Source organism: Mytilus trossulus, chromosome 3 (assembly GCF_036588685.1).
Source record: "Mytilus trossulus isolate FHL-02 chromosome 3, PNRI_Mtr1.1.1.hap1, whole genome shotgun sequence".
Taxonomy (NCBI): Eukaryota; Metazoa; Mollusca; class Bivalvia; order Mytilida; family Mytilidae; genus Mytilus; species Mytilus trossulus.
Window position 1 is genome coordinate 85,055,358 of NC_086375.1, and position 56,860 is coordinate 85,112,217.

Genomic DNA, 56,860 nt, shown 5'->3' on the forward strand with positions numbered 1-56,860 from the left:
GAATAAGGCTTCATTAAAGTAGATACCATCAAAGCAGGAGAAGAGGCATCCGATTCAAGGCAATTTCATAGTCTTTGAGTTTGAGTGGATAATCTGTGCCAAAAATGGATGTACATGTAATAAGAAGTTGACATAGATCCTATAGACCATGCAGACTATGGTTGGGAAATTTTTCGTGGAAAACTTCATCTAATTTTGATGGAACTTCCTCCTGCACCTGATAAAAGTTTTACCATTATAAGATGCAACTGTGCAAAACTGCAACACCAAATGATCTTCAAAAGTGGTCAGTAGGATGCAGTGAAAGTTGTGGTTTGAATCGTTCTAATTCTGTTCCCATTGGTGAATCCGACTTTACTGATGAACAGATATTTGTTGTATACAGAAAACTATGGAATAATCTAAATTTTTCCATGTATCTTGTCATTTACTTTTAAATCATGATCAGTTTTGGTCAATGAGACTTTTTACCTCTCATTATGCATGGTCAACACGCTGCTCAGTTTCAAAATAAATAGCTTTCAATAACACTAGTATATATTGATAGGCGATTAATTGAGGAATCAAAATAGCAAAAATTAAAAATAGGGGTCAATGTGGTTGTTTTTGAGATATTAGCCATTAGAATTTTGGCGGGAAAATGTTCTCTCTTGATTTTTCATAGCTTTATCATTGACCATCTGACAAAAATTCCAAAACATGTCAAGCAAACATCCTAAAAATAACTTGTTGGTTAACATAGTAACATTTATCAGGTTTTTTTTCCAGTTTTTGACAATTTTGGGCCAAATTTAGCTTTTTTCACCCAAAATCAGCTATTTTCAAATTTGTTTTACAATGAATTTTGTTTGATCTGATTATTATTCTATTAAGATTTGAATTTTCTATCTTTAGAGTGTTTGAAATACAGTTAAAATTCCAAATTGGTGTTTTTCCATTTTTTTACGATTTTTTGATGATTTTGCTATATTTTACCCAAAATCACCATTTACCAAATTAAGTATTGCTGTAAAGTTTTGGAATGGTTAGAATAAAGGTTTTTTGTTTTTTTTTAAACTATCAAATGAACCTCTATTACCAATTTTTATATTTTTGCTGTCCTGTTTGTAATCAATTCACACTTTGTAAATCTCAAATTCCAACAAAAATCGATGTTTTCACCTAAAATTTCATGCTTATACAAAAAAAAAACTATTTTTTTATAATTTCATTTTATAAACACTGTATAACCTGTTGTAAAACTTTTTATTTGAAATGATTATCCTCAATAATGAATGCTTAACAAGCTTTTCCCAGTTTTTCGCTATTTTTGTCAAATTTTGCTATTTTTCACCCAAAAAATCCATTTTCCCATTCAGATATTTTGGTAGACTTTTAGTATGTTACAGAGGAAGCCTTTAAGAGTTGAAAAATACCAAAAATAATTCTGTTGCAATTTTTTTGAGGTTGGCCACATTTTTCATCTATTTTGACTAGACTATATATGTTCTCAGCTTATTACCATGTACTGATTTATTATCACAAAATATATTTTCTTTCCAATAATTAAGATATCTATCATTAAGTTTGGTATGAATTGCATATAATAAACGCCTTTTTGAAATAGTATCATGGTTTTTCCAAACATGTGAAAAATTTAATGTAGCAAGTAGCTTTTCAATCTTTTTAGCAAATCCATTGGTTAATTGCAGGTTGGAACAATATACATCTTTTAGTAAACAATTGTTATCAGATTTTATGACATGAAACCAGAAACCAATTGACAGTTTTAAAGCTTCTATAAAAACTGGATACATACCAAGTTCAGCTAGTACTGCTAAATTGACAGCTGATTTATTTACTCCAATTAAAGTTTTTGCAAATTTAATTTGGACTTTGATGGTAGCCAATGACCAATATTTTGACTCTAGATTTGTAATATCTTTTATCATATACAGAGACCAAACTTCACTACAATAAAGAAGTAATAGTGTGCTGAAAATATATGTCACCATTCATGCTAACTAGATAACCGTTTACACGAAGTCGTATCATCATACATGCTGAAAATGAAACAGTCGACAGGAAGACATGTCTCAACACGTCTATTTACAAGATAACAGTCGGCAGAAGGACATGTTTCTGTTATTGCTAAAATATAGAAAAATCTGTTTCTTACCAATACTGCCGATCTTAATCAAGTTTATGATGACACTTCATGAAGCCTGTTTTTTGTTTTATTTTAATTTTTCGAGCGGTAGTAAACAAACATAAGCTGTGGATATTTAAACTACCTTCTTATAGTTACAAGATCGTTGTATCCTGCATCCACAAAAAATGCCGTTTTAATTTTCTTGTACAGATCAGCGTTGATCATGATGGTAGCTGCACTATGCATGCATGCTATTTATATTTTTTTATTTACTTTTAGGATATAAATAGTTATCAAAGGTACCAGGATTATAATTTAATACGCCAGACGCGCGTTTCGTCTACATAAGACTCATCAGTGACGCTCATATCAAAACAGTTAAAAAGCCAAACAAATACAAAGTTGAAGATTGAAGAATTGTGATCTAGATAGACAAAGAGCAAGGTTCATGTCATTTTTGTAGATTTACCGAGTATCTAGACCATGTTGAGAGAGGCTTTAGAAGTTTACTTCATAAAGATCTCCAAAGAGAGACAATTCAATATAAGCAACAATTTCTTGATAAAGAAGCTAAAAACAGAGGTCACTCGTGATCTACTTTTGTTTGATTCATGAATCATGATTTACCTCATTAATCGTAATTGATCTGCGTTATAGACTATATATGTATCGTTTCTTTACAATATTTCAGAGCTCGATCTTTATTAGGTTTTTATAATGTTTTTACAATGTATTTGTTTATGTACGAACTTTACGTTTTTTACTGAATGTATTAATGCACAGAATACAGGGTATTTTAATTTCATGTTTCCCTTTTATAACATTTTTTGCTGTTGTCATATGTCATATCTTATAGGGAAAACGGTAGTACGGTACTATTACATTTTCCCAGATTAGGTTGGCCTTTTGTGTACCCAAGACAGACGAAGGAAGTCAAATTTGGAGCGCTGTGATTGGATGTAAGGATACAATATATTTGTTTAATTTATCTGAAAATAACTGCAGAGTGTAAATTTACAATATAATTTTTAAAACTTATTGAAATATTTTCTAGAGAATTACTCGAAAAGACCTTTAAAATTTCATAAATTTTGTATAAAATGACGGTGGGCATGGATAACATGAACAGGTTCTGTTGGAAGTTGGTCATGATACTATTTGGCTTCAATTTTTAAAACAGAATAATAAAGTACTAACACCACACATAACTGTTTTATCCAAGATTTTATTGTATAAAAGAGGTATATTTAGAAAATGTTAGTATTGTCGCTTATGGCAGAATAAATAGTACCGATTTTCCTAAAGTGTACTGTCCAATTATGACTCCTAAACGGTGTTACGAACATGTGGTTTGGACAAAAACAAGAGTCCGATATTTGTCGTTTTTCCCTTGCAAGCGGGTATCGTTAAAGATGGAGAAATTTTGATAATCTATTATTAATAACAACACAGTTATTTATGTTTTATGGTTATATCACACATGCTGTTATATTTCACATGCTACCAGGTTTATCTATTCGTAATAAATCCGATGTCCTCTAGATTACGTTGGGCAGTCGGCTTTATATATTTGTTTTATTTTCAATATTATATTATTTTTTATACATGTAGTGAGATTTATGGTATACATTGCATTGAGATTACATCAGTAAAGTGTTTATTTAATTTTCAACCGTCTCGCGGTCGGGGTTTAGTTTAAAAACTTGAGTCGATTTTCAGAAAACCATTCAAGATATAAAACCTTAAAGTTTGTATGTAAATACAATGTTATCAATATAGTTTACTACATGTAGAGCAGACAGGTAGATATCTCATGACATAACTTATCTTACTAGCCGAATGAGGTAATTATAAATTATTAATTATTGCTTGTTTAAACATTCTGATTCTTCTTTACTAAGTATTTTAAGGAAATGCCAAACAAGATATCTCTGAGTGACCAATATACATTTTACCATGCGAGACTATAAAGAGTCTTTAAACAAAATACAGTGACAGAGGCTTCTCAAGTGTAAACACTATCATTCGAGATGTACTTTTACTGTATAAAGAGTAAGCCTATGATATGTTCGAGAGTCAAATCTATGTCCGGACCCTTAGGCCTTTCCTTTCCTCAGATCTGTGTATCGGAACGTCATGATAGCTACTATTTTTATTCAAATCTATGGTTTTTTTTTCCTTTTTATTTATAAAGAATGGATTTGTTTGACTTCTTTTATCAACAATTTAACTTTAGTAATGTATTTATATTTTTATCCATCTGATGAGTTAAGATTATTTCAACTGAATGTTATAGTTATTATTTTGTACTGTTACACCACTGTCCCAGATTAGGGATTCCGCTAACATGTTAAACCCCGCCACATTCTCTATGTATGTGCCTGTCCTAATCAAGGAGCCTGTAATTCAGTTGTTGTCGTTTGTTTATGTGTTAGATATTTGTTTTTCATTCATTTTTTGTACATAAATGAGGCCGTTAGTTTTCTCGTTTTAACTGTTTTACCTTGTCATTTCGGGGTATCTATTGCATCTCTCTTCTCTCGCACAAAGACTTCCAAGTGGTTAAACATGATCGTTGTGTGCAATTATCTCTTGCATAACCTTGAACAGTGGTGTAACAACACACCATAAAAACAAACTGAATAACCGATGAATGCAATTGGCTTGCTGCTTTTAATGAATTACGTTTTATTTCTTTGGTAGACAAATTTCATATTTCGAGTGAAAATGGTTCGAAAGCGAAATCGAAAACAACTTCAATGGCAAAAGCCTTCACACAATAAGTCATCCACTCAAGACAGAAACAATGTCCGAAATGACCAACAGGTGCATATAGGGAGCAAACAACAAGATTACTGAGACAGGATCTTTACAGGGAAAGTATATGTGAAGGAAAGGATCACAACAAAAGTTTGTTTCTAATGGCAAGAGTGAAGGTGTCTGCCGTCTTTCCCGGGTGCAATATCATTACATGCTTCTCTGATATTACAATTGAAATATTGCATTTGATACCACATTATCCACACTTATTACCAGAACTGGTGTTACTGAGAACAGTAAAAGATGGTTCGGTATTGCTTGGCCGAATACAAAGGGTTTCTGATTCGAATAAGAAGGTTTATGTTCGGGTAATTACATATATACATTATATATTGTGTTTTGTGTGGTAGAATGTGTCTGTGATATTACTGTTAGAATAATAACGACAGGGTTTCGTTGGTTAGTCCTCTAATTCAGCAATGTTCACGCATAGGTGTATTAAATAACTATCCTTAAAAACCGTCAAACTTTCAGCCTGGTACTGTTTTTCTGTTCAAGTTTTGAGAGAAGCCTGAATGCATTGTTGGAATTATGGACTGCCATTAGGAAATTATGGTAACTCATAGAGATACACACGTAGCTATCTTAAAACAATTTCATTTTGTAGTGAAGATTCAAGGGGTCATTATTTGGCTAAGCCAAACATTCTGATATAAACGTTATTTCAAAACTCTCATATGTTTCAACAGTCATTTATTTAAATCATAAACTATAAATGTATACAGGCAACCAGATGCTGTGGTTCATGATATGTAAAAGTAATAAAATTGAGAATGGAAATAGGGAATGTGTCAACAATGAAACAACAACCCTACCATAGAGCAGACACCAGATAAGAGCTACCAATGGGTCTAATATGTTTTAAGCTGTAATTTTGTTTTTTTACTTTAATAGTTTCTAAATTTTGAAAAATCCGTGATGCATTAAAGTTACGGAAATATTTAAAGTATATTTATTCATTTTCCTTGTGCTCCTTCAACACTGTGAACAGTCCAAAACATCTACATTTAACATCCCTTGTTTTCACAGACTAAATGGATGAATCGTAATAAAAGCAGACGCAAAGAGGACATATAGTATTCAACAGCAATTTGAGAAACTCTAGGTCGTCCCAATACTATAGAAGTTTTATGAGAAACATTCAAGAGATCTGCCTTTACCTGCACATGGAGAATTGTCTCACCTATTATTTTTTTTCGTTTATGATGTGTATATCATTAGTATTTCGTTTTACCATGTGACTGTTGTAAATTGATTTAGACAACCGTATCCGCACATTCTGAAATCAATATTATATTTTTTCACATTAACAGGACATTAACGACAAAGAACTCTGCTTGAAGCTACTCTGTTTGTCTGGAATAACAAGACCGGGACGCTTCGTCGCACTAAAAAACCCAACACTTACAATATTCCAGGATGGCGAGTTTGGATTTCGTACAAATGAAACAGGAAGTGTTCATTATATTGACGTGGATGATGACTACTTCATTAATGCATTTATAATTTTTATTTGTGTTTTGATTGTTTGTTTTTTTATTTTTTGGAAATTTTTGGGGTGAATAAAAAGTACGGAATGTTTAACATTTGTGTCTGATAAAACCTCCATTAAGTATAATGCTGAAGTACAAACTATCGGAAAATATGTACTGTACAATATTTGAGAAAAGTAACAGATAATGTATTTGGCAATTATACCACATCTTCCTATGAGTATATGAATGTGGACACAAACATACATCATCATATTTGCACACTTTCAGATACATTTCTCTTTTTCTGCAAGTGCTATCATATGAAACGTGTTAAAAAATACTACCAGATGTTAATTGTAACAAAATCGCCACCATAGTTAGCTTGATTTCACTTTTTTTTATAGACCTAAAAGGGTACTCGTCTAAGTTTCTCAACACTTATCAAAAAGATCATGTTTAAAGCTTAACGAGGTATTGTAACAAATGCTTTAAATGTACAGATGTTTCAAATATTTTAGAAAAGAGAACAGAACGGGTGTCAAAAAGAAACAAAAGCAAACAAAAGAGCAGAAAACGTCGTAACAATACAGAAACATATACGCAATAAGTTGTGCACAGTTAGAACCCATTGCAATTTGTTTATTTCTTTAAAAAAAATTAGACAAGATATATGTTTTTTTTATTGTTATGACTCATTGAATAACATTTTCAGGAATAACACGAAGGTTATCACTACTAGATATTACAGGAACGGAGGACCCTTTCAAAACATTTGAGTTCAACAATGGGAATTTTGGCAGTATTAATATTCGTGTTGCTTAAACACCGTTGTCCGTCCGTCCGTCATCAACATGTCGGATATTAACTGTCATAAACGTATTAACCAATTTTCATAAAACCTTTGTGAATTGTTTATATCTATTTAAAAGTAACTCCCTTTCGTCTTTTTTTTTAATTTTAGATTTTACGTTTTTGAGTTGGGGTTTTGTTCATTAAAAAGCGGGGGGTTTTCAGTTTTCGAACAATAACTCAAAAATGCTTTCACCAATTTCCAAAAGACTGGTCAATTATTTGACTTGGGCTCTCCCTTGATTTTTCTAATTTTAGATTTAACGTTTCGAGCTATTGGATTTTATTTTAGAAAACGTCTGGACACATTCCATTGAACATGCCTCCATGTAAATTCCAAGGCTTTTCAAACTGAATGAGTTAGTTTAAACTTATTATTGAAAATAAGATGAGATATTAATGCAAATGAGACGACAACTACCACCAATGTTGAAATTAATTGAATGTACATGTAAGCAAATATGTGCGTTTCAACTATGAAAAAAGTCAATACCGTATACTCGGCTAATAAAGGCTACGACATTAAAATTTAAAATAAACTGTCTTATTTCTGGCAAACAAATATACAAATAAAGTTATAACAGACAACGACAACCACTGAACAACAGGCTCCTGACTTAAGACAGGCACATATAGAATATGTCAGTTCATGCATGGTATCTAATATAAAAAAGAAGATGTGGTATGATTGCCAATAAGACAACTATCCACAAAAGACCAAAAATGACACAAACATTAACAACTATAGGTCACCGTACGGCCTTCAACAATGAGCAAAGCCCATACCGCATAGTCAGCTATAAAAGGCCCCGATAAGACAATGTAAAACAATTCAAACGGGAAAACTAACGGCCTTATTCATGTAAAAAAAATTAACGAAAAACAAATAATTTTGTAACACATAATCAAACGACAACCAAGTTGGAATTCGATTTTAAAATGGAGAATATAGATGAAAACGGGAGGAAAATCACAGTTACTTAGTGAATAATTTGACTTATTGACCCTCTCTGCATGTCTTCAATGTCAAGACTTATAAAACGCAAATTGTTAAGAATGCTTTTTGCTCTTTATCATTATACTGCATATCAAATATAAGTTCAATGTATGTTTCATTCTTTTCAAAGGATATTTATTTGTGAAATTTCAACTGTATGCCTAAGAAAAAATCAATATGCAAATATTAAAAAAAAAATATTATATCATGCAGTATCAATTTTACTTTCGCTTTTACACATTTTCCGAAAAATTCATGTACCTTTAACAATTTAGGTGTTATAGCTTGTCATACCGGTTGACAAACATTGACAGTTATAAGGTAAGTTATTTATAATAATAATTTTTAAAATACATACGAAAAGATTAAGACGGTTAACTAATGATTTAATAAGAAATACATGTTGTATAAAATATAAAATATTATTTTGATTCTGTTTTTTCTTTGTGTTCTTTTTCTGACGTATGCGCATATTGTTTTAAAAAGTTCATGTTGACACTTGCTTTTTTTCCCTCAACATTTACCATGAGAACAGACAAACCTGTGTATCTGGAAAAGTTTCATGATATAGCATTGCCAGGAATCTATCATCCCTCTAGATCTACTGTTCATTTCAATCCGTATAGTTTAGATAAATTCGATTATTACCTATGATAGAGTTTTAAAATCCGTCTCTCAACTCTTTTTTATGTTAGCACTTCTAAGTGATCTAAGTTCTGTAGAAAAAATGCATCAAAAACAGTTGTTTCATTTTCTAAGATGTAAAATGCATTTGAATTTTATATATCTTTGACATGTATGCCTTAAAACTTTACCAGATACTCAGGTTGGTCAGAACAAATTTTGAAGTTACATCGCAGCCATTGTAATCATAGGGTCCACATCAACCTTAACAGTTATATAACTAACTTTAAGACATATTTAACCTAGATCATTAACAAAAATAACTAAATGAACTTCTAAAATTGAGAATGGAAATGGGGAATGTGTCAAAGAGACAACAACCCGACCATAGATCAGACAACAGCTGAAGACCACCAATGCAGTTAGAAACTCCCGCACCCGGAGGTGTCCTTCAACTGGCCTCTTAATATATACTAGTTCAGTGATTATGGACGTCATACCAAAACTCCGAATTAAACACACAAGAAACTAAAATTAAAAAACGTACAAGACTAACAAAGGCCAGAGGCTCCTAAACTTGGACAGGAAAAAATGTGGCGGGCTTAAACATGATTTTTGAGATCACAACTCTCCCCCTATGCTTCTAGCCAATGTAGAAAAAACAAACACAGTCACAACAATACGAACAGTAAAACTCAGTTTAAGAGAAGTCTGAGTCCGATGTCGGAAAAGGTAACAAAAGAAACTAAACAAAATTACAATAATACACGAAAGGTTCACAAAGGACTACTTGCAGTTACTTACATGCCAGCTCCAGACCTCAATTAAACTGATTGAAAGATTATGTCTTCATCATATGAATTCTGTTCATTCACAAGAAACAACAAGATAAGTTCAATATCAAAAAGAGTTTTACTATTATCTTTGGAGGAAGACCGTCAATAAAAGCTCTGTATTATTGATTTTGATTAGTTGCATGCGCTTTCAAATGATGTTTTCACTCTTTGAACTTTTATTTGAGAACCAGGATCAATACATAAAACTTTTATTTCTCTCCATTGTTGAAGCATATGATACAAAGATCATGACATGTCATTTTTCATATCACATCCATTATCAGCCCTCGGTGAATATCAGCCCTCGAGCCATGCCGATCTTGGGCTGATATTGAACCTAGGGCTGATAATACATGCGATATGAAAAATTCCATGTAATAATCTGATAATATTGCATGTATTATCAGCCCTAGGTTCAATATCAGCCCAAGAGCGTCATGGCTCGAGGGCTGATATTGACCGAGGGCTGATAATGGATGTGATATGAAAAATGACATTTCATGATCTTTGTATCATATGCTTCAACAATGGAGTGTAATAAAAGTTTAATGTATTGATCCTAGTTCTCATTCATTCTAGTGCAATAAATCTTCAAAATTCATGACGTCATCAACGTCAAAATCTTAGTTTAAACCAATGTTTTACTTTCAAATATTATATTGCTATACAATAAAAGGGTTATTGCATGAATATTGAGGAATTTTGTACCTCGTAGAACACATATTGCACTCACAAGCTCGTGTAATATAAAATTCTACTCGGGACAACATTCCCCAATATTCATGCAATAACCCTATAATATTAATAACTTCTTATAATAACTAGGGTGATTGTATGTAGATAGCAATGGGTTACCTCCTCACAACTATACGAAATGAACAAAATAGCAAAAAAATATTCACAAATATATGCCGTTAATTTCATTCAGATGTCATTGTAACTGGCCTAAGTGAACATGTTCGGTTTTGAAAGAAAAAAATGTTTAAAAAAAACCAACTAATTATCCTAAATAGATTATATGTATATAAAGTCATTATAATTCTAACGACTTTTCTTTCAATTTTTTGTAAAGGTATCAAAAGATTAATAAAATACCGGCAATTTATCTTTTGTTAAGTTTTTTTTTTACTATAGTTTTTGGTTTCAAACGTCTTGAATAGATTATAATACATTAACTAATCTTTTGTTTAGAAGAAAGGGAACACAATGCTTTGTTTCCAATGACAATAAGGTGGAAAGTAAGTAAGTAAAGTAAGTAAATAGTTTATTAAAGTGTCACATATTGATTGACATAAATATAAGCAACATTATATAAATATATACACATAAAACAATCAATATCCAGCCATAATCACAGTGCTGGATAGCACCTCTGGAAAGTTTGCAACTGTAGCTGTGTATTATTCCAAAAAGGTTATAGACGTGTATTATTTCAAATGTGTATATTTCATCACAGCTTTGATGTTTAAAACTAAACCATTGTCTCGTCAGTAATTATCAAAAATCCCTTTTTTATGTTTAGCATAAAAAGTTTTGATATTTGCTCATGATTGCAACCTTAAGCTGTAGATCTAAAATAATGAAATATACATGCAGAAAGCTCTGTTAATTTCTTTAAGTACCATGTCAACTTCATATTTGTTTTTAGTAAATTCACATGTAATTTTTTGTTTGTTTGAATTGTTCCACATGTTTCATATCGGGGCCTTTTAAAGCTTTCTACATGTATATGGTACAAACATTTCTCATTTTTGACGACCTTTATTGTTGCCTATAGTTATTAATACATTTTCATTCTTTGAACTCTTTTGGAGAGCATTGGTTCTTTGCAAAAAATACTGCATCCCTACTTATAAATAAGACAATTACAGTAACTTAAATCAATACAACTGTAAAGAAAGTGAATTAATATTAAAGGCTTTTATCAAAAATAGGGAACATGTCCATGGGACTCAAATGATGCCCTCGCTAGCATTAACGTTATCAAACTCAAGAACTGTAAATGTGACACTACCAACATTTTTACTTGATCTGAGTTATGGGTTAATAAACATTGTGTATTCATTCTAATTATACAGTATTGCGCAATAGAATTGTAAGATCTTGACATTTGTTTTGTGTCAGAAACCTATATGTTAAGTCAACAATTTGATCTCAATCCAAATTCAGAGCTGTATCAAGCTTGAATGTTGTGTCCATACTTGTCCCAACAGTTCAGGGTTCGACTTCTACGGTCGTATAAAGCTGTGCCCTGTGGAGCATCTGGTTCCATTTGTAACAAGGCACAACCCTAGAGCAGTAAAAATAAATCCACCAAAATTCAAACTTGATCAGTGTTTGTGGTAATGAGAATTGTGTATAAGTTTCATAACATTTGGTGAAGACAAACTATACTTAGAGAACAGAAACTTTAATTTCCAGCAACTTTTCTTTTTGTATAGTAGCATTAAACGCTAGAATGGTAAAAGTTACGCAACTAAAATTCAAACTTGACTTGTGAATTGTGGTTATAAGCATTGCGTATTAGTTTCATACAATTTGGTTCAGGCAAACTTAAGTACTGTAAGAGAACAGAAACGAATTTTGGGATATATGGAGATACTTATAAGTAAGGGAAGAATGTACATTACTTACAGAAGAATAAGGATAAAACTCAATATGGTGGGAGCATAACAACAGCAGTATGACCACATGAATAAAAAGTTTATATATACGCTAGATTCATAGAATTTTTGTTGTTAGCCATTCGTTTGATATATTATGGTAATCATTGGCACTGTGTTTGGATGACAAAGCAATTGAATTTCTATTTAAATAGGGCATGGCTATGCACATGTTTGTCTGTAATCTATATAAATTTTGAGGTGAAAATGCAGTTATTTAAGCCAAAGGGTACACATCATTAAAATTTCATGAACTTTAATTATTTCTACAGCACTTGTCTTCGTACCCTGAGCTATGTTATTCTAAGAAGTATATGCTCACTCGGTTGCTTTTAATATGGATGCTATATATGATACGAATTTGCGATAATACACCAGAGGTGGTCAGAGGTGGTATGATGTAAATTATTGGAAGAAGACTGAAGAAGAATTGACGTTGGGTCAATGTTTTTCTGCTGTCAGTTTGATCCACTTGAGCATGCTGAACGAGTGAAGGCCCTTATATCCACATTGAAATGTATTTAAATAACGGAATTAAAGTTTTCAAATGATTTTTGGCATCAAAACCTTTCGATCGATGTTTGACAACAATGCATTTTAAAATTAGTTTTTTTTTTATGAAAGCCGGTACCGTATTTTCCTGTACTCGTCCATTAATGAGATATTAGACATATAATCATCGAGTATTTTATATTCTATCACCTGTGTTTTGTTACAACAAACTTGTCAATTATCCGACGGCTTGGCAGTCAAAATTTCAACTTGTTCTCGCATTTTAATCAGACTGAGTCATTCCCGATTTTTTCGATACTCTCGGGCTTTTACCACGTTTACGTACGTACATAGTAAACAGGTAAAGTAGAGCGGAAAAGGTTCATTCATGAAATTTTCATGAATGAAACTGACGCAATCTGGCGTAGATTTCTTGTGATTTTCTCTTCAGAGTATGGCAGATCCGCGAAGTAGTGTTTGAGATACTCAATTTCACAATGAACTTATATTCATCTGAATCGTCGGTGAACATTCAATTCTTTTTTATTAAAGCTGTAATCTTTTCAGTCAAATGAGTATTTACTCAAAATTTTAAAAGAACCTTCCAAGAATCAGAATTCAAACACTAGTACTAGTACTAAATTATCTCGGATCAGAATTCATAAATGGCGATAATCTGTCACCATAAGTTTCAGGCCGATGGCTATGGAAAGTAGCAATAGCAAGCTATAGCAAACTTTCCAAAAACGACTTATGAGACACTAAAAAGCGTAAAATTCTTTAAAAATTTCAAATATATTCCGTAAAAACATACAAGTCACAAGACAAAGTCACCATTAAAATTAAAAATCACTATATTCAATAAATATATATATATATAAAAATTGACGAAATTGTCATGAATCCATCTGCGTCCTTTGTTTAATATTCTCATAGACCAAGGTAAGCGATACAGGCTCTTTAGAGCCTCTAGTTTAATTTTTCTGAACATAACTGCAGTGTGTAAATTTACAATATAGTTTTTAAAACTTATTGAAATACTTTCTTCTGGAGAGAATTATTCGAAAAGACCTTTAAAATTTCATAAATTTTGTGTAAAATGACGATGGGCATGGATAACATGAACAGGTTCTGTTGGAAGTTGGTCATGATACTATTTGGCTTCAATTTTTAAAACAGAATAATAAAGTACTAACACCACACATAACTGTTTTTTAAGACAGACAGCTAGATACCATAAACATACTACGTATACACAAGCCAGAGACTGAGCTTGATTTGCTATATGATATAAAAACTAAACTGACGAAAAAAGGTCATTTATTCAAAATCATAAAATGCAAAAAATACATTTTGCAAATAAAACATTTGACATAAAAGTTCATATTTAATATGAAATAATAATACATAATTACTACGAAATTACATCAACTAATATTATGTCAATTGAATAAATGACAAAGAATAGCAAAGGTGGGGAGAAAAACCTGCCCCATAAATAAACATATGATACATATCTACTTCAAAAGATAATATAAAGGGCGGTATGTGGGTGGGAATTTTGAACAAATTGTTTGATAATAATCACAAGTTAACACATCAAATGCTGATGATAAAAGGAAGTGATCACAATGCACTTACACGTGAACTCGTGCTGACCCGCAATGCCATTGACCAATAAGAAAGATGATATCCGGTCATGCATTGGTCATAAAATAAATTTCTCTGCACGTGAAAACAAGTTATCTAATTTCAACAATTTATCGTTTAATTAATTAGGACACTCTGACCCTTTGACCAGACTAGAGACATTATACATTTACAGTAATAATAGCTCACTCTTTTATTTAAGTCGGTTAGTAATAACCAATTTAACAGAATTATCTTCTCTGCTGTCTTAAATTATTTTATTCCGCTTAATTTTCAATTAGCAAATAAAACTGGTTTTAAGACAGACAGCTAGATACCATAAACATACTACGTATACACAAGCCAGAGACTGAGCTTGATTTGCTATATGATATAAAAACTAAACTGACGAAAAAAGGTCATTTATTCAAAATCATAAAATGCAAAAAATACATTTTGCAAATAAAACATTTGACATAAAAGTTCATATTTAATATGAAATAATAATACATAATTACTACGAAATTACATCAACTAATATTATGTCAATTGAATAAATGACAAAGAATAGCAAAGGTGGGGAGAAAAACCTGCCACAAATCCACTCTTTGGCTGAAAGAGTGGATGTGAAATCCACTCTAAGGCTAAAAGAGTGGATCCCCCACCCGAGGACTCTGGCGACGTGAATACAATTATATATGACTTGAAAAAAAAAAATGCTTTCACATACATGTACACCAAACACATATCACTTTATTATGTAAAACGTTTCCACATTAAGCAGAAATATTAAAAGTTCCTATTTTCATATACCAAGATATTACTTTAAAATTATCTCTTACTGGTAAAAGATGTAAATCTTATTCCGACCTGTCACCAGGATCACAGCAATTAAATTACAATAGAATCGCAACAATGTAAGTATGATTCAGAATTTATATTTCTTCTTACATCCAGACATTTAAATATAGAATCCTTTTAAAATTATATATTTTAGTACAGACAATTAGTACGTTGATTAACCGAAACTATATTTTTAATTTTGAAAATTCAAACAAAACTAAAGTATATGTTTGCAAAGCCCTGGATCCTTCCTAAATACGAAGTTTTATATCTGACTATTTCTGTAAGGGATCATGAGCAAAGGATTCCCAAACTACACTTGACATTTTTCAATCGAAAATGCATAAATATAAAAAAGATGTGGTATGATGCCAATGAGACAGTTCACCACAAGAGACCAAAATAACACGGAAATTAACGACTATAGGTAATCGCACGGCCTTTAACAATGAGCGAAGCTGATATTGCATAGTCAGCTATTAAAGACACCAAAATGACCATGTAAAACAATTCAAACACGACAACTAACGGCCGTGTTTACATAAAAAAAAAAAAATAATCAAAAATTAAATGAACAAAAAACTTAAATGTAACACATGAGCAAACGACAACCACTGAACAGGCTCCTAACTTGGGAAAGGCACATACATTCCTAATATGGCGGGGTGAATTCCATAGGGTAAACATTTTCAAATTGAAATTAGTAAATAAATATTTACTGTAAACCTTTTTAACTCTCAGTTATTTTTGTTGTGATCCGGATTGATATGAGACTATAGAAATAATTTTCGTAACTCATGATACGGTAAAAGGAAAAGTTTTAGTAACAATTTTTAATATACAGCTTTTTAGAAATTTAGAGACTGGTGAACATCACCATTCAATATTAATAGTAATAATTTATATCTATAACACCACTATAAAAAAGGAGGAATACACCAAACTTACTTCAACCTAACATAAAATAAATTCATTCCTTCCTGGCATGCGACAGAACTTAGTTTAACAAACTGTTATTCCAATGCAATACATGTAAAAGGTTTATATTGTATAGTAGTAAATAAAGTTGTAAAATGAATGATATCATATTCCAGCTTTAAGTGATGTTTCATATAATTATTTGTACCTTAATTGCGATAAAAGTTAAAAGATGTAAGTTTTAACCGAGTAAATATTTATAGCTTTTGACACATACTATAAACATTTAACCAAAAGAAAAAAAAAACAATTTAGTTACATGTAATAACCAGTTAAGTTAAATATAAAAACTTTATAATGGATTTATCTCTAAAGACCATAGCATTTAGACAACATTGGAATAAACCATTAAGTCGTTTTATATATATAATCTGAATAATTAGTATGAATAAGCACGGCAACATTAAAAACCAAAACATGAATTGCGAATTATTCATGTATACATACAGGAAGTTAAACCGAGCCTACCGAATTATCCCATTGACATTCGAACAATGTGTAAAGAAAGCATGAGGAGGGCGGCAATAAAGACATACATTGTATGAAATAAAGATCATAAAAGTTTTAGCAGGCTATACTGACCCAAAACAAGATACATTGAAATTATGTGAAATAAAGATAAAAACCGTTTTGGCAGGCAATGCTGACCCAAAACAAGACAGTTGAAATTATATGAAATAAAAATAATAAAACGTTTTGGCAGGCAATGCTGGCCCAAAACAAGACAGTTGTAATTATAAGAAATAAAAATCATAAAATGTTTTGGCAAGCAATGCTGACCCAAAACAAGACATTTGTAATTATATGAAATAAAGATAATAAACGTTTTGGCAGGCAATGCTGGCCCAAAACAAGGCAGATGTAATTATAAGAAATAAAAATCATAAAATGTTTTGGCAAGCAATGCTGACCCAAAACCAGACAGTTGTAATTATATGAAATAAAGATAATAAACGTTTTGGCAGGCAATGCTGACCCAAAACAAGACAGTTGTGATGGTTGGAAATAAAGATAATAAACGTTTTGGCAGGCAATGCTGACCCAAAACAAGACAGTTGTGATGGTTTGAAATAAAGATCATAATGTTTTGTCAGGTACTAAGTAATACTGACCCGCAACAGCTGAAGTATAAAGTTCTGATACTAAATTTATTCTTTTTAGCTGTTAAATTCTATAAACGTATTTGACTTCAATCCTTGAATCACGGATACTATTAGGACTATTCCATCCATGAACTGCGGCAGAAGTCTTTGTTTGTTTTATTTTCCTTCCTCTAAAACTAAGTGCTGTATTCAAGTAACGAGAGTCATGGACAATTAACGACATAGTCAACTTTAAAGAGATGATGGAATAACATTAGGTGCTTTGAGCTTTCATCGTAACTAGGGTCCAGTTGTGTATCAAACTGCTGATCGAAGTCGTATTTGAAAATTTGTATTTATAAAACAGTCAATTAGACTTTGGTTAGTCAATGTTGATACGACTCGCACTTCTGGATCAAAATTCTAATTACGAAATTAGGTATGTTTCCTTAATGTCAGTGAAACAGCAACCCATCAATATTCGTATGTTCGTATTATCGGACTTATGGCATACCGCTGTCAAAAGATGTTGATATCACGCTTTATTGCACACGTCCTTAAATGGGGAAAGTTCTTTCGTAGATGAATGCCATTCTTAGCGCTCTTCGTCCATAGTCAAGGCATGAAAATAAACAAACAAAAAAAGAATATAAAATAATGGATAAAAATTAAATTCTCATAAATAACAAACTTGGTCTTACTCAAGGACCACAAACATAACGCATATTAAGGAATAATATGCGATAATTAAATTATCAAAGTTTCTCTTCTTTAATAATCAACCATTAAACAGAAAAGATGTTTTTATCATGTATTAAATGAAGAGTATGAACTTTAAAATATCATCAGTTTATATCTATATATGTCTTGTCCAATGTTATTTTTTATTAACAAATCTAGTATATAGAAAAAAGCAAACGACCTTACAGTGCATAAGTATCGGCATAAAAATTATCAATTACGTTCATCGCAACCCAAACTATATCATTTACATGAATTATACTAGTAAAGATAAATAAAATAATACAATAAAAACATGTATTACAACCTGACAAACATTAAATTTGACTACATGTATCAAAATAATGGCAATTTTGTATGAAGTTAAAGAATTTATTACAAAATTAATTTATTCCAAACCAATCACCATGACGAAAAAATAATTAAATGTAGTTTAGCATGAGTTTCATGACGAAGCATAAAACAATACAGAGATCATAGACCAAGCTACTACGACCTCTGCAAAAATATAACATGCGTTTCATGACGAAGCATAAAACAAAACCCACTACATATTAACTTTACAAAAGCAAATATACAGAGGTCATAGACCAAGCTACTACGACCTCTGAAAAAGTAGCATGAGTTTCATGACGAAGCATAAAACAATACAGAGATCATAGACCAAGCTACTACGACCTCTGTAAAACCGAAGCAGCATGAGTTTCATGACGAAGCATAAAACAATACCCACTACATACTACAATATTTGCAAAAGTAAATACACAGAGGTCATAGACCAAGCTACCACAACCTCTGAGAAAAATAATACACAGAGGACATAAGTACAAGCAACCACGCCCTCTGCGAAAATTTAAATATCGTCCACATTACCCAAAAACAGGCAAAGACAGGTAAATTGGTTCGTAATAAATAAGCATTGGGTTGCGATAAACATTTAGGTAAGAGACATATCCTTTTTATACCGATCACATAAAGCAAACAAGGTACACTTGCATAAATTAAAATACTAACAATTATAGCGATAGGCTAACTTGCAAAATTATGATAAGCTCAAACCAAACTGCCGTGACGAGATTTACGAAAGTAGCATGAGTTTCGGGACATAGCATAAACAATGAACTCTGCATAGAACGTAATGAAAAAGCACATACACAGAGGTCATAAGTACAAGCAGTCAAGCTCACTGCACCAATTGAAATAACTCCAACCTTACCCAAACAAGTAAGTCAAAAGGGTTTGTAACACAATAGCTTAGCATTAATACTTAAACTGTCTTGCTCTTTCATATAAGTGTACTTAAAATGTATGAAACCGTTAAAAACATCATATAAATTATAAGTGTATAACTTTGCATTCTATCATGTATGGTATTATTATCGTTATGCAATAATCCAATTTTTAATTGTAGTAAAATTTAAACAAATCATGTATCTACAAATATATAAGGCGGATATACGTTCTGCAAACATTGTGATGCTGTAAAGGATGCAGTAACTTGTAAAATTACAATCAGGTTAATCATCAGATAAATGATAAATAATTACATTTTGATCGCAAACGCATAGTGTCGCCACCCACATGAAAATCAAATTGACCTAATATCTCTTTGACAAAGAAATGAATTTGACCAACTGCTCATGTTTGGCATACATCTAAATAGTGAGTTTTATCCGAATGAAAGGACGGTTAAAAAAAAAATAACTGTACGTTTGTTCAAAATGTAAGCATAGAATAGCTTAAAGTCATAAGAAACCTCAAATCAAAAAAAATAATGCATATGTTTTTTATAACTCAATGGATAGTTTTCATTGTTAAACTTATGTACATATACTTTTTTCTGAAGAAAATTCTTTAATTTATTTATATTTAGAAGAAGTTTACTTTATTTGAATTGCTTCCTTCCAGCAAGCAATTCCCCCGATATATTTTCCGTATGCAAGGTGACCTCAGTGTGACCCATCTCGTAAAAATCCGGTGACCACAATACGCATGGATGTCCTTAAAATAAACTATTATCTGAATTTACATGTTAAACACGTGCTCAAATTCCATGCTTTTTTGTTTATTTGTCGTCAATTGTTGACAAACAGGTGACAATCGTTAAACTTCGGCTTCAAAACACGAACTTTAATTACCTGCCATATTTTCACAACAACACTGACCGATCGAAAAAATATTTGAAGATTATACGAAATTTACACGAAAAAAATGATAAATTCGAGCACAGAAGACTAAGTTTATGATGTTTGTATGCATTGGTTTAAGAATTCGAAGAAAATTATTTTTCACCGGTCACTCGTTTCTTATGACTTTAAAAATAAAAGTATAAAATAAAAGTACAGTTCGTTTTTACCTGAAATAGCTAAAATGAAATCACTCCAGTCCAAAATTATCCATAAAATAAAAAACAAAATCACATATAATTTTGAACAAATTGTTTGATAATAATCACAAGTTAACACATCAAATGCTGATGATAAAAGGAAGTGATCACAATGCACTTACACGTGAACTCGTGCTGACCCGCAATGCCATTGACCAATAAGAAAGATGATATCCGGTCATGCATTGGTCATAAAAGAAATTTCTCTGCACGTGAAAACAAGTTATCTAATTTCAACAATTTATCGTTTAATTAATTAGGACACTCTGACCCTTTGACCAGACTAGAGACATTATACATTTACAGTAATAATAGCTCACTCTTTTATTTAAGTCGGTTAGTAATAACCAATTTAACAGAATTATCTTCTCTGCTGTCTTAAATTATTTTATTCCGCTTAATTTTCAATTAGCAAATAAAACTGGTTATCCAAGTTTTTATTGTAAAAAGAGGTATATTTAGAAAATGTTAGTATTGTCGCCTATGGCAGAATGAATAGTACCGATTTCCCTAAAGTGTACTGTCCAAAACGGTCTTAAGAGCACACAAACAAGATTCCGACATTTGTCGTTTCTTCCTGGCCGGCTGGTATCGTTCAAAAATGGAGAAATTTTGATTATTTATTATTAATAAAAACACAGTAATTTATGTTTTATGGTAATATATCATACATGTTGTTATAATTCAAATGCTTTCAGGTTTATTTATTCGTAATGAATCCAGTTTCCTCTAGATTACGTTGGGCAGTCGGCAAATATATATTTGTTTTACTTTCAATATTATTCATTATACATGTAGCGAGATTAATGGTATAAATTGCAGTGAGATTACATGATCAGTAAAGTGTACATCTAATGTCAACCGTCTCACGATCGATTTTTAGAAAACCATTCAAGATATAAAACCTTTGTATGTAAACACAAGGTTATCAATATAGTTTACTACATGTAGAGCAGACATATAGATATCTTATGACATAACTAATCTTACAAGCCAAGTGAGGTAATTATAAACAATTAATTATCGCTTGTTTAAACATTCTGATTCTTCTTTACTAAGTATTTTAAGGAAATGCCAAAAAAGATATCTCTGAGTGACCAAAATACATTTTACCATGCGAGACTATAAAAAAAATACAGTGACAGAGGCTTCTCAAGTGTAAACACTATCATTCGAGACGTACTTTTACTGTATAAAGAGTAAGCCTATGATATGTTCGAGAGTCAAATCTATGTCCGGACCGAAATTAGGCCTCTCCTTTCCTCAGTTCTGTGTCTCGCGACGTCATGATAGCTATTCAACTTCTATTTATATTCAAATCTATGTTTTTTGTCCTTTTTATTTATAAAGAATGGATTTGTTTGACTTCTTTTATCAACAATTTTTATCCATCTGATGAGTTAAGCTTTTTCAACTGATTTTTATAGTTCTTATTTTGTACTGTTACACCACTGTCCCAGATTAGGGATCCCGCTAACATGTTTAACCCCGCCACATTCTCTATGTATGTGCCTGTCCTAAGCAATGAGTCTGTAATTCAGTTGTTGTCGTTTGTTTATGTGTTACATATTTGTTTTTCGTTCATATTTTTTGTACACAAATTAGGCCGTTAGTTTTCCCGTTTTAATTGTTTTACCTTTTCATTTCGGGGTATCTATTGCATGTCTCTTCTCTCGCACAAAGAATTCCAAGTGGTTAAACATGATCGTTGTGTGCAATTTTCTCTTGCATAACCTTGAACTTTTAGATCCATGGAGAACCTGTCATCCAGATGACAAAAAGTTTACTTGGCGTCAAACCTCCCCTATCAAGCAGAGTCGATTAGATTATTTTTTAGTGAGCGAAGACTTATTTTCACTTATGAAAAATGCAAAAATTATACCTGGATACAAAACCGATCACTCAGCCATTGTTTCACATTTTCTGCCAGTCTTGATAAAAGGGGAAAGGGATATTGGAAGTTTAATTCACAGTTGTTGAGAGATACTGTATATGTTGAAAAGGTAAAGATGTGTATTAAGGATACTGTTTCTGGGTTCTATCTTTCAGACAGTAGAGATGACCTATTTCATGTACAATTTTCTTGTAATGATCAATTTTTTCTTGAAGTACTGAAGATGAAAATCCGATCCTTGTCCATTACACACAGTATATCTAAATCAAAAGAAGAAAAAAGAGCTACTCTGAAACTTGAAGAAGATATACAAAATTTAGATATTATTATGAATACAGCCCCTACTGAAGCTGTACAGACCAATTTAAATGATAAAAAAGTAGAGTTAGAATCCATGCGAGAGCAGAAGATAGAGGGTTTACTATTAAGGTCCCGGGCAAACTGGCATGAAAATGGTGAAAAATGTTCCCAATACTTTTTAAAATTAGAAAAGAGAAATTGTATAAAGAAAACAATGGTTGAAATGATTGGTGATCAGGGTAATCATATATCTGACCAATCCACGATTCTCTCAGAACAAAATAATTTTTATAAAAAATTGTATTCAAAGAGAAAAATTGATTGTTCAAGTGAAAGCTTTTTTTTCTCATGATGTTGCCCTCACCCAGGAACAACATGACCTGTGTGAGGGTAACTTGACATACGAGGAATGTGCTTTAGCATTGAGTAAGATGAAAAATGGGAAATCCCCAGGAAGCGATGGATTTACTGTTGATTTTTACAAATTCTTTTGGAGAGATCTTGGACCATTTGTTTATCGATCATTATTCTATGGATATGAATCTGGACTTTTTTCAGATTTTCAATATCAAAGTGTCATAACTTGTATACCAAAAGAAGGAAAAGATAGGCGATATATTGGTAATTGGCGACCTATCAGCCTATTAAATACAGACATTAAGATAGCTTCTGCAGCTATAGCAAACAGAGTTAAGTCTGTATTACCGTTTATTATAAGTGACACTCAAAAGGGATTTATCAAGGGGAGATTCATTGGAGAGAATACTAGATTATTGTATGATTTGATGCATTATCTTGAAGATCACAACATGAGCGCCTTACTTTTATTAGTTGATTTTGAAAAGGCATTTGACTCTGTTGACTGGGTATTTTTACAAAAAGCATTAAAAAGTTTTAATTTTGGTCCTTCGATGTGCAAATGGTTTGAGACTCTCTACAAAAGTGCTAAGAGTTGTGTAATCAACAATGGCAATTTGTCAAATTTTTTCAATCTTGAGAGAGGTTGCAGACAAGGTGACACGCTCTCCCCTTATTTGTTTGTTATTGGTGTAGAGTTATTATCGTTAAAACTTAAGTCAAACCCCAAAATTCACGGTATCCTCATTAATGAAAAACAAACACTTTTAAGTCAGTATGCAGATGATACTTTTCTAACTTTAGATGGTAGTGAGACATCACTACAAGAAAGCCTCAATTGTTTTGATTCTTTTTATATGTTATCTGGATTGAAAATGAACAAATCAAAGACAAGAGCTGTTTGGATTGGTAACAAAAAATATTCTGATCAAATATTGTGTCCTAATTACAATCTTATGTGGTCACACACAAACTTTAGACTTTTAGGAATAGATTTTTCGCTTGATTTAAAAAGTATTCTTGATATTAATTTTAGAAAAAAGATCAAAGAGGTTTCAGCTATACTAAAAAGCTGGCAACATAGAAAATTATCATTACTAGGTAAAATTATTGTAATTAAGACTCTGGCATTACCAAGACTGATTCATTTGTTGACTGCCCTGCCAAATTTACCTCACTCACAATTAAATGAGCTGAGTGCTATGTTTTTTAATTTCATTTGGAATGGTAAGACTGATAGAGTAAAGCGTAGTACTCTTATTGCAGATTTTTCACAGGGAGGATTAAATATGGTGCATCTGCAGTCTTTCTGTACATATCTTAAATCATCTTGGGTAAAGAGATTTTTATCAAATTCAGAAGGTTCTTGGCAGAATTTATTACTAGCAGAACTAAAACAGTTAGGTGGTGACAGAGTCTTTACATTACAAAAGGATAAGATTAAAGAAATTTCTAATTGTGTAAAAAATCCATTTTGGAAAGACATATTTGAATGTCTACACATGGCAAAGCCTTATACAAAGTTATGTGTTCCAGAAATTTTGTCATTGGATATTTTAAACTTTATACCACTATCTGAATACCCTGTTTATATGAAATGGAAATTATATGGTATACAGTTTATAAGGGACATTGTAGATAGTCAAAGTAAATCACTACTAACATTCCAACAAGTAAGACAAAAACTTAATTTGGAAATTTTTTTGAGATACTATAGTTTATTATCTAACATTCCAAAATATATAAAAAAAATACATCAAAGACTATTGTGATTTGAACTTAGACAATTTTGTTCCTTTTGATGCATTTTCTAAAAGGATCTTGGAAAATAAGAAGTTAAAATTTGTATACAGAGATCTTGTAGATAAAGTATGCATACTCCCATATGAGAAATTTTTAAAATGGGAGGATGTAACAAATTCTGAAATCTCAGAATGGTCTAAGTATTTTTCTCTTTTGAAAAGATGTTGTAGGGATACATATTTAAAGAACTTTCAATATAAAATATTACATAGAATTATACCTACCAATACATTTTTATATAGAATTAAGCAAAAGGAAACAAGTCTATGTACCTTCTGTAATGAGGAAGAGGAAACAATAGAACATTTATTTTATGATTGTAATGTTACATACAATTTTTGGTTGTCATTTTTACAGAAAATTAAATTATTTGATGAGCATTTCAGCATTAGCAAGATGGAAGTTTTATTAGGATTTATTACCAAGAGTTTGTTTATAAATTTGTTAATAATTATAGCTAAAAACTACATCTTTAGATGTAAGTTAAGAAATATAGCTCCTAGTTTTATAGGACTTAAATTCAGAATAAAACAATACCAATCAAATGAATTTTATATTGCAAACAAAAATAATAGAGCAGCATCTTATGAAAGATTCTGGTCCCCACTACATACAATTTTGTCATGATTTATTATCATTTATACTTTAAATTATTCTATAGTGAGCAGTGGTATTTTGAATTTTTACTTTATATATATAGACATGCATGCATACTAATGGTAAGATTGCAGAGACTGTGTGTAAGTAGTGAGAGAAAGTGTGAGTGTGAGCATCTATATTCTTCTTTTCTTTAATAATTATATTCTTGTATTATGAATATAAATTTAAAAAAACCAAATGGATAGTCTTGTATATAACTTTCAATGTTTACCCCAAGAACCATAGTCAGGTGGTGATTGTAGGGGTATTGTAAAATCCTGACTATTGAAAAACAAATAAAAGATAAAAAAAAAATAAGGCATTGCTAAAAAAAAAAAAAAAAAAAAAAAAAAAAAAAAAACCTTGAACAGTGGTGTAACAACACACCATTAAACAAACTGTAATAACCGATGAATGCAAATGGCTTGCTGCTTATAATGAATTACGTTTTATTTCTTTGATAGACACATTTCATATTTCGAGTGAAAATGGGTCGAAAGCGAAATCGAAAACAACTTCAATGGCAAAAGCCTTCATACAATAAGTCACCCAGTCAAGACAGAAACAATGTCCGAAATGACCAACAAGTGCATCTAGGGAGCAAACAAGATTACTGCAGACGGGATCTTTACAGGGAAAGTATATGTGAAGGAAAGGATCACAACACAAGTGTGTTTGAAAAGGCAAGAATGAAGGTGTCTGCCGTCTTTCCCGGGTGCAATATCATTACATGCTTCTCTGATATTACAATTGAAATATTGCATTTGATACCACATTATCCACACTTATTACCAGAACTGGTTTTACTGAGAACAGTAAAAGATGATTCGGTATTGCTTGGCCGAATACAAAGGGTTTCTGAATCGAATAAGAAGGTTTATGTTCGGGTAATTACATATATACATTATATATTGTGTTTTGTGTGGTAGAATGTGTCTGTAGGTATTACTGTTAGAATAATAACGACAGGGTTTCGTTGGTTATGCCTCTTATTCAGCAATGTTCACGCATAGGTGTATCAAATAACTATCCTTAAAAACCGTCAAACTATCAGCCTGGTACTGTTTTTCTGTTCAAGTTTTGAGAGAAGCCCAAATGCATGGTTGGAATTATGGACTGCCATTAGAAAATTATGGTAACTCATAGAGATACACACGTAGCTATCTTAAAACAAAATCATTTTGTTGTGAAGATTCAAAATCATTCATTATTTGGCTAAGCCAAACATTCTGATAAAAACGTTATTTCAAAACTCACATATGTTTCAACAGTCATTTATTTAAATCATAAACTATAAATGTATACAGGCAACCAGATGCTGTGGTTCATGATATGTAAATGTAATAAAATTGAGAATGGAAATAGGGAATGTGTCAACAATGAGACAACAACCCGACCATAGAGCAGACACCAGATAAGAGCTTCCAATGGGTCTAATATGTCTTAAGCTGTAATTTTGTTTTTTTACTTTAATAGTTTCTAAATTTTGAAAAATCCGTGATGCATTAAAGTTACGGAAATATTGAAAGTATATTTATTCATTTTCCTTGTGCTCCTTCAACACTGTGAACAGTCCAAAACATCTACATTTAACATCCCTTGTTTTCACAGACTAAATCGATGAATCGCAATAAAAGGAGACGCAAAGAGGGAATATGACATATAGTCTTCAACAGTAGACACGTGTCTATGCAATTTGAGAAACTCTAGGTCGTCCCAATAGTACAGAAGTTTTATGAGAAACAGTCAAGAGATCTGCCTTTACCTGCACATGAAGAATTGTCTCACCTATATTTTTTTTTCGTTTCTGATCACAGGTACTTGTCTCAGAATTTTTTTTCTTATATACTTTAATATAAAAAAAAATTTTGAGACAAGTGCCTGTGTTTATGATGTGTATAACATAAGTAAGATGTTAAACCATGTGACTGTTGTAAATTGATCTAGACAACCGTATCCGCACATTCCGAAATCAATATTATATTTTTTCACATTTGCAGGACATTAACGACAAAGAACTCTGCTTGAAGCTACTCTGTTTGTCTGGAATAACAAGACCGGGACGCTTCGTCGCACTAAAAAACCCTACACTTACAATATTCCAAGATGGCGAGTTTGGATTTCTTACAAATGAAACAGGAAGTGTTCATTATATTGACGTTGATGATGACTACTTCATTAATGCATTTATAATTTTTATTTGTGTTTTGATTGTTTGTTTTTTTATTTTTTGAAAATTGTTGGGGTGAATAAAAAGTACGGAATGTTTAACATTTGTGTCTGATAAAACCTCCATTAAGTATAATGCTGAAGTACAAATTATCGGAAAATATGTACTGTACAATATTTGAGAATAGTAACAGATAATGTATTTGGCAATATACCACATCTTCCCATGAGTATATGAATATGGACATGGACACAAACATACATCATCATATTTGCACACTTTCAGATACATTTCTCTTTTTCTGCAAGTGCTATCATATGAAATGTGTTAAAGAATACTACCAGATGTTGATTGTAACAAAATCGCCACCATAGTTAGCTTGATTTCACTTTCTTTTTATAGATCTAAAAGGGTACTCGTCTAAGTTTCTCAACACTTATCAAAAGGATCATGTTTAAAGGTTAACGAGGTATTGTAACAAACAGTTTAAATGTACAGATGTTTCAAACATTTTAGAAAAGAGAACAGAACGGGTGTCAAAAAGAAACAAAAGCAAACAAAAGAGCAGAAAACGTCGTAACAATACAGAAACATATACGCAATAAGTTGTGCATAGTTAGAACCCATTGCAGTTTGTTTATTTCTTTAAAAAGAATTAGACAATATATATGTTTTTTTTATTGTTATGACTCATTGAATAACATTTTCAGGAATAACACGAAGGTTATCACTACTAGATATTCAGGAACGGAGGACCCTTTCAAAACATTTCAGTTCAACGACGGGAATTTTGGCAGGATTAATATTCGTGTTGCTTAATTTAAAGGTAACAGTTGTGCGAACTATTGTTTTTATACTGCCGCTTACGGGACGTTCTATGCTATACACCGTTGTCCGTCCGTCCGTCCGTCCGTCGTCAACATGTCGGATATTAACTTTCATAAACGTATTAACCAATTTTCATAAAACCTTAGTTTGTGAATTGTTTATATCTATTTAAAAGTAACTCCCTTTCGTCTTTTTTTTAAATTTTAGATTTTACGTTTTTGAGTTGGGGTTTTGTTCATTAAAAAGCGGGGGATTTTCAGTTTTGGAACAATAACTCAAAAATGCTTTCACCAATTTCCAAAAGACTGGTCAATTATTTATATCTATTGACTTCGGCTCTCCCTTGCAAATATTAAAAAAAAATATTCTTGAAAACTTAATATCATGCAGTATCAATTTTACTTTCGCTTTTACACATTTTACGAAAAATTCATGTACCTTTAACAATTTAGGTGTTATAGCTTGTCATACCGGTTGACAAACATTGACAGTTATAAGGTAAGTTATTTATAATAATAATTTTAAAAATACATACGAAAAGATTAAGACGGTTAACTAATGATTTAATAAGAAATACATGTTGTATAAAATATAAAATATTATTTTGATTCTGTTTTTTCTTTGTGTTCTTTTTCTGACGTATGCGCATATTGTTTTAAAAAGTTCATGTTGACACTTGCTCAATTGTCTGCGTTTTTTCCCTCAACATTTACCATGAGAACAGACAAACCTGTGTATCTGGAAAAGTTTCATGATATAGCATTGCCAGGAATCCATCATCCCTCTAGATCTACTGTTCATTTCAATCCGTATAGTTTAGATAAATTCGATTATTACCTATGATGGAGTTCTTAAATCCGTCTCTCATCTCTTTTTTTTTATGTTAGCACTTCTAAGTGATCCTAAGTTCTGTAGAAAAAATGCACCAAAAACAGTTTCATTTTCTAAGATGTAAAATGCATTTGAATTTTATATATCTTTGACATGTATGCCTTAAAACTTTACCAGATACTCAGGTTGGTCATTACTCCGAACAAATTTTGAAGTTACATCGCAGCCATTGTAGTCATAGGGTCCACATCAACCTTAACAGTTATATAACTAATTTAAAGACATATTTAACCTAGATCATTAACAAAAATAACTAAATAAACTTCTAAAATTGAGAATGGAAATGGGGAATGTGTCAAAGAGACAACAACCCGACCATAGATCAGACAACAGCTGAAGACCACCAATGGGTCTTCAATGCATTTAGAAACTCCCGCACCCGGAGGTGTCCTTCAACTGGCCTCTTAATATATACTAGTTCAGTGATTATGGACGTCATACCAAAACTCCGAATTAAACACACAAGAAACTAAAAGTAAAAATCATACAAGACTAACAAAGGCCAGAGGCTCCTAAACTTGGACAGGAAAAAATGTGGCGGGGTGAAACATGATTTTTGAGATCACAACTCTCCCCCTATGCTTCTAGCCAATGTAGAAAAAACAAACACAGTCACAACAATACGAACAGTAAAACTCAGTTTAAGAGAAGTCTGAGTCCGATGTCGGAAAAGGTAACAAAAGAAAATAAACAAATTTAAATTACAATAATAAACGAAAGTTTCACTTGCAGTTACTTACATGGCAGCTCCAGACCTCAATTAAACTGATTGAAAGATTATGTCTTCATCATATGAATTCTGTTCATTCACAAGAAACAACAAGATAAGTTCAATATCAAAAAGAGTTTTACTATTATCTTTGGAGGAAGACCGTCAATAAAAGCTCTGTATTATTGATTTTGATTAGTTGCATGCGCTTTCGAATGATGTTTTCACTCTTTGAACTTTTATTTGAGAACCAGGATCAATACATTAAACTTTTATTTCTCTCCATTGTTGAAGCATATGATACAAAGATCATGACATGTCATTTTTCATATCACATCCATTATCAGCCCTCTGTGAATATCAGCCCTCGAGCCATGCCGCTCTTGGGCTGATATTGAACCTAGGGCTGATAATACATGCGATATGAAAAATTCCATGTAATAATCTGATAATATTGCATGTATTATCAGCCCTAGGTTCAATTTCAGCCGAAGAGCGGCATGGCTCGAGGGCTGATATTGACCGAGGGCTGATAATGGATGTGATATGAAAAATGACATTTCATGATCTTTGTATCATATGCTTCAACAATGGAGTGTAATAAAAGTTTAATGTATTGATCCTGGTTCTCATTCATTCTAGTGCAATAAATCTTCAAAATTCATGACGTCACCAACGTCAAAATCTTAGTTTAAACCAAAGTTTTACTTTCAAATATTATATTGCTATACAATAAAAGGGTTATTGCATGAATATTGGGGAATATTGTACCTCGTAGAACACATATTGCACTCACAAGCTCGTGCAATATAAAATTCTACTCGGGACAACATTCCCCAATATTCATGCAATAACCCTATAATATTAATAACTTTTTATAATAACTAGGGTGATTGTGTGTAGATATCAATGGGTTACCTCCTCACAACTATACGAAATGAACAAAATAGCAAAAAACTATTCACAAATATATGCCGTTAATTTTATTCAGATGTCATTGCATACCGGCCTAAGTGGACATGTTCGGTTCTGAAAGAAAAAAATGTTTAAAAAAAACCAACTAATTATCCTAAATAGATTATATGTATATAAAGTCATTATAATTCTAACGACTTTTCTTTCAATTTTTTGTAAAGGTATCAAAAGATTAATAAAATACCGGCAATTTATCTTTTGTTAAGTTTTTTTTTTACTATAGTTTTTGGTTTCAAACGTCTTGAATAGATTATAATACATTAACTAATCTTTTGTTTAGAAGAAAGGGAACACAATGCTTTGTTTCCAATGACAATTAGGTGGAAATGAATGATTCATTGCGTTACGAAATAATTTGCTTTAATTGAACATGTGTTATTGATAAATAAGTTGTTTTTAGCTACCTGGCACGAATTATGACCATTTTAATTGTATGTCATGTCAACACAGGAGTGCTGACTATACTTTAAAACTGGGGATCCCCCTGGTCAAGGAAACCTGGACCAGCATACGCATCGAGCCGACCGAAGGGGATATACCTGTACGAATGAAAATTCAAAAAAAATCCCCCCCCCCAAAAAAAAAAAAAAAATAAGATGAAAAATAATAATACATTTTCAAAACAAAACGAACAGACGAAGTAATTTTCTCATTAACAATGTTTATTGAGCAGAACAGCGGTAAAAGAAAATGTTTTGCTTTATTATAGAATACCTACCATAAACATTCACCTGTCTATGCAAATGGAGTGTGCCAGGTGTCAGAGGTCAGGGATAGCTTTAAAACGATGCACTGGGTGTTACATGGTTTCTTATTGTTCAACGATTTGTCAAAGAGCAGGATGGGTTGAACATAAGTTAAAATGCAATAAAACAAATATACAAACAACCAAGAGCGGAAAGAAAATATCTACAGAAATTGAACCAACTGAATGCTTTAATACATCGATTGATGGCGAAAAGATAGAAAATGAGGGAAATGAATCACTTACAAACCCCAAAAAACAGACTATGAAATCACAAACCGAGAACCAGAAATTGCAGTCAACGATCAAAACTGAAAGTAAAAATGATCAAAATACATGCTCTGTTTGCGGTGAAAGTACCGATAAGAAATGCGCAAAGTGTACAAAGGTGTTTTATTGTTCAAAGATATGTCAGAAAAATGATTGGAAAAATCATAAATCAATATGTCTATATCGGGAAGGCAACTCCGAATATCGCTCGTCTTTTAGTACAGGGCCCGGGTTTTCAACATTTAATCCGTTCTCGTCATTTCCACAGCAAGAAAATCAATCCATGACTGCAATTACCACTGAAGAAAAATTCCAGAGAGCTATCAAACTGGCACAAACTCGGTTCCCACACCAAAAGATCTTATATTTGCTAGGAGAAGTTCAAACTGAAAACATATTCTTCCGACCACAAACACATGATGTTCTTGTTGCTTTTATTCCCAGATATCATCATTACAGACAACGACGTTGTATCTATATACAGGTAGGTATAAACATGTACTAATAGGATTGGAACCATTGTCCATATGATTTATACATGACTAATATCTAGAAATATGTCTCCTAGCTAACTTCATTGGAATAGTTTGACATTTTTATTCCTGATAAACGTTTGAATTATTATTAAATACAAATAATCCAGTTTTAAGGTTTGGGATATTGAGTAAGCATCACGTACAGTTTACAATTTTAGTGAAGTTTGTTGTTTTCAATTTTTTAGATCACTGGGTCGATACCTCTGCTGTTGGACTATCAGTCCCCGAGGGTATCATCAGCTCAGTAGTCAGTAATTCGGTACTGACATGATTTAACAAACTTTACTAAAATTGTCCATTTATAAATTTTGAAATTATTGTGAAACTAACTACCTCAGGCAAAATTGGCTTTAGATGAATTTGGCTATTCATTTTAGTTATTTTTTTTTATATTTTATTATAGCTCTTCAACGATTTCCGGTACTTATACATCTTCGTATTTCAAATGTTTTGCTTTGAGCGTTCCTGATGAAGGTAAATCCAGAAAAGCGCTTCGGACACAATACATTATTAAACGTTTTGTTTTCATTTTTTTGTAGCAAAGAAAATTAAGGCACTATGAGTTCAGATCATATTTTAGCCTTTTAAATTAGAGTTATCGCTTGGCGGTAAAAGAAGGATAATACTGTTTTCTTATGGTTCCCGCGTATTTAAATATAACAAATGTCGCGCAGTATCAAAGTTGGTAAAGTTTTCCTAATGAGGACTTTTGCATAAACACGTGATTGGCCAAATATATACCTACCCTTCTGGAACACACGAAAATACTTCCGGTTTTTTTGTAGGGATTGTTTTGTCTATAATTTTTCTATGCTATGTTTTGTATTGTGTTGTTTGTTTTTTGGGTAGTTTTTTTCATTGCATTTTCAGTTTGTCATCAGTATATGAGTTTGTAAATCCCTTTGGAAACTTCCGTTTCAGCTTTTCATTCATTTGCCTTTGCATTTGTTATAAAAAAAAAGGTATGATGGTACGTACGAAAACTTATATAAAGTCCAATAAGTAATAAAATAAAGATAGATCAACGCTAATGTCATAGGGAGCTTAAACTGTCCCTGCTAAACTGATGGCCTTCACCTTGTTACCCATTGCAAGTAAACACTCCGTAATACCATTTTTTTCTTACAATGTCCTGTGCCAAGTCGGGAATATGGCAGTTCTTATTAATAGTTCGTTTATATGTGTGTTACATTGTCGGGTGATTTTATTTTTTTTTGCAGTTCAGTGTTTCTGTTTTTTCTTTGTTTTCCTCTTATCGTTGATTTGTTTCCCTCGGTTTTATTTTTTAATCCGGATTTGTTTTCTCTCAATCGATTTATGACTTTTAAATAGCGGTAGACTAATTTTGCTTCATTTGTTAAGTCGTATTCAGAAATGGCACTAGCGAAAACGTCACTCATAACCTTCTCTTTTTCCCTTTTATTTTCAAGTTCAGCAATTTTAAGGTAGTTTTGAACCATAAATTGAACAATTAATGCATTGTATTATTATTTATAATTTATGATTTTCAGGACAAAAATGGAGAGGAAACATATGTCGCCTTTTACCTAGACTATGACAATCCATTTCCCTTCTTCACCTGGACCAGTATAAAACCAGGACGTTTTATAACAATTTACAACCCGTTTATACACTACTTTAGGGACGGATCTGTCGGACTCCGAATTGAGGAACCCTCTACGATTTCAATCATTGACGTATAAAGGAACAGTGATAATGTTTTATAAGCATTCAGATAATAAATAGAAATCATCACATTTGTTCAAGCAATCTGAATACTTACCGTTAATTTAATTACATAGATAGAATATGTAGTGTATATGCCAATGATACAACTCTCCACCCAAGTCACAATTTGTAAAAGTAAACAATTAAAGGTCCAAGAACGGATCGTCAACACGGAGCCGTGACTAACACTCTATTAAAGGTCCAAGAACGGATCTTCAACACGGAGCCGTGACTAACACTCTATTAAAAGTCCAAGAACGGATCGTCAACACGGAGCCGTGACTAACACTCTATTAAAAGTCCAAGAACGGATCTTCAACACGGAGCCGTGACTAACACTCTATTAAAGGTCCAAGAACGGATCGTCAACACGGAGCCGTGACTAACACTCTATTAAAAGTCCAAGAACGGATCGTCAACACGGAGCCGTGACTAACACTCTATTAAAAGTCCAAGAACGGATCGTCAACACGGAGCCGTGACTAACACTCTATTAAAAGTCCAAGAACGGATCGTCAACACGGAGCCGTGACTAACACTCTATTAAAAGTCCAAGAACGGATCTTCAACACGGAGCCGTGACTAACACTCTATTAAAAGTCCAAGAACGGATCGTCAACACGGAGCCGTGACTAACACTCTATTAAAAGTCCAAGAACGGATCGTCAACACGGAGCCGTGACTAACACTCTATTAAAGGTCCAAGAACGGATCGTCAACACGGAGCCGTGACTAACACTCTATTAAAGGTCCAAGAACGGATCGTCAACACGGAGCCGTGACTAACACTCTATTAAAGGTCCAAGAACGGATCGTCAACACGGAGCCGTGACTAACACTCTATTAAAGGTCCAAGAACGGATCGTCAACACGGAGCCGTGACTAACACTCTATTAAAGGTCCAAGAACGGATCGTCAACACGGAGCCGTGACTAACACTCTATTAAAGGTCCAAGAACGGATCGTCAACACGGAGCCGTGACTAACACTCTATTAAAGGTCCAAGAACGGATCGTCAACACGGAGCCGTGACTAACACTCTATTAAAGGTCCAAGAACGGATCGTCAACACGGAGCCGTGACTAACACTCTATTAAAGGTCCAAGAACGGATCGTCAACACGGAGCCGTGACTAACACTCTATTAAAGGTCCAAGAACGGATCGTCAACACGGAGCCGTGACTAACACTCTATTAAAGGTCCAAGAACGGATCGTCAACACGGAGCCGTGACTAACACTCTATTAAAGGTCCAAGAACGGATCGTCAACACGGAGCCGTGACTAACACTCTATTAAAGGTCCAAGAACGGATCGTCAACACGGAGCCGTGACTAACACTCTATTAAAGGTCCAAGAACGGATCGTCAACACGGAGCCGTGACTAACACTCTATTAAAGGTCCAAGAACGGATCGTCAACACGGAGCCGTGACTACCACTCTATTTTAAAATATTATCAATCTCGAAGGATCTGTATATATTCAAATATTCCACAAGATCTTTTTTAAAAACTTTTTGTGGGATATCCGAATAATGCAGCTTTTAAGGGGGATATCGTCATTATCATATTAATAGTTTTATATTAATAGATATGACTGAAAAATAGTTAAATTACAAAAGTACAGAATTCGGAGAAAATTCAAAACGGAAAGTCCGCAATCAAATGGTGAAATCAATAGATATCGAACTCAGAGAAATATTCATAACAAAGTCCGTTATCCAATTGAAAAATCAAACTTCAAACATATCAAACGAAAGTCTGAGTTAATATGTTCATTGTTTCTTAGGTATCAATCATTCTTGAGTTTAAAATGTTCATCGTTCGTATTGATTCAGACGGCTGTGGATTTTATATGAACAACATGCTTATTTCTCGAACAGTCATGGTATTAAAATGCCTATCGTCCCTTAGATCTTAAACTGTCGGAGATTTGTATAGAGGTTAAGCTCTCAGCCGTTCGTTATTTTTATTACTCATCGTTGCCAAGCTCTAAGATGGTCGATACGTTGATACGTCATCATATTATAAATGTTTTGCACTTTTATTGTTGCTTTCTTCAAAAAATGTTAGTTTTATTTATTTACCGTTGCAAAACAAATTGTGCCTCTCTACCTGCCGACTTGTTTCTTTATTATTGTGAGACTTGACTTCATGCAGGAACTTCTTAGGAAGAAATATAGTCAGCGATATCCTTTAACTCTACTTTTCGCTATATAGATTAACTCATCATAGATACCAGGGGTGGTGTTCTCGAAGCTATCTTAGGATTAGGACGTTTCCTAGGTCTATCTTATGACAAGTCTTTGTCATAAGTCGTGTTCTCGAAGCTCTCTTAACTTATGACATATCTCATTTTTCGTCCTAACTTTAGGACACCCAATAAGGTGACTTAAGATCATCCTATCTTCATCCTAGTGTAATAAAGTTTGGATTTCGCTTTTTTCTCATTATTTTAAGTGAAAATGAACATGAAATGAAACGCACCATCGGTTATTAAATCGTATATTAATAAATTGTGCATGATTTTAAACTTTGAACTTCGTGTTTCACGATACGATTACAAGTTACAAATTTAATTCTCATTTCGAAACAAATTGTTTTCCAGTTTAAATAACAATTCTTTTTGAAATACTTACATTGGTAATTATGCATTTAATTCTGTACATGTTATTATAAGATTCGTAAACAATTTTATGAAATAATTTTGTCATTAATAAATGTTTTATCGAAAAATTACATTAACGATTTGAAATTTCGACTTAGGATATGTTTAGGACGTCCTACCATAAGATTCGTCTGAGATAGCTTCGAGACACAACTTAAGAGTGTCCTAAGTTGATCCTAAGTCCATCCCAAAATTTGTCTAAGATATGTCTTAGGACGAATCTTAGGATACTTTCGAGAACACCACCCCAGGACTAAATGTTGTATGTACGCCAGACGCGCGTTTCGTCTACCAAAGACTTATCAGTGACGCTCGAATCCAAAAAAGTTCAAAAGGCCAAATAAAGTACGAAGTTGAAGAGCATTGAGGACCAAAGTTCCTAAAAGTTTTGCCAAATACAGCTAAGGTAATCTATGTTTGAGGTAGAAAATCCTTATTATTTCAAACATTCAAAATTTTGTGAACAGTAAATTTATAAATATAACCATTTCAATGATAATTCATGTCAGTACAAAAATGCTGACTACTGGGCTGGTGATATAGATGATGTTCTTTCACTAAATAATTCAAAATTTGGTGGCTATGTGGAACGCATCTATCCCATCGACCTAGAGATAAAGGATACTACAGATACAGTTAAGGTGGCCTAATATTTTGACTTACATTTATACATTGACAATGAGGTTCGGTTGAAAACAAAACTTTACGACAAAAGAGATGATTTCAGCTTTCCAATTGTGAACTTTCCATTCCTACGTAGCAATATTCCAGCAACACTTGCATACGGGGTATCTATCTCCCAATTGATACGATATCCCCGTGCTTGCATTTCCTATCATGATTTTCTTGATACAGGGTTTGCTGCTCACAAGGAAGCTATTAAACCAAGAGTTCCAAATGGTGAAGTTGAAATCATCCCTTCGTAAATTATACGGACGGCATCACGAGTTGGTTGACCGTTATGGAATAACCGTTTCACAAATGATATCGGATATGTTCCTTACGTCTTAACTACAATCCCCTTCCCTTTCATGAATTTGACCTACCGAATTAGACTATTTTCCAGATTTGTTATCACACAAGCAACACGACGGGTGCCACATGTGGAGCAGGATCTGCTTACCCTTCCAGAGCACCTGCGATCACCCCTAGTTTTTGATTGGGTTCGTGTTGCTTATTCTTAAGATTTCTACGTTGTGTCATGTGTACTATTGTTTGTCTGTTTCATTATTTAGCCATGGCGTTGTCAGTTTATTTTCGATTTATGAGTTTGACTGTCCCTTTGGTATCTTTCGTCCCTGTTTTATCACCGATGCACATAGTGTACCCACGGCAATTTGAGAACTAAGCAACGTAGAGCAAATTAACCTTGTGAACATCTGAAAGCCCTTCACTATGAATATAAGAGCTTAGAATAACGATAAACACATATTAAACTAACGATTATATATTAGAATTGGCAACGATGATGAAATTATAAACATTAAAGATCTTAGCAATGATGAACACATATTAAACTAATGATCATATATTAGAATTGGCAACGATGATGATATTATAAACATTAAAGATCTTTGCAATGATGAACACATATTAAACTAACAAGCTTCTTATGAATTTAATATTTAACTTACGATCATCTACTTATCGCTACTAATATATCAGATATTGGTGGTGACATAAATGTATTCACTGTCTGCTTATTTCACTCGGAAGTTCTAGAACATGTTTCAGTGAGAAACATACATTGTTCAAAGTCAAATGCTTAATCGATGACTCAAATTCTCTTATTAAATTTATAAAAATGTAAAACACTTATTCAAATTATATAAAAAGTCTAAAATAAACAACTTACAGGACATGAGCTCAATAATATGTAGCTTTGTTTCGAAAGTAGTTTAGTCTCAGCACTATCTATTTTAGAGAGGGACAAACGATACCAGAGGAACAGCCAAACTCATAGATTTAAAAAAAAATAACAACGCGATGGCTAGAAATAAAAAGATATAACCCCACCAAAAGCTGGGGGTAATCTCAGGTGCTCCGGACGGGTAAGCAGATCCTGCTCCATATCGAGATGACCCCGAAATCAAACAAAAGTGAGTTATGTAGCGTGTAGACAAACATCTAATATGCGTTGTTTGACTACAGTTCATTTACACTGGGTTTATTTATATAACAATGAAAATTATCTCCAAAACAGATATGACGAGAAAGGTGAAAGAAATTGGGGTAGTTTGATGTCTAAATTTTTATCTGAACTTGTTTTTCAATTCATACATAATATCAATTTAATTCACCTTGTCGTACCGTACGACAAGGTGAATCAAATTGATATTATGTATAAAAACTACCGTATAACATTACATCTGATGATATAGGAAAGTTTAAAGTGTTTTTCTGCCAATGACAAGGTTTGTTTAGCTGATATCATAGCATTATGTTATGCATTTAAGGGCATACGATACAGTTTTGATCCTGTATTAACAAGTTCGTGAAAATTTGCATATAGGCTATTTTTTACTAGATGAAATCAAATATGTAATAAAAAATATACCTTCATGTGCTACTTTTTGAGTAAAATGAGGTCGAACTTTTGTACATTTGTTCAAAATTCAGATTTGTGGCCGTAATTTCTTTTTCGAAAGAAAGACATAACTCTTTTGTTATAAAAGATAAACACAAATTGTTTTTTGTTTAATAATTGGTAATTTCTATATTTTATAAGTATCCTTAAAAATTGTGCATTTTTTTATTCAGAAATAACTCATATTTATCAAATGTTCATGCATTGAGGAAAATACGTCATTTTTTGCTGCATGTTTATCAAAATAAAAAAAAATCCTCTATTTACAGTTTTATAAAATTTGGGTCACATAATCTCCCTGCAAAATGAAACAAATTGCTGTTTTGAAAAATAGGGGTCCATGAACTCGTTTTCAAATTAAATCAGTTTGAATGATAAAAATCTCTGAAAAATGCATCTTTTCCCGATATGTCACAGTTTGACGTCGCGAAAATAACATTTTACGTTAGCAACGTCATTACCTCCCCTGTAACTGTATCGTATGTCCTTAATGCATCTACAGTATATTTATATTTAGATCATGTTATTTAAGTAAAAAACGAAGTATGAATGCAGCTCTGGATGCTACTTGGCAGTTGCAATAAGCAATTCGTTTTTAACCTTGAACGAAATATCATCTGTCGTATTACTATTACACTCGTAAATTACACATTTACACAAGTATGTCGCAACACATGTGTGCTTAAAGCTGATAAGTTTTGAAAAAACTTATATCTTTTTGGTAAGTACGTTTTATTATAAAATATTTTAGTGACCCTTTTTTTCTTTATATGTTAAAAATGTGGGAAACGCATACACTATAACTTATACACAGAAATGTATACTGGATAATTTTCACATAATAATACAAACAGTTGATGTTTATTTGACACACGAAAACAATCAAAAAAGAAATACAACCGTCGTAATGTGTTTAATAAATACCAAGCATCCACACATTACAATTATATACATGATATACAAAATGAAAAATAACTTTGCATAATTTCTGATTAAAATGTAATCGTGCATTTACAAATCTAGTGACCGCTTCATTAATATGTCGTAAACATGATTTACGCAATGATTTTGCGTGTTTGAGAAATTATGTGTGAATTTGTTTCATACTCAACGGTCAGTACCTCGATCGTATACAGATAAATTATATTTAGTTTTTAAGCGTATTTGTTTTGTTTTCATTATGATTTTATTTCACAGAAAAAATGAAATCTTGGCTGACATGTACAGTTATAATACTTTGCATTGCTTACTATTTATACATACCAATTCCGGAAAACGCAGCTGAACCATGGAAACAACGATTTACATACTCTACACTTAAAGTTATAAATGATGTGGTAAGTTGTAGTCCAGCCTTACGAGTAAAACAAAACAATGTTTCATTTTGTTATAATAGAAAGTTCTATACGTATGATTTTAAAACAGCATGGGAAAGGACACCAGAGCTAGTAATACTAGTAGTATAACAAATAAGGATTAATTCGTATTCAGAAATCTTTTTTAGTTATTAATGTTGATATGAACATTTAAAGGACATTATGAAAAGAGGCAAAATACATCCATGCAAACTTCACAAGTCAAACTGAAACTAAATATATTAAAGCTAAGGCAGAATTTGGGTTGATAAAAAAGTAAGATAACAAAAATATCGAACTCCAAGGAAATACAAAACGGAAAGTCCCTTATCAAATGGCAATATCAAAAGCTCAAACACATCAAACGAATAGAAAATATTTGAAATGGTACAACAATTTCTTGTGTGTAGAACATGGTTAATCAAACCTTGTTTTATAGCTTGCAAAACCTCTCACAGTCGCATCAGAAATACTAGTTTATAATATCAAAATAAAGGTACATCAGTCAATATTGTGTTATAATCTTAATCACTTTCCAAACAAACATTGATATCTCATTGTATCAAATCAATTGGCAATTATTGTATAATAAAGCAAACATTATATATGGCAATGTCACATCATATATTGATATAGAGGCAACTATCGTTCTATAACTGTTAGGTCAGAAACCGTTTTGTAAGTGGCAACAGCTAGAATATGCATTATGATATATTGAGTGTAAGCCTAAGGCATCAGTCATTTTGTAAGTGGCCAACTGCTATACAGTGCGTCATAAAAGATTTATAGTTAAAGTCTAGCCATTTTAAAATTAAAAGACGGCTAGACAATGTCGTATACGAAAGTTAAAGCAAGTAGAATTCCAACCGTTCTGTTTGATGTTGGTGGTCTGTTGTACTGTCCAGTATGCTTGGTGGCTCCGGTGATCCTATGAATGTATTATATGTGGAAACACTCCAGTTTTTCTATCTAGGCATATGATAGAATACGACGTATTTGACACGTTTTTTTCGTTAATTTTGCATATATATGCTCTTCGTATTTGATTTGGTCTTACTTATATTCTGTTTTGAGAGAACCTGAATGGAGTAGACTACACGCGCGTCTGTCGTTCCTAGTAATCGGTTTTGTATTTTGATGAGTTTTTTTTTTTATCTACCAACGCTAACATGAGTAAAATATTATAAATACTAAATCACCTGCAACCGATATTTATAATAATAATTATATATCTTATTCCAGGCTAGGATTGCTGGTGTATTGGGATTTTCCAAGATTAATGTAACAAGGAGTGGTTTAGGATTTTATCCATTACTTGACTGGTTAATTTCAAAGCCAATAAAGGATATCAAGGTGAGTTATTAAAAAATAGATACATTTTGATCGTAAATACAATGCTTTTTCTTTTATTTCAAATATGATAAATATGTGAGATGTTGGGTAAACGGCACCCAGACGTCTATCTTATGTACAATTAAAAACTAATAGAATTTTTTTTTCATTAATGATTTTGAAGAAAAATTAAACCGCATTACAACTAAATATGTATATAATTAATTACTTTTAAACGGATATTTTTCTAGTTTCACAGATGATAGCGTTTATGTGCAAAATTTCGTTACAACAATCCTGTCCATTTCACCCGAATGTGACCTTCCGAATTAGGCAAATTAACATGTTTGTACATTATAAGCAATACAACAGTTGCCATATGTCTCGCTGGTCACCAGTCTTTGGTGGGTTTCATATTGCCAAGTGCTAAGTTTTCTATGATTGTTTTCTTTACAATTGTTTGTTTGTCTTTTTTAGCCACGTCGTTATCTGTTTATTATCCGCCTATTGAATTTGAATATCCCGTTCGTATCTTTCGCCTCTCTTCTATAATCTGTATGCAGTCAGTTACACACACCTAAATATTTTCTACAGAAGAAATACTGTTTCAGAATATTATTTCGATTTTGAATTTGTATTATGGCGGAACTTCTAGTTCATGACACACTTGTTGAATGAGTAACAATATATTTGATTTGTTGAGTAAACAGATGAGTTGAGTAAGTTAGTGGAACGATACTTTCAAAATTGTTTTATTAAGTTTATTCCAACTGCCTCACTTCACTCTATTGAAAAATTAACCACGAAAAACTAATTACATTTTGCGACAAATTATATGTAAAAATGTGACCATCAATGATAAATATTTATTTTGTTGCATGCACGAATGAGTATGTGACATTAACCCTATCGACGCACCCGGTTTTGCTAGTCTAAGCGTCCATCCTTATTTGGGGTTTGTTAAACATTAGGTCGTATATTCACACAAAATATATAGGCATTGGTCATCGGTAAACTATTGTTGGCCATAACCTTGTCTATTTTTTAAACGGATTTTAATTTATTTCTGAATGGTAACTTATTTTCAAAATTTCAATGTGTATCTCTTGATCTCAGTTATATTTTTGGGTCTAAAACAGAGGATGAAATATACCAAAAAGACATTCAAATTGATAAGTAGAAAATAAACTTATTTTCCCATGTCAAAAGAAGTCAAACAACAATTAACAGAACACAACATAGAAAACTAACCACAGGGGATATCGGACCCTGCTAAAAACTGAGGATGATTTATCAATATCTATTTAAATTTAAATTGTCTGGCTTTAAGTAAAATGACAATTCAATGATTTCAAAAAGATCTTAAAATTTCTCGAAATATTTTGAGGACAGTAACATCTATATATATGCGGTATCTTTTTTCTGTCTTGTTTTGATTAAAGAGATAATATTTTTGATATTTTTATTTGTAATAGCTAGTAGATGATGTATTTGATGGAGTTAAAGACGTTTATACTATCCAAGAACATCTAAAGCAAAACTGACACCCGCTGTTATATATTTCCATGGTGGTGGCTGGGTGTTTTTAGATGCAGGTATGTTAATAGTTCATTACATGTGTATATTGAACCACAGATGGTATGATTACACTCGTCTTCCCTAGACAAGGGTTACAATCCACTCCGTTCTGTCCACGGAGTGGATTGTAACCTTTGGTTAGCGAAGATAGTTTATACACCTCTGGTAAATAAATTTGAAAGATTTATTGAGAAAATCTTAATATAAATCCCTCTTTTCATGCTCTAGTATTTGAAGATCTGTCGAGAAAACGCATTGTAAGTCACCCTATTCTTCTTATAGTATTAAAAGTCATCTTTGGAAAACAGACGATGTCGGCCCATTAGTCATAATTAAAAATAACTAATACTATATAGAACATGCAATGTAAGTTTTCTATTCATGCTATATAATATATGTTGAGAGACTATGCAATGTAAGTCCCTTCATTCTTTTGATGGTATCTAATGGACTGTTCAGAGAACATAAAATGTAAGTCAATAGTTCATGCTATATTATTTTATATCTCATGCGAGAACATGCAATGTTTATTTCTTTGGCTGTATTCATTTTGCTAGTTTATTATTTAAGATCTGTTGTGATATCATACACCTTCTATATGTGCCTGTTTCTAGTCTTGAGCCTGTACTTCCGTGGTTGTCGTTGGCTCATGTTTGGGACGTACATTGTATATTCTGTCACAAGATCATCAAATAAAAAGCATAATTATCTTGTAGTATCAAAAGATCATAACAAAATCATGAAAAAGGACTGCTCTCACACTACATCTTTGATATAGTATAAATAGGGGATTTAATATTGCGAAATACCTAAAGATGTTATTTGAATATTATGTCATGAAAAGTGGTCTTCGTATACATGTCTGTCAACTGATGTGTTTTTAAATACTACAATATGAATAGAGTGACTTTTATTGCATTCTCTCAAAACAGCAAAAAATAAGTATATGATTTAAACGCCCTGTCAGAGAGGAAGATTGAGTTCTTGCTCTTTGGATGAAATGAAAAAAGAAATTGAAACACACCATTTTCGCTATAATTGCCAAGTCTCTAAAATGACCAAATGATTTAGAAGGTAATCAATAACTTTGCTCATACTGAGACATAGTATAGAACTATTTTGTTTTCACTAAGGTTAAAAGTGGATAATATGAGACAATATTTAGTTAAATATAACATGTAACAGGGAACAAATATTTTCTCAAACTTGAATTTTGTTTTTTTTTGGTTATTTTTTTATTCTATTTACTCACCCATACTTGGTTTTTGTTCATTTGATTTACATTTATGGATATAACATGTTATAACGACTTACATGTTCAATAAGAATATTTTATGTTTGCAACAAAGAAACATCATTTCTATGTTGAGAACAAAGTGTTATATTATTTGTAAAAGAAAGCCACACTTGAAGATTAATTTAACATTAAAAAAACAAGTGACCAATGGTTTCTTCGCCAAGTGTACAAAAAAAACATTACTTGGAATCTTTTCATTCAATTCTGCACAAAAAGTATTAGTTGCTTTGCAAAAAATTGTATTGAAAGGTTTTATATAAAATTGAGAAAGGAAATGGGGAATGTGTCAAAGAGACAACAACCCAACCGTAGAAAAAAACAACAGCAGAGGGTCACCAACAGGTCTTCAATGAAGCGAGAAATTTCCGCACCGGAGGCGTCCTTCAGCCGGCCCCTTATCAAATATATACTAGTTCAGTGATAATGAACGCCATACTAATTTCCAAATTGTACACAAGAAACTAAAATTAAAATAATACAAGACTAAAAAAGGCTAGAGACTCCTGAATTGGGACAGGCGCAAAAATGTGACGGGGTTAAACATGTTTGTGAGATTCCAACCCTCCCCCTATACCTCTAGCCAATGTAGAAAAGTAAACGCATAACAATACGCACATTAAAATTCAGTTCAAGAGAAGTCCGAGTCTGATGTCAGAAGATGTAACCAAAGAAAATAAACAAAATGACAATAATACATAAATAACAACAGACTACTAGCAGTTAACTGACATGCCAGCTTCAGACTTCAATTAAACTGACTGAAAGATCATGATTTCATCATTTGAACATACTCATCTGCTTGATATTTTGGTTATCACAAAATATTCTAAACATCACTTCGTATCAATAACCAGCCGCAGCAGTTTTTCCCATTTCGGAAATTCTACTTTTGATAGTTTAATATTTCACTTTTCTATAACTAAAGTCAGGAATAGGAGATTTGACTTGTTTAAGCTTTTGATTTAGACATTTGCCGTTGTGTATTTGCCTTGGCGTATTTTTTTTTTGTGATTTTACTTTTTTTTACAAAGTTGGCTTTCACATTTGACAGAATTTGTCTTTGAGAAAGTATCACTAGTTTGTGTGTCTCCATCCCTTGCTTTAAACAGGTGTCCTTTATGTGACTTGATTTGTTTTCTCTCAATCGATTTTTGACTTTCGAACAGCGGTATACTACTGTTGCCTTTATTCAGTGTCCAACATAAATATATTCTTTCCGAGACAGTGTTTACCAATTACCTTCATTATAAGGTTATGATTAATGAAAGATTGAACTTTTACGGTTGATTTTTGTTTTTTATCCTGGGAATTCTTAGTTCGAGTAGTCAAATTTAATTACGTGATGAAAATGCGTGTAATGTCTTTTTCAGATAAATATGAAAATGTAATGGAAAGATTGTCAACTACCACTCAGTTTATCACAATATTCGTTGAGTAAGTATAGTGTCATCATCTAACACAACATAATTATTCAATTAAATCATTCAGGTTTTAGGTATGAAAAAAGTAAAATCACAAAATACTGAACTCAGAGGAAAATCAATACAGAAAGTCCATAATCACATGGCAAGATCAAATAACAAAACGCATCAAAAACGAATAGACAAGAACTGTCACATTCCTGACTTGGTACAGGCATTTTCAAATGTAGAAAATGGTGAATTTAGAAATCAATTATGTTTAGCTTGTAATTCTATCTAAAATAGGAAAGAATATAAAATTTTCAAAATAATTATCAAAAAGCGATCACACTTTATCATTATTTGGGTTTAAAAACATAGAGAAGGGACAATATTACCAGATAAGAGACAGTAAATGAAAAAAAAAACATCTTGCACATTTGAATAGAATTGAAAATCGAAATGGGGAATGTGTCAAATAGACAACAACCCGACCAAAGAGCAGACAACATCCGAAGACCAACAATGGGTCTTCAAAGCAGCGAGAAACTCCAGCACCCGGAGGCGTGCTTCAGCTGGCCCCTTAACAAAAATGTATACTAGTTCAGTGACAATGGACGTTATACTAAACTTCAAACTATACACAAGAAACTAAAATCAAAACTCATGCAAGTCTTACAAGTACCAAAGGCTTCAGACAGGCACAAAAATGCGGCGGGGTTAAACATATTTTTTTAGACCTCAACCCTCCCCCTATACCACTAGACAATGTAGAAAAAACAAACACACAACAATACGGACAGTAATAGCCAGTTAAAAAGAAATAAAAAAAAACTAAACAAAATGACAATGATACATAAATTAACAAAGGACTACTAGCAGTAACTGACATTTCAGCTCAATACCTTAGATAAACTGATTGAAAAAGTATGTCTTTATCATATGAATTTCAAGTACAATCCGGCCTGTTAGGGGTTTTGTATTATACCATCATGAAATATATGAGAAAATAATAACCCGTATCGTGACAACAGTCCTCTTTTCAGTAAATGTTAGTATATGTTTATAGAAATCTGTAACAGAGACATTTATTCTGCATCATAGCTTGATTTACATTTCGTAATTGACAACTATTATCGTTTGCGAAAAAAGTTTCACGGCAAAAAAGATGATTTCAGCTTCCAAATGGTGAACTTTCCATTTCAATGCAGTTACATTCTATGCAGCATGGATATGCATATGGAGTATATATCTCCGAATTGATACGATTTTCTAATCATAATCTATTTAATAGAGGGTTGCTGCTTACATAGAAAATATTGAACAAAAAGTTCAAAGTGGTTAAGATGAGATCGTCCATTCAAAAAAATTACAGATCATTTCTTCGAAAAATGTACAGTCATTCATCACGAGTTGGTAAGCCGATTTTGAATATTTGTATCATCTACAATTAACTTATCCAAGTGTGTTCTTACATGTGCAAGATAGTGGGTGACACAGGATGTGCTTACCCTTTTGGAGCGCTTGAACTTTCGGTTGAGTGTATTGCTCAGCTTAAGTTTTCTATGTCTTGTTTTGTGTACTATTGATGTTTTTTTTTTCATTTTTCGTTTTGGCCTATGAGTGGTTTTTTTCAACTTAATGAGTTTGAAAATCCGTTTAGTATCGTTTGCCTTTTTGTAATAATGATACATCTTTCTTACCTTTTTGAAGATATAGAAAAGCGCCGGAACACATTTTCCCTGCTGCCTTTGACGATTGTGTAAAGGCAACACTTTACTTACTGCAAAAAGGAGAGAACCATGGAGTTGATTCTAAAAGAATTGGTTTAGCAGGTAAATTGTAATAAAACTGGAAGCTTCTTATCCTCTTTGAAAAATTTCCCAAAGTTAGAAAATTCTAAAGAAAAAGGATACAGATGGATGCTTTCAAATTATAATTTGTTACTACCTGACAATCTCTCTTTTCTCACAAACGCTAACAGTGATATCAATGTTATAATCGCGTTACAAATGTACGCTTTTGTATGCCTAAATTATTCGGGCATCTTTTGCAAGGATGTCCTATTCCCATTAAAAGTCTCTGTTTAATCGATTTACTGTATTTGAACTGCACCAGATGCTAATTGTGACAAGTACATGTAATTTCTCCTGAAAAATCCTTGAGGCTCAAATATATAAAATTTTAAAAACCTTATACTCATGTTGAATAGGTAATAACACGAACATATTCATGCAACTCCCTCAGTTTCTTTTATTTGTAATGTGTATCATCTTGACGGATTTTATGAGATTTGGATCATGGCCAACCACAGCTGCTTCTAATTAAGCAATACAATTAAATATTCACTTTTAAGAAAATGAATAGAATTTTTCAAAAAAATATTTAGTTAAACAGAAATTTGAAGCTATGAATGATTAATGTTTTTTTTTAAATGCTGATGATTTTTTCTTCCGAACAGGCGACAGTGCAGGTGGTAATCTAGCAATGGCTGTCTCGTTGAAGATAGGAGAGCAACAATTAAAGTTACCTCCTTTGCGGTTCCAAGTGCTTATCTACCCAACATTACAAGCTTTAGATTTAACTTTATCGTCATTCGAAGAATTTGATATTCCTGCAAGACAAGAATGTACCCTTGTCACAAAAGGGTTGATGATATTTTGGTTAAATATGTACGCGTTTGGTCATTTAAACTACACCGATTCGTTTGTCAACAATAGCCACGTGACAAGTGCAACAAAGAAAAGGTATAGAAAATTGGTTGATCCGAAACTTCTTCCAGAAAAATATCAAACTGTTCCAAATGATGACGTAGAAAGTTCTATTCCAAATGTGCAAAAAGTTGAGAAAATACTTCTTAATCCATATTATGCGCCTTTAATGATGACAGACAGGCAATTGAAAACCTTACCAAAAACTCTAATCATGACCTGCGATCTTGACGGATTAAGAGATGAGGGCTATATTTTAGCAGCTAGGATGAGAAACATCGGTCATGATGTAAAACATGAAAATTATAAAGGAATGGATCATGGATTTATCTGGTTTTCATACTATGATGCTTTTAAAGAAGGAAATACTAACTTCTCTTCATATGTCAAGAATAACATGTAACTTTGTTTAGGAATGACCAGTATTGAAGATGGGCTAGAAATAATTTTGATTATAATTAGTGTGACAATTGTGTGATGCAATATATTGTTGAATTGTGTATTTGTATGTATGCTTTTGTGCTTTATATGAAACGTTTGATAGAAGCTTTTGTTTTTTTGTTAATTCAATTATGATACGAGAATGCAAAACAAGACTTTAAAGCGAGGTCAAAATGGAATGATGAATGTTGTGGTGATGGAATTTGAGATAAATGATGGCCCTAAAAATAATTATTATTTTTTAAATTTGTTGTGTCCAAAAAACTAAAAATATCATTAAAAAAAAACTCTCAGTAGACAAAATATTTTTAATAGCAACAGTTTAAACTCTCCTTGGGAAAGTTTGCCGTATAATTAACTTGGCTAATTACTTTATGTCACCTTTGTTCATATATGATCATAGAGCTCAATATGTATTCATTTATATAAATATAAGTGTTCCTGTTGGAGGCAGATACATTTTTTGTAATAAAAGGCGATTTGGACGCATTAGATTTATTTAGAGTTTATTTTTATTATAAAATAGAGATGTGATATGATTGCAAATGTAACAACTATTTTCGTTTATAGCTTTAGAGTACTGATTTTAATTTGGATATGCTTCGGGGCTGGGGGACATAAATTGTGCATACTACTCAGTTTTGATAGTGTTTGTGAACATTCACTTTAAATTAAAATGAAGTGAAAATCCTCAATCTGGTTTGATAATTCAAGGTACTATAGGTTGCATTTCTGTAAATATAGACAATGCAATTTCCCATAGGAACTTCCTTTGCGGCTAACCTGTAAAACTTTTACTATGAAGTTCGGAGAAAAAAATACATCCTAGAATGGAAAGTTCATATGTCTTTCTATTTTATTCAAAGGTCAAAACATATGGCTGCGCGTCATATTTTAAAACAACATGTGTATGCTCTGAACGTGTTAGAGTTTAAACTTATATAGACAATAATAGTGCATTGACTTGACATATCAACGATATAAGGATGAGGCTTAGAAACAGGGAAAGCGAGTCTATGCCGAGCTTTTCCCCCGTTTCGTGCCGAATCCTTATATCGTTGATATGTCAAGTCAATGCACTATTATTGTCTTTATACTGCAATCTAAAAAAACATTTTCAATTGTTGTTTAATGTGTTAATTTTATTATTTGATTTAAATATTGGGAAACTCCCCTTTTATGAAAAGGCCTTATACCATGCAGGCGGAGAAATATACAGCACAATGAAATGTTCATTTCCTAATGCAACCCTTAATCGATGTAAGTGAAATATATTTTTTCTAAAAATTGTAAAAGAAATAAGTTTGAGTCGTTGTATACATTGGAAACAAGAACAGGTTGAATAGGTCGTATGAATAATTAATTACAATTTCGGTAATTCCCGTTTAAATATTCATGAGAAAAAGTGATATCAGGTCAGTGACTGTATATGACATAGAAATATACAGTCAACGCATTTTGACTGCTCAAATAGAACGAATGCAGTATAAACTAAATTATATAATTCACCTACATTTACTTTTTGCCTACTTCCGAATTCATTTTTCATCGCAATATTATGTGTTTATACTGGTCACAGTCCCTAATCATGTCTCTATGAGATGAAACATCGACATCATACATGGGAACCAGTACGCTAATGAATTAAGAATGAAAATTATATATCTCTCCAAAAAAACTTGTTTTGAGAAACAGCTGTATTGACAAAGTGCAACCTTTAAAGTGAAATCATAAATGTCGCTGATACATTATTACGCCTAGGTTTTAGCGTAAGAGTCAACTTATCCGGAAACAATTGAACGAGGGACGAAGGATACCAAATGGACAGTCAAACTCATAAATCAAAAATAAACTGACAACGCCATGGCTAAAAATGAAAAAGACAAACAATAGTACACATGACACAACCTAGTAAACTAAAGAATAAACAACACGAACCCCACCAAAAACTAGGGGTGATCTCAGGTACTCCTGTAGGGTAAGCAGATCCTGCTCCTGGCAGATCCTGGTGCATTAGGCAAAATTGAATTGCGCTTTATTCACCAAAATTGTACATGTTCTAACGGATTTTTTTTTTTAAATTATTTTTTGAAATAATTCTTTGTTGTTCAGAAGTATGATAATCAAAAGCACAGAATGTGGCAACTTATACAAGCCCGACATTTGATACAAAATATCATAAACTTAGTTTGCAGTCAATTTGACATCTCTTTTCTATCTATCACAAAAAGATTGTTCTTTTTAAAATTTTAATGAATGGATAGAAATGTGAAAAGTAAATTTCTAACAGAATTTTATAATTTGGCTATGCGTTTTTTACTAAAAAATTAATACAGTTTTGAAAACTGTTATAGAAGGATAAATTGATCAGGGAGACACAAGATCTTAAAGTGTTTCAGCAAAAGATGAAACTGTCAGTTGTCTTTTTAAATGAGGTATTGCCTTTGAAATGACATTTTTACCGTCTTTTTTTTTCTGTTTTTGGTAAAAACTAAAGAAGATGGGGAGAATCTGTGAACAAATAAAATATCAACATTATATGAGTAAAAATATGTGTAAAAAAATAAATTTTCGTCATGTATTGTATTTACATAACTGTGAACAAATAAAATATCAACATTATATGAGTAAAAATATGAGTAAAAAATGATTTTCGTCATGTATTGTAGTTACATTATTATAAGTGACCATTGGTAAAGGTACATATAGACTACATAGAGCGAAACTGGTTCTTATAGGTTTCTTGTTAATTAAGTCAGGGACTTTATAGCCTTCCATGCGATATGGGTATAGCTCATTGTTGATCATGGTACGATATTCTTAAGTTTTGAACAGCCACATATCTGGTCTATGGAGGATGGTTGTCCAATTAATACCACATCTCTATTTTCATATATATCATATGATTTAAATGAAAAAAAGAACAAAAGAACACTAGGCAACAATATGTTAATACAATATATCAAAACAAGTCATATAATATTATAAATCGTCCATGAAAGGTTCAATAAATAAGATATTTTTGATTCCTATTAAACGGATTTACTATTGGTATTTGTATCAACAGATGTACCACTTTTGCTTTCTGGTTTGCTTCCTTTTGAATCATCTTTGGAAAATTTACGACAAACCAAAGTATCGATGACATGTCTGCGAAATTTGCGATGGAAAAAGGCATATATAATTGGATTTGTCACATGATTTAAAACGTATGTCCGTGAGAACAACTCAATTGTCAAACTTTTCGACTGTGTGAGTCTTGTCCTGTCCAAATGTTTTCCGAAGGCTTTTATTGCTATAATAGGTATATTGCTGACTGCAAAGATAACGCTGATAGTAACTGTTATTTTTGTCATCTTAACAGAAAGGTCTTTTGATTCTTGAACATTTTGTTCATACCAATATACAACTCTTTCTTTTCCCTTTGAAAATACAGTTTTCTTGCCATTAAGGAGTACAGTATAACGAGAGTAAAAAGGCACAATATGAAATATGCTACTAGAAGATAATCGTGTACAGATTCATACGTTGTATTACTAGAGTTCACTGGGCAATGATAGGCGGTAAGATTTGGCGTTAATTTTAACTCAATGGTAGGCTGTAACATAACATCTTGAATGGAAAATTATAATCCAATAACGATACATCCAAGTACGAAATATTTGATATTTTTAAGGTTATTTATCGATCGAAAGGTATACAGATTTGCCGATATCGATGTATCGATAGCACTATCAAAAGGCTTGAAGAAACCATTACAAGAAATACAAAACTCAGGGTAAATAGTTGACAAGCCCATCTTTCCGTGTACGTAAAATATCGGACAATTCTGCTTATATTAAAAGGTGTACCAGTCATACAAAATAGCTTATCTGTCCATGCCGAACTCCAAATAAGTGTGCTGTAAACTGACTTCCTGTAGGTTTGCCGATAAATCAATAAACAATCAAATTTCCTGGAATTCTAACTAGTAATGTAGTACACAAAAAAACTAAGCTCGGTGTCAATTTTTCAATTTGACCATCATCCATGTGCTTTAAAATCTCCATATTGGTGAACTACGTTATACTATTGTTGGAAATTATTACAACGTAGGAAAAAAATGTCAATGTTTTCTGTTTGTTTTATATATTTTAAGTATTATTAATGAACACATCCGAGTGAAAGATTCATCCTTGATTACAGGATATGTCGAACAAGAATTTATGTTTAACGTTTATTGACCTTGTGTATATACGTGTAATTTTAAGACATTTACGCATTTTTTCATTTTCGGTTTGTTCAGTTATTATTTTTATTATTATTATTTCTTTATTTGACCCCCAACAAAGATATTGTTGAACATAATTAAGTACCAGGAAAATCAATCTGTCAAATCGTGTTTCCAGCCTCACTTTTATTGTTTTTATCCACATCAAATCAAACTTAATATAGATATAGATTAATATGATGTGTCAACTTTGAATAAGGTTGAATATTTTCTCAAATAGAGCATGATCAAAACTATGTCCCTTGAACGTAGAAAAGTCTAAACATTGTGGAAACAACATCCCCTACATCCCCATCAAATGCTCATTTTACTATATTGTAAGATACTAGCATAAAGATAGGTATATAGCATAGCATGGTCCATCCTGGTTCGTTAACAAATCCAATGTTTATGACCCTATTCTGTTAGAAATAATATACTAAGGTAAAAATTAAGTGCACTTTGTGACTTCAATCGCTGTTATGGTATCCTGTCTTCATTAGATGTCCATTTCTCATAATGATTGTACATTGGAAGATTGTATTCTACGTTATGTACATGTGAACATATACATTTTGTTAATGAACCTGCATTGAATTTAAACATCTCTTCACTATGAATTGTATTTAATAAAACCATACGCAATCATGTTCTAAAACTGTTTTTGATGCATTTAGAATTGCAATATAGATTAACATAAACATATCTAACAAGAAAATGCATACCTATGTGGTTGTTTAAATACTTTGAAATGTGATTTATTCATACTTCTAATTAAAAAATGTTTATTATATAACCATCCCAAAAGGGAAATATGGTATGTTTTCTATGCATTTTCGGGGGTTTACATGCGCTAATACATTGTACATACGTTTCTAGACATGGAGACATTGACATAAAAATTGTCTTTAAGAAAAATCATTTAACTATAATGCTTCGAAGATTTGTTGATAACAATGGATACGTCTTTCAAACATAATAAGTCGGAACCAAATCGAAATGCAGTTGAAACAAACAGAATGGGGAAACACATTTCAGAGTGTTCCATTAGCTTGTATCTTTTATTTTGTTCCAATTTACTTTGGTAAAGATACTTTCCATTTATTTGAAATGTTGACAAGTGGTAGGGGTGTCAGAGAAAGGTGAAATTCCGTAAAAGGAAACCTTATCTGATAATGATGGCTCTATAGTTTTGATTAAAGGCAACAATAGTATACCGCTGTTCATAAGTCTTTATTCGGTTGAGAGAAAATAAATCCAAGTTACGAATTAAAACCGAGGGAACCATTTCAAGAATCAAAAGCAAACGAATGAAAATCAGAAACATTCAAGTGTATCAAAAACAAACGCCAACATACATAGAAACTGACTATTTCTCTGACATGGTACAGGATATTTTACTAAGAAAAAATGTTGAACCTGGTGTTAATACAGTACAAACGGATATATTCCTTAAGGGCATACGATACAATTTCGATACCATTATGATTTTTTACGAAAATTTGCATACAGGCTACCCATTGGGCTGGTTAAAGCTTATGTCTCAAATGATTCATTAAGGAGCGCATATTTAAAAAAAAATAATACTTTTACAGTTTGTTTATTCAGATTATTAAATCTTCTGTGAATAATCAAATGAATTAAAGAATTATTTGACACAAAATGATTAAGAGGAAAACAACAAATAGAATACTGAAATTGAGTGAAGGAATGCTTTTATTCAAAATCTTTAATAAAGTAAAGATATTGACGAAGCTTGTCGTATTCAACACCAAATCGGTCTGTAAATACAAGCTGATACTTCACCTAATTTATAAATTGAATCTTAAAGCTATTCTATTGCGTTTGAGAGTGATATAATAAAATCATTTAATATTCTATTTAAATACCAACTTTTTGAACTGAGAATGGTTCATTTCTCTAGGTTGACAAAACATGTGTTAAGGTATCGATTTTACGTATAAAATTATAATCCTGGTACTTTTGATAACTATTTACGCATATGCAAACATTTATGCATCTATTTATCTTTATCTAATACAAATCACTTATTTTCTATTATAGGGACATTCGTCGTATTGACACCAAAGAAACAAGAAAACTTATTATCTAATTTATATGTTTACATTTCAGATATCACACAAAGGATCTGTCTGAAAGACAAGAAAAGGTTTATTGATAAAACATTCATAAAGCTAGCATAACCAGACTTAAGTCTAATGCAGGATTAGGGAGCATTCACTTATTTTTTTTTGTGAGCAGGAGGAGGAGGAGGGGGCTTGGGTAAAAAAAAAAATAGCCTGCATTTTTTTAGATGTAATATTTGTCCTGCCTTTTTATTAACTTTTTTTTCCCGGTGTTTTTTTATGTTAGTTTAATCCTGACAATCTTTACATTATCATATACATTTTGGCAAAATTGCTCATCCTGCTTTTTTCAGATGGTAGCACCCTTATCTGGTTGTTGTTGTACAGCGTTCATTCGCTGATTTTTTTGTCCATATTCAGGACAACAAAAATTGCCAAATAAACAAATATTTAGAGAATGGTTATTTTACTTGAGTTATCATAACGTTTAAATGAATTTTTCAACAGATATGCAAGACGTCGAAAAAAGAAACAACAAAAAAGGTCACCGAGTCCTCTTTCGGCTACATAAGACTCATCAGTGACACTCAGATCAAAATAGTTATAGAGACAAAAAAGTAGAAAGTTGAAGAGCATTCACTCAAAATTCCAAAAAGTGCCAAATACGACTTAGGTAATCTTTTCCTGGGATAAGTAAAACAAAGTTTTTTCGGCAAATTATAAGTTTTGTAACAGGAAACGTCCACCAGCAGTGGCATCGACCTAG

The 56,860-nt window shown here is 32.1% G+C and overlaps 3 protein-coding genes and 1 long non-coding RNA gene across 4 annotated transcripts; all 4 read left to right on the forward strand.

Annotated features, from left to right (window-relative positions):
- Window positions 1-3,866: 3,866 nt before the first annotated feature.
- LOC134709794 (uncharacterized) lies at window positions 3,867-6,506 on the forward strand. Its single transcript, XR_010106046.1, has 3 exons — window positions 3,867-3,975; window positions 4,835-5,259; window positions 6,265-6,506. It is a non-coding gene; the product is annotated as an uncharacterized LOC134709794 (long non-coding RNA).
- Window positions 6,507-8,561: 2,055 nt separating this feature from the next.
- Window positions 8,562-28,316, forward strand: LOC134709795 (uncharacterized). The gene is made up of 3 exons (XM_063569938.1): window positions 8,562-8,593; window positions 26,004-26,426; window positions 27,540-28,316. Exons 2-3 carry the CDS (start codon window positions 26,028-26,030, stop codon window positions 27,771-27,773), a joined length of 633 nt encoding a protein of 210 aa, XP_063426008.1. The 5' UTR covers window positions 8,562-8,593; window positions 26,004-26,027; the 3' UTR covers window positions 27,774-28,316.
- A 486-nt stretch (window positions 28,317-28,802) lies between these two features.
- LOC134709796 (uncharacterized) lies at window positions 28,803-34,423 on the forward strand. Its single transcript, XM_063569939.1, has 3 exons — window positions 28,803-29,035; window positions 31,822-32,611; window positions 34,175-34,423. Exons 2-3 carry the CDS (start codon window positions 31,850-31,852, stop codon window positions 34,364-34,366), a joined length of 954 nt encoding a protein of 317 aa, XP_063426009.1. The 5' UTR covers window positions 28,803-29,035; window positions 31,822-31,849; the 3' UTR covers window positions 34,367-34,423.
- Window positions 34,424-40,219: 5,796 nt separating this feature from the next.
- LOC134712691 (arylacetamide deacetylase-like) lies at window positions 40,220-50,215 on the forward strand. The gene is made up of 7 exons (XM_063574481.1): window positions 40,220-40,365; window positions 40,842-40,981; window positions 42,242-42,352; window positions 43,807-43,926; window positions 46,577-46,640; window positions 48,320-48,441; window positions 49,068-50,215. Exons 5-7 carry the CDS (start codon window positions 46,594-46,596, stop codon window positions 49,718-49,720), a joined length of 822 nt encoding a protein of 273 aa, XP_063430551.1. The 5' UTR covers window positions 40,220-40,365; window positions 40,842-40,981; window positions 42,242-42,352; window positions 43,807-43,926; window positions 46,577-46,593; the 3' UTR covers window positions 49,721-50,215.
- The last annotated feature ends 6,645 nt before the right edge of the window (window positions 50,216-56,860 follow it).

What these genes read in the sequence shown, in the direction of transcription:
- LOC134709795 (XM_063569938.1), top strand. Translation starts at nt 26,028, where the DNA reads ATGGGTCGAAAGCGAAATCGAAAACAACTTCAATGGCAAAAGCCTTCA. An exon ending in ATAAGAAGGTTTATGTTCGG is followed by an intron (nt 26,427 to 27,539) that starts GTAATTACATAT and finishes TCACATTTGCAG; the next exon opens with GACATTAACGACAAAGAACT.
- LOC134709796 (XM_063569939.1), top strand. Translation starts at nt 31,850, where the DNA reads ATGCAAATGGAGTGTGCCAGGTGTCAGAGGTCAGGGATAGCTTTAAAA. An exon ending in GACGTTGTATCTATATACAG is followed by an intron (nt 32,612 to 34,174) that starts GTAGGTATAAAC and finishes TATGATTTTCAG; the next exon opens with GACAAAAATGGAGAGGAAAC.
- LOC134712691 (XM_063574481.1), top strand. Translation starts at nt 46,594, where the DNA reads ATGGAAAGATTGTCAACTACCACTCAGTTTATCACAATATTCGTTGA. An exon ending in TTTATCACAATATTCGTTGA is followed by an intron (nt 46,641 to 48,319) that starts GTAAGTATAGTG and finishes ACCTTTTTGAAG; the next exon opens with ATATAGAAAAGCGCCGGAAC. An exon ending in TAAAAGAATTGGTTTAGCAG is followed by an intron (nt 48,442 to 49,067) that starts GTAAATTGTAAT and finishes TCTTCCGAACAG; the next exon opens with GCGACAGTGCAGGTGGTAAT.